Source organism: Delphinus delphis, chromosome 3 (assembly GCF_949987515.2).
Source record: "Delphinus delphis chromosome 3, mDelDel1.2, whole genome shotgun sequence".
NCBI lineage: Eukaryota > Metazoa > Chordata > Mammalia > Artiodactyla > Delphinidae > Delphinus > Delphinus delphis.
In genome coordinates, this window is record NC_082685.1 from 10,401,838 (window position 1) to 10,469,492 (window position 67,655).

The window sequence follows — 67,655 nt, forward strand, 5'->3', positions numbered from 1 at the left end:
TGATCCCCCAGGGTTCCCCAGCGAGACTGAGCCCCAGATGCCTATAGTGAGAATTTGCTTAATTACAAGAGTGACCAAACTATCCCAATGTGACCAGGACTGAGGGTTCCCCAGATGCAGGATTTTGAGAGCTAAAGTTGGCAAGTTCCAGGCAAGTTGATTACCCCAGTGATAACGCATCGATTCATGACTGTTCCCTTCCTTCTCTCTGCCACATCCCTGCTCCCCTACAGCTGCTGTCTCCCAGACAAATACACTCAGTCCTCATCTCAATCTGTTTCTGAGACACCCCAATCTCCTTCATGTCCTCTGAGCAGCCCATCAGCCACTCCAACCCAAGCTGAGCACTTGTGGGGCAGATGCTGTGCTGGGAACTTTCGGCCCACTACCTGCCTTTGCCTTGTGGCCGCCTTTTGAGGAGGGGGTCTTCTGTCAGCTGCATTTTATGCATTGGAAAGCTGAGGTTTGACAGGAAAATGACTTCTCTGAAGTCTCACGGGTAAGTGGTGTGTTTCGGGGGATCGGACCTGGGGCAGAGACGGGCTTCCTCACCCCTCAGCACACGCTTCCGCTCTGCGGTTGAGGGCCTGGCATGTGCTGGGCACCGTCTCACCCCCTTCTTTTTTTTTTTTGCAGTACGCGGGCCTCTCACTGCTGTGGCCTCTCCCGTCGCGGAGCACAGGCTCCGGACGCACAGGCTCAGCGGCCGTGGCTCACGGGCCCAGCCGCTCCGTGGCATGTGGGACCTTCCCAGACCGGGGCACGAACCCGTGTCCCCTGCATCGGCAGGCGGACTCTCAACCACTGCGCCACCAGGGAAGCCCTCACCCCCTTCTTATGCATGATTTCATTTAATCCTTACACCACTCCCGGGAGGCAAGGCAACTATTCCCCCACTTTGCAGAGCGGGAAACCAAGGCCTGGAGAGGTGGCGGAGCCCAGGTTCAAGCCCAGGCAGGCTGCCACTGAGCGCACATCCTTAACCACCAGGCTGGTGCCTCAATACGTGTAATTTCCTTTTGGGCGGCGGCTGTGGCTATTTGGGGATGGGGGAGCCTGGCTGCCAGTGAGGCCAGCTGGCGGGGGTGGGGGGGGGAGGAGGGGCCCAGATGGCAGACCTGGCTGGGAGCCCACAGACCGGTGTCTGGACTGGCAGGCTGAGCCCAGGCCTGCCCTGACCCATCATTGCCAGCGCCGGTTCCTTGGGGACCCTCCTGTGCCCTGAAGCATCCTCCACTCCTCTGCCCCCACCTCTACTCCTGCGGTTGGCCCAAATACCAGACAGGGCAAATCTCAGCTTTCCCCCAAACATTCCTCGCTCCTGTGGCCCGGCCCAGGCTGGCCGAGGTTACGCAAGCAGAGCTGGGGAGGCGGCGGGGGCGGGGGGGGGGGGGGAGGGGGGTGGTGGCGCGGAGCATTGGGGGGAGGTGGGTGGGACAGAGGGGACAGGCTGGCCTGTCCTCATCACCCCATCCGGTGCCTGCCTGCCCTCCGCAGGGCGGGGAAAGGGTGGGCCAGCTCCCCTGAGCCCCTGGGAGAACAGGCTGGCGGGGGGGAGAGTGGCCAGCGCCAAGAGATGGGGGGCGGTGGCGGCCACAGCAGAACCTCCAGGAGGTGACCGCCTGCTTTCCATTAGGGAACCCTGGTCAGCAGTTCCGGCAAGACGGCAGACCTGGGGCTGGCTATGGTAAGTTGGGGCAGGGGAGGGTCTGAGGGTGGGGCCTGCCTGCCCGCCCCCCTCCATGCGGGGATGCTCCTGTCGCCATGGTGACCCGGTGCCCAGCCTGGGGACACCCTGAGCCGTCCCTCAACTCCCAGTGGCTGAGCCTACTGCTGTTGCCCCTGCTGCTGCCTGGGCCCCCGCCCGCCCTCGGCATGGAGGACGCCTCGTTCCCCCACCTGGGGGAGAGCTCGCAGCCCCCGCCCCGGGCCTGCCCCCGACGCTGCTCCTGCCCCCGGGCTGACACAGTGGACTGTGCCGGCCTGGACCTTCGGGTGTTCCCGGACAACATCACCAGGGCAGCTCAACACCTCTCCCTGCAGGTGGGGCCTGGGGTGGGGGTGCAGGGTAGCTCCCAGGGGAAGCGGGGAGCCTGGGGAGTGGTTGGGTTGAGAGTGATGGGGTGTGGGGTCCACGTGCAGGGGTGAGGCATTGGGCGTGAGGGTCTTGGCACTGATGCGAGTCGGCCTTGAAGAGGGTGCAGGGCCCTGTGTGTCCGGTGAGAGGAGGTGGGGGCACAGATATTGGAAGTGGGAGGGGCTGAGGGTTTAGGGGTGTCGGGGAAGTCAATGTCTGGTGATTACGGGGTTGCTTGGGGTCAGCGTGGCGGGGCATTTGAGATCAACTGTAGGGGTGCATGGGGCGCTGGGGGCCACTCTCTTTTTGGTTACAGGGTTGTTCCGAGGTAATAAGGCATTTGGGATCGAGTAGAGGGTGATGGGGTGTCAGAGCTCACTGCTGAGGCTGACGGGAAGCTGAGAAGCAGGGCCCAGGGTCACGGGGGTCAGGGTGTGAGTGCCCCGCTCCCTGCCCCACAGAACAACCAGCTCCAGGAGCTCCCCTACAACGAGCTGTCACGCCTTAGCGGCTTGCGGACCCTCAATCTCCACAACAACCTCATCTCCTCCGAGGGTGAGGGGGACGATGGGAGGCGGCCCCTCCCCACCACGGTCCCCGCCGCCCTCTCCCTCCCCAGCTCGGTCTGTGGGCAGGTCTGCGGCTGTTCCCAGCACTGCCCTTTGCTGAGCAGGATGGAAACTCAGGGGATGGGGGGCAGGGGCTGTGGCTTTTGAGGATGTGGGGGGCGGGGCCTGGAGGAGCCTCTGCCAGTCCCTGGCTGGGTGGGAGCACAGACTCCGCCCTGCCCCCACCCCACACCAGCGGTCCCCTCACTGCCCACCTCATTCACAGGCCTGCCTGACGAGGCCTTTGAGTCCCTCACGCAGCTGCAGCACATCTACGTGGCCCACAACAAGGTGAGCCCCCCTCACACACACACACACACACACACACACACACACACACACACACACACACACATGGGGTGCAGCCGGGCTGGGGTCACATAGCGCAGAGGGTAGATGGGACAGCGGGCGGTGGGGTGCAGGAGCGGGGCCACAGGACCAGTGCAACTCTACTCCCGCAGCTCTCTGTGGCCCCCCAGTTTCTGCCCCGCTCCCTCCGTGTCGCTGATCTGGCTGCTAACGAAGTGACGGAGATCTTCCCGCTCACCTTTGGGGAGAAGCCTGCGCTCAGGTAGCCCCTGGCCCAGCCCAGGCCCCAGGGGTCTCAGATATGCCTGGGGTCACTCCCCACCTTGGGGGGGGTCTGGTGGGGAGACAGGGCCCTGGATGCTCTGTTTGGAGAACTCAAGACTGAAGCAGAGACCACGTACGCTCACACACACACACACACACACACACACACACACACACTCTCACACTGAAGGTGGCTGGGGTGCGGGGCGGTGGGGAGGCCAGGGCGGGGCTGGTGGCCGGAGCCTGGCTCCCCTCAGGTCCGTGTACCTCCACAACAACCAGCTGAGCAATGCAGGCCTGCCGCCCGACGCCTTCCACGGCTCCCAGGCAGTCGTCACCCTCAGTCTCTCCAGCAACCGGCTCAGCTATGTGCCGCCCAGCCTGCCGTCCTCGCTGGAGCGGCTCCACCTGCAGGTGCCCCTCCTTCCCCTCACCATCCCCGGGTCCCCACCTCCCTGGGCTCCCTGCACCTCTCTCCTGCGACACCCCGACACCTCCTTGTTATCCCAGTAGTCAGAAATGTCTCTGAGTCCCTTCCACTGGCACTGGTCGCTCACAAGCTCTCTGTGGGCAGCCTTGCTCAAGCGAGCTCCTGGTCCCTTACTCAAGAGCCCTCTGTGGCTCCCCACTGCCCTCTGTCCCGGACCCTCTGTCTCACGCTCTGCTCCCTTCCCAGAACAACCTCATCTCCAAGGTGCCCCGAGGAGCCCTGAGTCGCCAGACCCACCTCCGGGAGCTCTACCTTCAGCACAACCAGCTGACGGACAGCGGCCTGCACGCCACCACGTTCAGGTGGGGCCTGGGGACAGGGGGTTCGGGGGTGCGGCCTCGTGCTGGCAGTAGGGGCTGAGGACTCAGCATCTGGGGGCCCCAGGCCTCCATCCCCCACCTCTGTATGACTCTTAACTCAAGGCCTCACTTGGTGAGCGCCTACAATGGGCCAGGCTCAGCCAGGCACCTGGCAGCATCCTTGTCTCCAACCACACCCTGGGCCTCAGTCCTACGACCCAACGACACGGCTGCCACATGAACATCTCAGACCCAGAACTCTGTCCTGGTCACCCCTACATTTAACCCTCAGGCTGGAATCTGCCCTGATCACCCCCAGGTCTACCTCCTACCCAGATCTCTCAAATCATCACCCCCAAGTTGGAATCTCCAGCTTACGTCTCTCGGGACCAGCCCTCAACACCCCCCACTCTGGGCGCCCAGCCCGACGCCGACCCTCTCTCTCCTGCCAGCAAGCTGCACGGCCTCGAGTACCTGGACCTGTCCCACAACCAGCTGGCCGCGGTGCCCGCCGGCCTGCCGCACACCCTGGCCGTGCTGCACCTGGGCCGCAACCGCATCCGCTGGGTGGAGGCTGCCCGGCTGCGCGGCCTGCGAGGGCTGCGCTACCTGCTGCTGCAGCACAACCAGCTGGGGGCGGCGGGGCTGCCGGCCGGGGCACTGCGGCCGCTGCGGGGCCTGCACACGCTGCATCTCTACGGCAACGGGTTGGACCGCGTGCCCCAGGCGCTGCCCCGCCGCCTGCGGGCCCTGGTGCTGCCCCACAACCGCGTGACCACGCTGGGTGCCCGCGATCTGGCCGCCACGCCCGGCCTGGCTGAGCTCAACCTGGCCTATAACCGCCTGGCCAGCGCCTGCGTGCACCGCCGGGCCTTCCGCCGGCTGCGGGCCCTGCGCAGCCTCGATCTGGCCGGCAACCAGCTGACCCTGCTGCCCTCTGGCCTGCCTGCCAGCCTGCGCACCCTGCGGCTGCAGCGAAACCAGCTGCGGGCCCTCGAGCCTGAGCCGCTGGCCGGCCTGGACCAGCTTCAGGAGCTCTGCCTGGCGCATAACCGGCTGCGTGTGGGTGACATCGGGCCTGGCACCTGGCATGAGCTGCAGGCCCTCCAGGTCAGGGGTGGGCTGCTTGGCCACACTGAATGCCCGCAGGTGTCCCCACAGCCCCTCCACTCCCCGGCCGGCCTGCCCAGCAACTCCCCTGCAAGGCTCTGAGATGCCACAAAGAGAGCTCCCACTGCAGGCCAGCCCTGGGGTGCATAAGACAGATCCGGCCCCCAGGCCTTTGTCTGTGCTGCCCCTGCCACCTGGTCCTCCACGACCACCCCTCCACCTCCCCAGCCTCTAGCTCCTTCTGAGTGCTGTCGATGCCCCAGAATTCAGGCCATGTGTGGGTGCCGGGCGCTACTCTGGGTCCTGGAGATGCCACTGGGCACAGAAGGACACAGCTCCTGGCCCTGGGCACAGACATCCTAGTTAGGGAGAGCAGTCAGCAACAAGCATAAGCGAACAGTTAGAAGGGCACGAGGAGGTAAAGGAAGGACCATCTTTGCGAGGGATTAACTGAACCAACGGTTCCCACAGCAGGCAGGGACCCTGCCTGTCTGGGCCCCCACCGCCTAGAACAGGGCCTGCCCCAGAGGGGACTCAGTTTACCTCTGTTGAGGGCAGGATTTGGCAGTCACAAAGTAGCTGAGGGAGGGGGCAGAAGGACCGGGCTGGGAGGAGAGCAGTTTGGGGCTTGGCTAAACGGGTGGCCCAGGGCCTGGGGCCGCCACGGCGCCATCTCTGCCCGCCTGCCCAGGTGCTGGACCTCAGCCACAACGAGCTGTCCTTCGTGCCCCCCGACCTGCCTGAGGCCCTCGAGGAGCTGCACCTGCAGGGCAACCGCATCAGCCACGTGGGCCCCGAAGCCTTCCTCAGCACGCCCCGCCTACGTGCCCTCTTCCTCAGGTGCCCTGAGGGTGGCAGGGCCAGGGGGCTCCGGGTGGACAAGGGAGGGCTGTGGGGGACGTGAGCAGGCCTGGGGGGGCACCTCCCCTCAAAAACGCCCTCGCGCCCACCTCTCGGTCCAGGGCCAACAGGCTTCACGTGACCAGCATAGCGCCCGAGGCCTTCCTGGGCCTCCCGCACCTTCGCGTGGTGGACACAACGGGTAACCCTGAGCCAGTCCTGGTCCAGCTGCCACCCACAGCCCCACGTCGGCCACGGGCAGAGGGCCCCTGAGCCTGGAGGGGCGCAGTAGAGCAGCCCAGACACCTGGGGCTCTGCTGGGCTGTGGACTAAGGAGACAGCGCCCAACCTGGGGCCTCGAGCTGGCTCTCTCAGGCCTGGAGAGCTGGGCCCGCCTAACCCACGCTGGCCAGGATGCTGGGACAGGGGTGTCACCTCGACACACGGGCAGCCCAGGGAGAGACTGAAGCGTGCAGCTCGCACACTGGGTGTGCAGGCAACTCCGACCCTGCTGGACACCCCCCCACTGCCCGTGCAGATGGCCACAGCAACAATAAAGCCTAGCCCGGGACCTCCCTCGCCGTCCAGTGGTTAAGACTCCGTGCTTCCACTGCAGGGGGCGCAGGTTCGATCCCTGGATGGGGAACTAAGATCCCACACGCCACACAGTGCAGCCAACAACAAAGCCTAGCCCTTTCAAGTGTTCACCACCGGCCAGGTGCCCTTCAGCTTGTGGGAGGGGCTCTCGTCTTCCCTGCGTCCAGCAGAAGCAGCTGAAGCTCTGGGATGCTAAGTGGGTCAGGCAATTTGGCCCAGGTCCTGCGGCCAGTGAGCGGCAGGGCTGGCTGTCAAGGCCCTGAGACACACACGGGTCACCAGGCACCACCACGTATGACCTGACCACACGTGTAAACCCAGATACGCCCAAGGCCACCAGCTGAAGAGACACTCGCGGATGCCCCCAGGTGGGCCACAGACGCTCAGGACACGTGCACAGGCCTTCACACACGTCCTCGCAGCAAGTGTGCACGGAGCACACATCCTTCACGGGCACACCCCCTGCCAGCCTGCTCCTCTCGCAGGTACCTCTCCATCAGCCCCCAGGGGAGCCGTGAAGGAGACCCAGCCCAGGCACTGAGGGCAGGAGCAAGAAACAAAGGCAGGACAGAGTGAGCCAGGTAGGGCCCTGGCTGTTTATTCCGTGTGTCAGCCCTGGGGGCCCAGCTGGGCCAGGGCAACCCTCTGGGGAGCCAGCTGGGCTCTGGCTGGCCTCAGTGGCTTCTTTGGGGTGTGGGTGGGCATCAGGGTTAAGGCTGGGGACGGGCTGGAACTAAAGTGCTTGCAGGGGCCCTTGAGGTTTGGTCCTAGCCGCCCTCCCACCTCGGAGGCAGGCAAGGGGCCGCACACCCCTGGGCTGTGCAAACGGACTCTCTGGGGCCCACCCGGCCAGGCCTAGGTAAGGGGCACACACAGGCTGGCGCCCGCAACGTCCCCTGCCAGGGAGGCTCCAGTCGGGCCAGGTGGGCCCAGCCGGGGGAACGTGTCCATCCAGAGCCGATTGTCCTCTGATTGTCTGATTGTCTGGTCTGAGGCTGTGGCCGCGTTAGCTCCTCCCAGCGCCGGGGCCTTGGGCCCGCTCCCGGCTCTCCAGGGGCCGCCCGCCCCTTCGGCCCCTCACCTGCGGAGCTGCTGCAGCTGAGGGGAGAGGCCGCCGAGGTCAGGGTGGAGGGGACATGGCCACAGCTGCCCACCCCGTCCCCAATACCCAAGCCTCTCACCTCACTCTCGACCAGGTTCCGTCTATACAGTGCCTCCTTGGCAGCCTCCTGAGGGGTCAACAGGAGGTCAGTGGGCAGCCCCTGGCAGCCCCGGCCCCCCGATGCCCGCCCACCCGGCCCGCCCACAGCTCACCCTGCTGCCATCGTTGCCCAGGCGCCGGGCGGCCTCTGTGTAGAACTGCAGTTGCCGCTCCAGCTGGGCCATGTACTCTGAGGGAGGGAGGCGGTCACGATGGGGCCCCCTGCCCCGCCCCTCCCCCACATACTCATCCCTGAGATCCTACCCCGCCGGATGCCGGGGCCCCCCTGCTCCAGCTGTGCCCTCTGCCACTGGCTGCGCTGTATGATGTCCTGGTACTGCTGAGCCACCTCGGGGGGCACTGGCCGCCGTGCCTGCCTCAAGGCCAGGATCTGGGGCGGGGGGTGGGTGCAGAGGGAGTTGTGAGGGCCGTGCCCGGGCCTGCAGACCCCCAATCCTGCCCCACTGAGCCCTGCAGGATGGGTACCCACCTTCCGCTCCAGACGCTCTAGGTCGAAGGCCAGCACACTGAGACTATGCAGGGGCCGGGCTGATCTATGGGGTTGAGGAAGGGTGAGGCGCTGCAGGGATCTCCCACCCCCGACCCCATTAATTCAACAGACACACTGGGCACTGGGGAACAGCGGGAGACAAGCCAGGCCCACCCCTGTGTTGCCGAGTCCACAACCTAATAGGGACAATGGTTGTACACCCAGGCAACTGTGACGCCAGGTGTCAGGGAGGGCTTCCTGGAGGAGGTGAGAGCCAGGCTGGGACTCAAAGGAGCCAGAGTTGGGCAGAGAAACAAGGAGATAGTGTGGGGATAGGGGTGCTCAGGACATTGTAACACAGAGAAGCCCAGAGGTCAGTGAAAACTAAGTGTATCCATGAACCAACAGGAGGAAGTGGGGAGAGAGAAGGCTGGACATATTGACGGAGATCACAAAAGGTCTTAAAGATCAAGCTGAGGAGTTTAAACTAGACGCTCCAGGAGAAGAGAAGCCAGGAAAGGTCTTGGAGCAGGGGAGAGACATGCTCCAATCTGTGCCTGATGGGAAGTGGTCCAGGATAGGCTGAGATAAGCAGAAGGGGGTTCTCTCCAGCACAGCCGGGCCCAGCCACCTACCTGTTCCCCGGCTCCCTCATAGGAGCAGGCACGGGAGGGGCTTTCGCTTTGGGCCCAGCAACCTGCTTCAGAGGACAGAACCAGTCTTGTGAGTCTCGGTCCCCTTGAACCAAGCCTCCCTCCTTCCCTGGGGCTGCCGATGGGCAGGGGTCTCACTGTGGGCACAGCTGCTGGCACGGGGTCGATGACCAGCCACCTCTCAGTTGTCGTCTCCAACTGCTGGGCCGTCAGTGGCTCCCGGATCCGAACCATCACCTCCAGCCGCCCCCCTGTGGGCCTGCGACCATCCAGGACCTGGGTGGGAGTGAGGGGAGCCTGTTAGGAAGCAGGCAGCGGCTGGAGGCTCAGGGCTGGGCTCAGGGAGACCAAAGCAGTTTCCAAAACACGAGTCCGTGGGTACGGCTGACACATCAGCTGCTCATAAAGGAGCAGGGTGCTGAGGGTATTTAAGGCCGGGTAGCAGGGAGGTCTGGGACTCCCGGGGCCGGGCTGGGCCAGCAGAGGGGACCCTTGGGGGCTCAGGGCAGGGAGCACCTGGGTGGTGTTCATGAGCGGCACGGCCACACCGGAGCGGTCAGACGAATGTCCACCTCTCACCTCGAGGATCTCCCGGACCTCGCATGCTGTCTCCAAGGCGTCCAGTTTCAGCTGGGCTGTGCCCAGGACCCGGTCGGTCTTGAACAGCCCCCTGTGTGTGTGAGAGGGGACAGGACGGTCGGCCCAGGGGAGCTCCCCCTCTTCTAGAGCCCATGCAGCGCCTGTGGCCCCAGCTTACCCCTTGTGGACCACTTCGAACTTGATGCCTTTGGTCTGGATGGCCCTTCGGAAGCCACGGTGGCTGCGGTTGATGCAGAGTTTGAACTGCTCCTTGAACTCTGCCCAGGGAAGGAGGGAGGGAGGAGGGAGGGGTCAGGCTGTGGTCTCATGGGCTTTCTGAGGAGGGCTGCCTCCCGCCCAAGGCTCACCAGGCGAGTCTGTGTTCTTGATCACACTGGTCTTGTCCTTCTGAGCTTCTTCCTGTGACCAGACAGGAAGCGAAAAAGCTCAGGGGCGCCTACCCTTGAACCCCGGCCAGACTCACCCCCGGGCCTGATGGGGCTTGAGCCCGTCCCTCCTCAGCTCCCCACATACCACATTGGGATAGGGGAAGTCGAACCGAACAAAGACATCCAGGTCACCGGGGGACAGCCCTGTGGGCAGATGAGGGTCAGAGCTGGGCAGAGGGGTGGACCCCACGGCCCCACCCCTGCCTGACGCCCCCTCACCTGGGGGTGTGGGCAAGTTGATGCCCTTCACAATGAACAGGAGCATGTCGTTGCTGCTGAGGTCAGGGAAGATCCTTCCAGGAGGGCGGGCAAGAGACAGAGGCACCTCAGTGCCACTGCCTGCCCGCCTTCTCTGCCCTCCCCCCAGTCTCTTAGGGGTGTCTCAGCGCCTAGGCTTGAGTTTTAGGACCAGACAGACTAGAATTCTCTATCCAGGTCCACCACTGGCTACCTTTTGAGTCCTTTCTCCACTCTGCATATATTTATTTGGGACTTACTCTGCACCAGCCAGTGGCCCTAGCTGCTGTGGGACCTTCTCTTTCTTTGACAGTATTTCTTGAGCATCTACTATATGCCAGCCAGTGTCTTCACTGCTGGGGACACAGAAGTAAACGAGGCAGACCCCATGCCTTTGCTCGTGGAACCGGGGCTAGCTGAGTGGACAGATGACCCATGAACACATAAATAAGCAAATAAAACAACAACAACTCTGCAGAGAATTAAAACAGGGGAGAGAGAGTGGAGTGTGCTCAGAAGGGGCTGCTTTAGACAGAGTGATCAGGGAGGGCCTCTCAGGGGAGGTAACATCACAGGTGACTCTGAGTGTCAAGAAGAGGCCGCTACATGGTAACCTGCATGAGAGAGTCTGAGCAGAGGAAATATAGCTGGTGCAAAGGCCCTGAGTGGAAACACGGCTGGTGTGTCTGATTGACCAAAAAGAGGTCTATGTGGCAGAAAGTGAGTGAAGTGGGGACAGTGGGAGGAGTTGAAGTGATAGGGAGCCAGGCTGTGCAGATGTAGGGCAGCCGGGGTAAGGGGTGTGGGTTATCCTAGATGGGGATCTTAGGTTATCCCAGTGGCTGCACCTAATGTCATCTACAAGTGGGAAAAAACAATCCCAACTCCCTGGGGTGTAAGAAGACTTAACAGGAGCAGAACCAAGATCACCATCCCACGGGCTTGCCCAGGCCTTTGGGACCAGGCACATGTCTACAGTCACTAGATCATCCCCATTTCCAAATGTGTCACTGTCAACACCCTATCGCCGTCCTTCACTCGCGCGTCACGTCTGCCTCAGGACCCTTGCACACACTGTGCTCCCACCAGCTCCCCAAACTCTACTCCAGAGGCAAATCCTGGCTTCCGGGGCGCACAAACCCCTCTCCAAAGGGCTGGGGGGGGGGTCTCAGGGGCCTTACTTGATGACGCTGAAGGTTCTCTGCTCAAAGCGAGCAGTGGGTGTGGGGAGACCCCGGGCAAAGGCCTGCTTCAGAGTCTCCATGCTCCGCTTACAGTCCTCCGCCAGCTTCTCAAATCTGCCGGCAAGAGGGCCCTGCTCAGGTCCCGGGTCCCAGGGGCAGGCTGGGGGTGCAGATGTCTGGTGGGGATGGGGGCGGGGCCTCTTACTTGCTGGTTTCGGCGATGTTGCCCAGGTGGGTGAACTGGTTAGAGTGGTTCAGGCACATCTGGGGGAGCAGAAGAAAGTGAGGGGAGGGCTGGGGGCCCATGCCCTTGTAGTGACTTGGGTGGGGAATCCCCCTTCACCTCGTGCTGCTGCCTTATGAGTTTGGTGAGTTCACCGTAGCGCCGGACAGACTCCTGAGACAGACCTGGGCCGGGCCGCTGGACCAGGGCGAAGTCGTCCTTGTTGACAGGGGCGGGTGGCACCTGGGGAGGACGAGGCTCATGAGGTAGGGTCCGCTGGTCAGCAAGGAGCAGGCCCACCCGGGTCTCTGCCGAAACGTCACCCCTCCTTAAAGAGGCCTTCCCTGACTATGGCTTCATCCCCTGCCCCTGTTCTTCCTTCTTTCCCAAGGAGAAAAGTAATGCTCAAAGGGAAGTGGATGGTCCTGCCCCAAATGGCAGAATCTGTTATCCATTTTCCTCCAAGTCTGATCCCCACCCCCTCTTCCCTAGTAATGGAGTCCTGCCTGGGCGCACAGCAAGAGACTACATGTCCCAGTCTCTGCTGCAGCTAGGGGTGGCCATGTGACTGAGCTCTGGCCAATGGGAGGCAAGCAGAAGTGATGGCAACTCCATGTAACTTCTCATAGCTGGGATGCAGACAAGGCGTCAAACCACTTTGACCATGTGGACAAGACCTAGGGTGTGGCAGAGCAACAAGATAAAAGAACCTGGGCCCTGAAGGGCTTTGTCTTTTAGAGACCAGAATGCCCTGAATGCTACATGCAAGAAACATAAATGTCTGTCTTGTTTCAGCCACTGTCTTGGGGAGGCCTATTTGTTTCAGCGGCTTAACCTGGTTGCTGACTAATACACTCCAAGTCACATGGCTGCTAAGCAGCATGAGCTTGAAGGGTGAGTGCTTGGGAAGGTCCAGCAGGCCTAGAGGGCTCACCTTGGTGATGTCCACGGGCAGCCCGTTGCGTGAGGCCTCCAGCATGGGCTCCAGCCCCTTGGCCTGGCGCAGGTGCATCTTGGCGCCCTCCACGTCATTCTTCTGCTTGGCTCGCAGCGCCGCCTGCAGGAGCTGCTTCCTGCGGCCCTCCAGGAAGGCCAGCTGCTGCTGGGCTGTGGGCACAGGGGTGTCTGCGGGTGCTGCCCAACCCACGGCCAGGCAACAGGCAGCCCAGGTGGGGCAGGTGTACCTACCTCTGGTGGATGTGCCTTTGGGGGCCGCTTTGGCTGCTGGGGCAGATCCTGACTGGGGTGCCTTTGAAGGTGGGGCTTTGGGCTGGGCTGTGGGGGCTGCAGGGCTGTTGAGCTGCTGAGGGATAGAGAGGAAGTCAGAGCTTTCCCAGCACCTGTGATGAGTCCACTCCCCAAAGGGTCAGGGCCCGACACTGACAACACTGACCGTCTTAGTTTCTGTTTCCTCAGCACTGAACACAACATATGATCTTGTTCACACTGAATCTTTGCAACAGCCCTGGGAGGTAGGGACTATTACTGTGCTCAGTTTACAGAGGAGGAGCCCGAGGGTCGGAGAGCAAAACGACTTGCCCAATGGCCACACAGCCAGAAGGCAGCAGGGCCGGCTGTGTTGCCGGGTCTTTCTGGCTCAAGGCCAGGACTGCTGGGGCTTGGCTTTGCTGCCACTCCCTGGCCTCGCCCCAAGGCCCCGGCCCCTCACACCTTCTTAGGCTCCTCATCGTCTTCGTCCTCTGGGCCTTCATCCTGGTTGGCCAGCTTCACGGCAGTCTCGAGGATGCCCACCAGGCTCTGTTGGGTGGGCTCGGTGGCCTCCAGGCCCTGGATCGGGGGAAAGCCTGGGCGGCCAGTTGGGACCCAATCAGGAGCGGGGGCCAACACCATGATGGTGGAGACTCAGGTTCCTCCCCCATAAGGAGCCTCAGGCCATTGAATCTACTTTGCATGTAAGAAAGGAGATGCTGCTGGTTGGGTGGAGATTGCCAGACCATTCCAACCTCCCTCTTGCCTGCCCTTCCTCTTGCCTGACCCCGGCTGGGCCTCGACCAGACTCCAAAAAGCAAGCACTGTGTGAGGTAGTGTGCTGGGCGTTAAGAGGTAGTCTTGGGCCTGGAGGTTCTCCCACGGGACCAAGGTGCAGACACATAATTGCTCTCATGGGGGACACACAGGCAGCTCTGAGATCCCAGAGGATGCCTCCTACCCACTGGGGGGCTGATGGGAGGCTGAGCAGGTATCTGTAAAACTGAGAGCTGATGACTAGGAAGGAGTTGAGTCAAAAGCAAAGAAGAAAGGGAGGGAGCAGGCAGTGGTGGGCTGGTGAACAGGCTCTCCAAATAAAACCTCCTGATTTTTATTGTTTCCCAATTTCCGTGGTATAAACTCTCCCATTGTGACCGATTTTAAGCTACCAATCGTCTAACAAGCTTGCAGAATTTCTGAATGTGCAAGCCATCGGCTCCCTGAGACTGCAGAGTCAGAAGGAATAGCATCTGCAAAGGCTCAGAGGTTAGAGGGGTAGGGGCCGGGGGTGGGGCCTACCTGGGGGCACAGGCAGCTCGGCCACATCCACGGCTCGGCCAGCCTTGTGGGCTCGGATGGCATCTTGGTATTGCTGCAGGGAACGTAGGTGTTAGGGCTTCCTGGGCAAGGTTTCGAGGGGCTGCCAACTCGCCCACCTGGTCTCCACACACCTTAACAATGCGCTCGTGCATGCGAGCCTTCCGCTGGTCCCCCTTGGTCTTCGCCTGAGCCGCGGCCACACAGTACCGCTCCATCCGCTGCTCCAGCGCCTCCAGGAGAGTCCTTGGGGGTGCAGGAACCTCTGGGCCAGACCAGGGGATAGAGTTAAGAGTCTAGGGTCGGGGAGACTGTCTTGCTCTGGCTGGCCCACCCCACAGGGTCCCAGAAGCCTACCTGGCATGGAGGGCACGACGGCAGGAGTTGGAGGCTGTGGTGGCAGTGATGGTGGGTCTGGGGGCAGCTGGTCTGGGGGCAGAGAGGTCCAGTCCAATGGGGGGCTTGCTTGTGGCCGCCCTTTCCCCCACCAGGCTGGCCTGGCCTGAAGGTGGGGTCCCTGGGCCTGACCAACAGGGGCGGCAGTATTAGAAAGAACTTTGTGGAGGCCTCCAGCAGTCCTGGAGGGTGGGCAGGGTGGGGTCCTCACCAGGTGGAGGGGGCAGGCGTGACAGGTCCACACGCTCCCCGCGGCTCAGGGCCTCCAAGACAGCGTCAAAGCTCTGGGAAAAGGAAGATCAGGGGAAGAGGCTGCAGCTGGAGGCCATGACCCTGAGGGGAGTCTCTATGCCCTGCCCACAACAGAGGACTCCCCGCTCTGTCCCTTCCTTTGCAGCAACTTGCTCAAGCCTCTTCCAGACACTTATGCCCATTTCACAGAGAGGGTAAACTGAGCCTTCAAGAGGTGCAGCAAACTACAGCTACGGAGTGACCAGGATTTAACTCTGACTCCAGAGCCCCTGTTCTTTGCCATCATGCAATGTCAGGAGCATCCTGTCCTCTCCCTCCGACCCTGTCCGTCAGTCTGGGCACACCTTGGCCACGCGGAAGTGTCTTGCGGCAGTGACGGTATCTCCCTGCTGCTTGGCGCGGAGGGCGGCCAGCCTGTACTCGCGCTGGCGGCTCTGCAACTGGGCCAGGGACCTGGGAGGTCCTGGGCTGCAGGGACCTGGGAGGGGGAACAGCACGCAAACCATTTCTACTTAATTCTCACAACAAAGACTGTTCTTAGGCCCACCTTATAGATTTGAGAATTAAGGCTCAGAGAGGGGATACTGCCTCCCCAAGGTCACACAGCCTGAAGATGACATGGTGGGGACGCAACCGCACGACTGTCAGTCTCTGGAGCCATTGCTGTTTTGCCCCCAAGAGAATTCTGGAAAACTTTATGTATCCTTACACATTTTTAAGTTGACATCGAAAACTTTTCATTTTAAGTTGAAAAAGTAGGAAGGGTTGTCATTTCCAGTGTCTCCAAATATTGACATTTGGTAAAGAAAACCATCACACCACTCTTTTAAATCAAATGTATCCTAACTACTATGGTGATTTGAAACTCACCAATATTCCCTTTTTATTTTTTCAAACTGTGGTAAAATACACACAACATAAAATTTACCATCTTAACCCTTTTTGAGTGTACAGTTCAGTGGTATTAAGCACGTTCACATTGTTGGGCAACATCCACCACCGTCCATCTCCAGAACTCTTTCATCTTCCCCAACTGAAACTCTGTCCCCATAAACACTAACTCCCTATCCCCTCTCCCCGAGCCCCTGGCACCCACCATTCTACTTTCTGTCTCTACAAATTTGACTCCTTTAGGGACCTCCTATAAGTGGAATCACACAGTATTTGTCCTTCTGTGACTGGCTTCTTTCACTCAGCATAATGTCCTCAAGGTTCATCCATGTTGTAGCATGTGTCAGAATTTCCTTCCTTTTTAAGGGTGAATATTATTCCATTGCATGAATGGACCACATCTGTTTATCTATTTACAAGCATACCTCTGAGATATTTCGGGTTTGGTTCCGGACCACCGCAATAAAGTAAATACCGTAATAAAGTGAGTCACTCAGTTTTTTGGTGTCCCAGTGCATGTAAAAGTTACTACACTATACCGTAGTCTATTAAGTGTACAATAGAATTATGTCTAAAAAACCAACGTACATACTTTAGTATAAAAATATTTTATTGTTAAAAAATGCTAACTACCAACAGAGCCTTTAGCAAATTGTAGCAGTCACATCAGAGATCACTGATCACAGACCCCCATAACAAATATAATAATAATGAAAAAGTCTGAAATACTGTGAGAATTGCCAAAATGTGACAGAGAGACACAAAGTGAGTAAATGCTGTTGGAAAAATGGCGCCAATAGACTAGCTCAAAGCGCGGTTGCCACCACCCTTCAGTTTGTAAAACACCACAATATCTGAATCACAATAAAGCAAAAACTAGAAAAAACGAGGTGTGCCTGTATCCGTCAATAAACACCAAGTTTCTTCTACCTTTTGGCTATTGTGGATAATACTGCTAAGAACACAAGTGTACAAATACCTTTCCACGTCCCTGCTTTCAATTCTTTTGACTATATACCAACATTTACTATACATATATATATATATATATATATATATATATTTTTGCTCCGTAAAAATTTTTAATTTCTTATATAAAAAATAGCAAAGTTAAAACTGACTGGGGAAAAATATACAGAAAAAGGTAAAAATTATTTTTTGCTATTTTATTAGTTTCCCGTTGCTGCTGTAACAAATTACTGCAAAGTCAGTGGGTTGAAACAACACAAACCAACATTTACTATTTAAATATATGTCAGGGTTCACATTTAGCAATCAGGAATTTCAGATATTCTTTTGACTATACACCAACATTTACTATTTAAATATATGCCAGGGTTCACATTTAGCACTCGGGAATTTCAGATCTTCCCTTATTTACATCCACGTCTCCCGCAGAACTGCATCCTAACATGATATATGTGGGTACTTGAAAGGCTTTTTTTGACAACCCCATCGTACATTTAAATGTACATCTAGGCACTGTATCGGCAAAGTTGGGAAACAGGATTAAATGGCTTATTAAACAGTATGTTAGTTACAGTTTCAAACAATATGCTCAGTTTTTAGGGGAAGTATCCCTAAATTGAAAGCAATAGGTACAATTGTCAGTATATAAAAAAAAATACAATAGATACACTACCCAGTGTCCAGAAATCCTAGAAACACCTGAAAAACAGCATGCATTGTACTTTTTCAGACTGACAACTGGACCCACTGCTTTAGTTTTGGAGGACTTGTCTGAAGAGGTGTCTAAAACACCTTAACGTTTTTTTAAAATTGAGGTATAATGAATTTACTACGTTGTGTTAGTTTCAGGTGCACAGCAAACTGATTCAGGTAGTTATATATATTTATTTATTTATTCTTTTTCAGATTCTTTTCCATTATAGGTTATTACAAGATACCGAGTACAGTTCCCTGCGTTATACAGTAGGTTTTTGTTGTTTTCCTATTTTCTATTTTCTATATAGTAGTGTGTATCTGTTAAACCCGAACTCCTAATTTATCTGCCCCTCTCCCCAACACCTTGACATGTGATTGGCTTTGTTTCCTGCCATCGCAAGTCTCTGTGTTAAAGAATTTCTCTTCCAGGATAGAATTACTGTTACAATTATTATCAGCACGAAATTGAGCAAAGCCTAAATATATTGAGCTTTTTTGACAAATAATTTTTATATACTAAGAGTAAAATTTTATTGGCAAGGCAGCTCTTGCTGACATGGCGGTGGCTGGGTCCACCTCCTAACATTTATCTCTGTTTCCTTGTTTATTCTTTTCCTACTTTCCTTTTTTGTTTTTAATATGTAGAGAAACCTGCTTCACATCGACAAATAGAAGAGATAGTCTTATTATTGTGACGTCACGTGATTCTCAGAGCCCCTGCCCAGCTACATACCAAAAACTCCAGTATGAAAAATTGTTGATGATTTCAGTTGAGAATCTCAGGTGATGATTTCTGATAGTCATCCTTGAACTTTGCCAAAAACAAAAGCTTAGAAACCAGCCTGGCTGCAGAAGGATTTAGAGACCAGGGGTTCACTTTCTGAACCCCAGGCCAGTGTTTCAAGTATCTCTTTGGTTCCCACCAGGGCAGCGTTTGCCCCTGGGGCAGATCCCCATGTTCCTTCCCTAAAGGGGGAGAAGGGAGGTTGGGGGAAAGAAACTTCTTGGGAGGTGCGTCCTCCAGCAGGTGAGTTTTATAGGAAAGACAGACAAGCTGAGGGCTTGGGAATTATTCACTCAAAACCCTATGCGTGGGAATCAAAAAATCTACAAACAGTAAATGCTGGAGAGGGTGTGGAGAAAAGGGAACCCTCCTACACTGCTGGTGGAAATGTAAACTGGTACAGCCACTATGGAGAACAGTATGGAGGTTCCTTAAAAAACTAAAAATAGAGCTGCCATATGACCCAGCAATCCTACTCCTGGGCGTACATCCGGAGAAAACCATAATTTGAAGGATACATGCTACAGGGTGAAGTAAGTCAGGAAGAGAAAAACAAATACCGTGTGCTAACACATATATACAGAATCTAAAAAAATGGTTCTGAAGAACGTAGCGGCAGGACAAGAATAAAGACACAGATGTAGAGAATGGACTTGAGGACATGGGGAGGGGAAGGGGAAGCTGGGATGAAGTGAGAGAGTGGCATGGACATATATACACTACCAAATGTAAAACAGATAGCTAGTGGGAAGCAGCCGCATGGCACGGGGAGATCAGCTCGGTGCTTTGTGACCGCCTAGAGGGGTGGGATAGGGAGGGTGGGAGGGAGACGCAAAAGGGAGGGGATATGGGGATGTATGTATACATATAGCTGATTCACTTTATTTTATTTTATTTTTTATTTTATTTTATTTTTTTGCGGTACGTGGGCCTCTCACTGTTGTGGCCTCTCCCATTGTGGAGCACAGGCTCCGGATGCACAGGCTCAGCGGCCATGGCTCACGGGCCCAGCCGCTCCGCGGCATGTGGGATCTTTCCAGACCAGGGCACGAACCCGTGTCCCCTGCATCGGCAGGCGGACTCTCAACCACTGCGCCACCAGGGAAGCCCTGATTCACTTTATTATACAGCAGAAACTAACAAAACATTGTAAAGCAATTATACTCCAATAAAGATATTAAAAAAAAAAGGATACATGCACCCCCAACATTCATTGCAGCACTATTTACCACAGCCAGGACATGGAAGCAACCTAAATGTCCATCAACAGAGGAATGGATCAAGAAGATGTGGAACAGGGACTTCCCTGGTGGCGCAGTGCTTAAGAATCCGCCTGCCAATGCAAGGGACATGGGTTCAAGCCCTGATCTGGGAGGATCCCACATGCTGTGGAGCAACTAAGCCTGTGCACCACAACTACTGAGCCTGTGCTCTAGAGCCCACGAGCCACAACTACTGAGCCCACGTGCCACAACTACTGAAGCCCGGAGGCCTAGAGCCCATGCTCCACAATAGGAGAAGCCACCGCGATGAGAAGCCCACACACTGCAATGAAGAGCAGCCCCCGTCCACAATTAGAGAAAGCACGCACGCAGCAACAAAGACCCAACGCAGCCAAAAATAAATAAATTAATTAATTAATTAATTTAAAAAAAGAAAAAAGAAGATGTGGTACATATATACAATGGAATATTACTCAGCCATAAAAAAGGACAGAATACCACCATTTGCAGCGACATGGATGGACCTAGAGATTGTCATACTGAGTGATGTAAGTCAGACAGAGGACAAATATCATATGATATCAGTTATATGTGGAATCTAAAAAAAGAGTACAAATGAACCTATTTATAAAACAGAAATTGAGTCACAGTTGTAGGAAACAAACTTACGGTTACCAGGGGTAAGGCGGGGGAGGGGGGGAGGGATAAACTGGGAGATTGGGATTGACATATACACACTACTATATATAAAATAGATAACCAATAAGAACCTCCTGTAAAGCACAGGGAACTCTACTCAATACTCTGTAATGGCCTATATGGGAAAAGAATCTAAAAGAGAGTGGATATATTAACATGCAAAACTGACTCACTTTGCTGTACAGCTGAAACTAACACAACATTGTAAATCAACAACGCTCCAATACAAAAATTTTATAAAAACCCTAAAAGGTCTTGAGATTTTGAACATTGTCAATGTGAAAAAAAATAAAGAGGTCATGATTAAAATTACAGTGACTAATAAAATAATGTTGTGTTTCTGTAAAAAACAAACAAAAAAACCCCCCAAAACCCTATGTGTGGGAATGTTACCCTGTCATAGAAAGGAATGGAGTTCTGACACATACACTGCAACATTATGCTAAGTGAAGGAAGCCGGACACAGGAGGGCAAAGAGTGGACGGACGATCCCACTTACGTGAAATGTCTACAGAGGCAAACCCACAGGGACAGAAAGTAGAAGGGAGGTTACTAGGGGCTGGGAGAGAGAGAATGGGGAGTTAGCATTTAATGGAGACAGAGTTTCCGTTTGGGGTGAGGAAAAAGTTTTGGAAACAGAGGTGATGACTGAGCAACATTGTGAATACGCCAAATGCCTCTCAATTGCACATTGAAACATGGTTAAATAGCAAATGTGTTGTTAAATATATTTTACTGCCACCACACACACAAAACTTCTCTGTGAGCTCATGTCCCCCCTGGAAGGTAGGCTCCGGTGAGGGAAGGGTATTAAAAATATCTAACAATTGGTGTCGGGCCTGCAACCCCGCAGAGGGCCCTACCACTGAATAAATACCCGGCCCATCCCACGTCAGCCCAGCCCTGTCCTTGTCCTACCTGAGGGCAGCTGGGGCTTAGCGGAGACCAGGGATGAGGCTGGGGCAGTTGAAGGAGGACCCTCCACGATGACCCGGGGATCTGGGGCCGGTGGGTTCGTAGGGACCGGCTGGGTGGGTGCTGGGATGTGGCTGGGCGTAGCCACTGGGCCCTTCCCCACAGCCACAGGCGGCGGGATGTCCCCTTCATCAATGGCTTTCCCCTTCTGGACGGAGGCCAGCAGGTTTTCAAGCGTCTGGGAGAAGATGTGAATGTGGGTTTGGGAGGGGCCTGGAGCTGGGTGATGAGGTCCCAGTACCCTCCCGTCTGCCCGCTCACCTTAAGCCCCCGGTCGTAGCGCCGCATCTTGGCACCATCTCCGGCTTGCCTGGCGCTTTCGATCGCTGTCTGGTAGAGGGCCAGCCTCTCCTGCAAGGTGGCCTCCAATCCTGGGCTGGGCGTTGTGGCCTTTGGCTGCGGGAGGGGCCAAGCACACAGTCTGGGCGGTGACCCCACTCGGGCCCGCCCTGACGTCTTCCTTGGTTGAGTACCTACTGGATACCAGGCATGTTGCTACCCTAACCCCAAAGGGGCAGAAATCATCATCCCATTTCCCAGGGCAGAGAACTGGGGCTCAGTGGTGTCCCGCCACCTGAGCGAGGTCCCATGGCTGAGAGGGGAAGAGGAAGGCCTTGAACCCTGGGCTTCAGGGACCAGTGTCTTCGGAGGTATACCTGGGCCACAGGAGGGTGGGACTCCAAAGCCTTCTGCTCCTCCCCAAGGACCTCATTCAGTTCCGCCTGCAGGGACACACAGCCAGGGGCCAGTCGTGAGGGCCTGCCAGATGGGGCAGCAACGGAAGGGAGGTCCCCTGCCCCATTCCGGGTGCTCACCAGCAGGTCATCATCAGCCTCCACATCCTCCTCGTCCGTCCCCTCCTCCTCGTCCTTGTCCGGGTCTCTCATGCACAAGCTGGCCATCCTCTCAATGGCCTCCATGGGCAGGGGACCTAGAGGCAGGGGGAGGCCCCAGCCGGACCGGGATCCTTCAAGAGCCCCCAGCCTCCCGTCCTGGTCACCCACGGCCCCGAAAAATAGGGTAGTAGGCGGTGGGGCAGCATGTCCCCCTCCTGGCCCTTCACGGCACCCCATTGCCCTCGGGCCAGCTAGGCATGATCCCCCTCCCCGCCCATCTCTCTGGTCTCATCTCTTCCTTATCCCGCCTGAGTTGGAACCCCAGATCTGCAACTTTCTCACTGCGGGACCTTGGGCAAGTCACTTCACCTCTCTGGGCCTTAGTCTTCACATCTGTTGGATGGGGACAACAATAGTCTCTCCCTCATAGGTAGCTTGTGGGGACTAAAGGTAAGTGAAGCTCTTAGAACAGCATACTGTCAGCATTTTGTTGTTCATGTTATTCTGGTTATCCGCAGTATCCATGTGCTATACAGTTGCCGCAGACATGGAATGAGCAAATACTGAACCATTGTCCCTGGAGGAAATACAGCATGAGGTTCCCGTGAGCCTCTGGGCACACTTTTGTCCCCCAGCCAATACACAACCTTGTCTTATGTGTGCTTCTATTTAAAGACACCTTATTTAATATATACTGTTGATTCACTAACATTGAACTCGAGGCCAACAGCACTATAAGTCACGCCTGAATGAAGCTTATATAGAAGGTACATCCCAGCCTGCTCACGCTTAGGAACAGGAGACAGCACTTCAGCACTACGCTTGGGAGCCACGTGGATTCACAGAATCACCAACAAAAAGCACAAAAAAGAGAAAAATGTGGCACTGAACACACCAAAGAAAGGATACTTATTTATGCGCTGAGACAAGAAGGCGGAGTGTCGCCTCAGCTGGGAACGTGCACATCGGGAGACAAGTTTTCTGCAGCTCTGTGCACGTCTGTGAAAGACTGCAAAAGTACTACAAGCACTGATTTGGGGGTTACAAATAAATTTAAGCTAGTAGGTGAAATCGCAAATTCAGAATCCATGAATAACGAGTATCAACTGCATTAGCTACAAAGTGTAAAGGCTCCTTCTGCCCCGAGCTCCAGCCCCACCTGACCACTGCAGAGTCCCCTGGCCCCTGCCATCTCCTCCAGGGCCTCTCCATGTGCTGTGACCCACCCCCCAGAAGCAGTCCCCCACTCTTCACCTGGCCCTCCCTACTGCAGGTGCCTCCTCCAGGAAGCCCTGTCCAGCTCACAGGTCTCCCCCATTGCTCTGTGCCTTCCCCATCCCAGCCCCGGTCACGGAACAGTGGGTTGGAGGGCACGCCACGTCCTATGTGAAGTGCCTGATGAACACTAGAAGATTAACTCCTGTGATGTAAGTGTGGTCATATTCCCATTTTACAAACAGGGAAACGGAGGCCCACACAGGTGCTGGAATTCATCAAGTCACACAGCCAGTAAGTTGCAAAGGTGGGATTCGAAACCTCATTCTGGCTCCAGAGTTGATTGCTTAACTCTTACCCAGACTGTGGATGCCAGAAGGGCAGGCACCTTCTCTGTCTCCATTTCACCATCGCCCCAGAGCCCAGCTCCAAGCCCCGCCCACAGAGGGAGCTCACAAAATGTTCAGGGTGTGTTCAGAGTCTTACCTTTGCCTTTAAGCTTCTCCAGGGCTTGGGGCTGGCCCCCCACCAAAGCCAAGAACTCAGCCTCCAGTTCCTGATCGTTAACTCCGTCCTCAGGGATCATCAGGCCGTCTGGGGAGAGGTCAACTAGTAGGCCCAGCTGTGGGAACAATGGGGGTTCAGTCAGACCTTGGGATGCACCCCAGCTAGCTCGAGGCACCCATGATGGACCTGGAGTCCCCTTGGAAGGAAGGGAACCCGGAGCTGGGGAAAGCCATTTCCCTGGGGAGTGCCAGGAGGCCAGAACAGGCCCCAGAATACAACAGATGTCCCAAGGTGGGCAGGTTCTCTGGCACAGATCAACATGGGGCAAAGGGCAGCTAGAGAGACCCAACTGCCTGCTCTAAGCCCACACCCATGATGTGCTGCTAGGCAAGGTCAGTGGGGAAGGAAGGCCCCACACCCTGCCCCACGGCAAAGCCACTCTGCACACCTTGGTTTTTCCTTTCCAGCATCTTTGGCAGAGCGAGCCATGAAGGAAGGTTGGAGGCGTCAAGAGCAAATAGAAGCCTAGACGACGTAGAAGTTGGAATTGGGGGCTTTGCTGTGTAACATACCTGTCTTCCTATCCTATCCTGGTTAATGACCAACCATGATGTGATAATATCAGGTTGAAGTACACAAAATTAACCCCTTTTCTTTGGATCAAAAATGGCCAAATATTGGCAATCATATATGTCTCCATCTAATAGTAATAATGATGATGACAACACTTATTGAGTGCTATGTTCTAGCACTTTCCATAAGCTATCTCAATGAATTTTCGCAACTATCCCGTGACATAAGGACTCTTAGAGGCTCCATTTTACAGATGAGGAAACTGAGGCTTAGAGTGGTGGAGCCAAGTGTCCAACGTGTAGAATCCAGGAGGGAACTTCACGTCACTCAGACTGTAATGCCTGGGCACTAAGTTATGGCCTGAGCTCCTTCCATCAAAGCTGAGAAAAATCAAACTCTCCCAGTGCCTGGGGTAAAGGCAATGAGGGAGGGAGAAGGAGCCCAACCACAGTTCTGTGGGCTCATGGCAGCAGCTCTGGATTTGTGCTTAGCTCTGGCCAAGCAGTTAATCCTTATGACCTTGGGCAGGTGTCTTCACTTCTCTGGGTCTCAGTGTCCTCAACTGTACAATGGGGATAAAAGAGTCTGACCTGGCCAGGCTGATGCGAGGGTTCCACGAGTGCTCAGGCCAGGAGACCCGTAACTGCCTTTCTTACGCCAGGTCCGAGGCCTTCCCCTCCCGAACTGGAGCTGCTGCGGCAACAGGTGGCCCTGAGACCTGGGAGGGGCGCCAGAAGCTGGGGAGCCGGGGCCAATAGGCCGCACTTTGGGAGTCGAACCTAACCAGGGGGGCGGGGACCGGGGCTCACCTGGGGTGAAGATCGGGCTCCCCTGGGGGTGGGGCCCTCCCTTGAATTTGTGACAAGGGTGGGAAGGGCCCCCTGGGCCGGGCCGTGGGGTACAGACTCACCTGGCGGGCGGTGGCGGCTCCTCGGCCCAGGGTTCCCGAGGGTCCCTTCCTCTTGTGCATCTTCCAGGCTGGATACTCGGACCACCGGACCCCTGGCCTGGCCTCCCCCGGGGCCTATGGCCGCGCACGAGCCCTTCCTGAATCCCACGCCCCTCGCTGGCGCCCCGCAACCGCCGACCTCGCACCCTCGGCCTCCCGGGTGGCCGCCCCACTTCCGCCTCGGCCCTTGGGCTCCGCGGAACCCGAGCGCAGCCACCCGACTTGCAGGGCCCGCCGCACTGAAACTACAACTCCCGGCAGGCAGTGCGCGAGCGTGCAGGCGCGCTGCGGAGCGATGGGCGGTGCCGCGGGCTGCGCGGGAAAGAGGCGGAGCGTGCGCAAGTGCGAGGGGCGGTGTTGGCATCGCGCGTGCGCGCGACGAGGCCTCGAAGTGTGAGGGAAGGAGGTGGAGTGTTTGCGGGTGTGAGGTGAGGTGGAGGCCGACGGTTGGCCACCTGCGAGATCCGGCCTCTCCTGGCGACGCTGGTCTGGGCCTTCCTCGCTTTTCGGTGGCCGGGGTAGGGTTAGGGTGGGCCTGGTAACCAGAAGCCGGGTCCACAGTGGTCAGGCCTCGGACCCCCAGCTGCCCGGCCTCCGTGAGGGCCAACTTTACCTTTTCTTATCTCAGAAAAATCGTACGCAAATTATTTAACCGAATTATCCCCCAACAGATCCAGGTAGATCTTCCCAGTTCCTGTTAAGGACAGAGGGACCTCGACAACTTCTCTGGCCCAGATTGGGTTTGGCCTGTCTGGCCCCCTAGGCTGGAAGGAATTGACCTGTGGCGGCGACTCCTGCCTCCCCAAGACCCCAGGCATCCCCCGAAGGGCGCCCCACCCCTTGAAGGGTTCCCCGGTGGCCGCTCTAAAGTCCTCCGATGACCCTGAAGGGCCCCACGTGTCACCTCGAAAATCCTGCATTGTCCCTAGAAGGGTCCCAGCTTGGAGGGAGGGGGCTTCACACGGGCTGCCCCATCTTAGAGACTAGAGGGGGGCGGCCCAGGTGCTCTCAGGCCCTGGACAGAAGATAGGCAGTTCCCCCTCTGCTCTCTGCCATATGGAGGAGTTTAACTTCTTAACTCGGCCGTAGCCCAAGGTAGCCATGACTCCCACCCTGTGTCCCCTTGGGGCCCAAGCGACCCCTGGGGCAGCCAGATGGGCCCAGGTGGGGGTGGGGTGGCCTCAGCCAAGGCCACTGGGTCTGTACCCAGAGGCAGGAACTGCTTGTAATGACGAGATTTGCTCTTGCTTTCAGATTTCTCTAGGGAGGGATAAAATGAGTAAGAGGAAGAAGCTTCGGACCTCAGGTATTTGGCCATTCAAGTTGACACCTCTTTATTGCTGCTTCTGCTTACAGGAGGAAAGTGGGCTTATTGCAGAAATGCTAAGATGATCACACCAAGCTCCTTAAAATAACAACAGTGACTTCGTACATGCAATGACTTCATACAAATGTAACTCATGGAGAAGTGCTTACAGTAAAAAGGGAAAGCTTTGTGGAGCTTCCCCCAGCCTCTAGCGGGATCCCACAGCCTAGGGGAGGCCCCCAGGCTTCAGGGCAGGGGTCCAGCCTCTATGCAGGCCCACTCTCAGAGATGACCCGTGAATAGAGCTTGATGTCCTGGTGTGTGGCGAACTGCTTCGCTCTCGAGCCAAAAACCTGGGTTCATCTCTCTGTATGACGGCAGATGACCTACTGTGTGTCTCACTTTCCTCCTATTTGTAGGGGATAAGAGCACCTACGCTTTACTTTCGAACAGTGATTCTCAACCCGTTGGGGGGAGCAGTTTGACCTCCAGAGGACATTTGCCAATGTCTAGACACATTTTTAGTTTTCACAACTGGTGTGTGGGCGGTGGTGGGGGCGGGGGGGGGTGCAGTGTTGGTCCTGGCATTTAGTGGATCTAGGCCAGGGTTGCTGCTCAAAATCGTAGAATGTGGTGGACAGTCCCCACAACACAGAATGACCTGGCCCCAAATGTCAATAGTGCCAAAGTACAGAACTGTGCCCTAGAGCTCACATGTGGATTAGTGTTTGTAGAGCACGGAGAGTAGATGCCTGGTAGGACACAAATACATGCTGCTGTTATCATTGCCCTTTCAGATTAAGAAGAAAGTTTTCATTCTGAAACAACTTTAAGCTTACGGAAAAGTTGTAAACATAGTTCATTTCTGTTTGAATAAAAAAAAAAAAAAAAAGAAAAGAAATCAGGGACAGTGGCTACCTTTGAGGGCGTTGTGCCTGGAGAAGAAACATGAGAGGAACTTGTGTGTTCCTGGCAATGTGTTGTTTCTTGATCTAGATGTAAAGTACACTGTTCATTTTATGAATTTGCAGTGAGTTGTACACCTATGCTAACTTTTCTGTTCTATATTATTTGTCATTAAAAAGCTAAAGAAAAAAAAAGGAAAAAAAAAAAGTTCAGAGTTCTGTCTACCCTCCCCCAGCTTCCCCTAATGTTAACATCCCCCTCAACCATAGGATGACGATCAACCATATAGTGTAGCATAAAAAACAGGAAATGAACCTCAGTACACTACTTCTTCCAAACTTCTTCTTTGTATACACAAATACAGTGTTTTTATTGGAAACTAGAATCATCACACATACTGATCTGCAACCTCTGTTTTTCAACTTCATGGTATTTCGAGACTGTCTTTACTTCTCAATATATGTATAGAATTCCTTCATTCGAAAAGGAAAACACCCAGTGTTACATAGTATAGCTTCATTTTCCTGTCATTGGCTAAGGTAGTTTAAATTTCTTAAAAGTTTAGAAATGATCCCTTCACTTAGTGGTTAATGAACTTCGAGAGTAGCACTCCTTTTTTCCCAAGATGTGGGACAGGAAAGATACTATCAACAGATTGAAGGTGTTTTGTGCAGAGATGAGTAACAAGCTGTTTGGAGGCACAGGAATTTCTCTGATCTTCGAGGGGGAAGCTGGGGCCAGCCAGGCCCACCCACAGCAGGTCATATGGGGCCTCGCTTTGCAGTGGACTCCCCTGCTCAGCGGACCCTGGGCTGGCCCAGGACAGCTCTTTGTGTGTGTCCTGGATGGCGTGGAGAGAAAGGAAGAAGATTCTGGCAGGTGGTGAAAGGAGCCCTTTCCCTTGTGATGTCTTTGGCCTCTGGTGTTGAACACAAGGTTCTGCCTTAGTTCTTAAATTAATCCTGTGGGAACAGATCACAGGAAGGAAATGGGAGCCTCTTCACTTCTGATATTTTTGCTTTTTATTTGGTACAAATAAATGTCCATTGGATGAGCAAAGCAAGCTAGTGTTTGGACATCTTAAAGAAACTAAGTAAATGAAACTGCTATATTTTTGCATTTTATGGCAGACCACAAGGTGGGAATGTGTTTGTGTGAGAAACATTCATCGCAGCTTTGCTCTGGGTGCAGTGCTGGCGTAGGCACCTGAGGTGGGGGGTGGGAGGCAGGGTGAAGATGATATCAAGATGAGACTCAGTTCCTGCCCTTGACAGCTTCAAGATCTAGTCAGGGGAAAAAAAAAGATGTTTCTCCCTGAGAGAGCTAATCAGGTAACAGTGGGGTGAAGTTCTAAATGGGCACACACGAACCGTAACTGACAGACTTGGGAGAAATTACAGGAAAGCCACTGTGGTCTAGTGAAGCCCCCAAAGCTGAACGGCTGCTGAGGAGGACCCTAGCATTCAATGTTGGAGAGAGGGGCCTTATTCAATGGTTTCACTTCAAGGTATGTAAGGAGCTGAGTTTGGAAAGGGTCTACGTGACTGACCTCCAAGAAAATCAGAGCCGGGTCTGGTTTGTCTTTTTGTTCTCACTGCCTAGTCAGAGATGCAGTACACAGTAGGTGCTCAATAAGTGCTCAAGTGTACTTAGGTGTGGAGGCTCTGGAACTGGACTGCCTGGATGCTGTTCCAGATTCCCCAGCCTCCCTGTACCTCAGCTTTCTCGTCCATAAGATGGGCCTAACATCAGGGCCCTGCCTGAAGTTTTGTCATAGCGCAGCTGAGTTCTCAGGACAGTGTCTGGCATGGAACTCAGTAGAGTCAACCCTTATTATTTGTTCATTGAATAAATGGGTCAGTTGGGGCCAGAGTTTGGAGAGGTTTTGCAAGCCAGCCACTATGGGCAGTTTCTGTATAAGGGAATTTCCTTCATTCAACAAATAGATGTTAATATGCACCTTTAGGCTCTAAATTGCTTTCAATGCTGGGAAAGGTATCGTAGGGATACAACAGGGACCAAGAGGCAGCAGAGAAGTCACCTCCTTAGCACTCGATGACTCTGGGTCCCAGTTTTCCCAGGATGGATATTCTGCAAGCATCGTGGAAAACCAGAGTGGTACATAATGTAGTGTTGTCTGCATTTCCTGGGAGGTGATCTGGGTTTTCTTGTGCGTTTATTCGGTCATCTGCCAAGTATTTATTGAGCACCAACAGTTTATTAGATGCTCTTCTAGGTACTTGAGACCCAGCAGAGAGTGAGATAGATGAGGCCCCTCCTTGCATGGAACAGGTTGTAGTGGAGGAGACAGAAAATGACCCAGTGCCTCGGATACTTGCAGAAGTTGTGAAGTGAGTAAAACAGAGCATGGGCCCGAGAGGAGTTGCTCTGTAGAAAAGGCAAGGATGCCACTGCAGGGACATTTGAGCTGAGACCCGAAGGAGCCAGCACACACCTCTCAGCACTTCCGCAGAGAGACAGTCAGCTGGGCCAGGTTGTCTCGTGTGGTTCCGAGCCAGGCCCAGTCACCTCAGGATTGAACGTCAGTCATGACCAGTCCATAGATTAAAAGCCTTTGGATCCCATGGCCATGTAAGCTCCTGGGTCCCACCTGGATGAAATTCCATCTCATCTCTCACTCTCCAGGCAAGCGTCAGAGCAGGGATTTCCTGCCCTTTGCACAAGCCTGCTCATGTTGCATCAGTGGCCCAGATGTGTTTGGTGGTCGGCCACGGCAGTGCACGCTCCCGCCATCCCCCTTCCCTTCATCTTCTTTTGTCTCTAAACCAGGAGGGGAAGGAATCCGTCCTCCAAAACTTCCAAAGAACCCAAGGTTAGGAGACTCTGACGGGGACCCCCAGAGTTCCAAGTTGGGCCATTGGCATCACCCTGAAGAGACAGAAAGCAGATCAGGACCCGCTCCCTCTGCAGAGCAGAGCCCGGAGGCACCAGGGCAGGCAGCTTCCAGGTAGGTGGCTCAGAACATTCCAGCAAGCCTCTCTGCTGACAGTGGGCACAGGATGCAAAGGGGAGGGGGCCAGTCAACACGACCCATCCAGTGCCATGCATCCCCCACAGGGGCTTGGGGCCCTTGGATTGAGCTTCTCGAAGTTTTGCTCTGGGGACTCTCCTCTTCAGCAAGAAAGGTCGATATTTTAACCACGGGCAAGGAAGACCTTGAATTTTTCAAGGTCACTTAGTTGCAGAATGCAACTTGCCCTGCCTGTTGGTCAAATCCATATTTATCCCACATTCCCTCTTAATCAAGAGGGGACTGAAGGAGTGGTGGGTCTGTGAAACAATAACCCATAAGAGAGAATAAAGATCTTTATGTTCCAGGCAGCATTCTAATAATAAATACTTTACACACATCAGCTCATTTAATCCTCACGGCACTGTGCCATGGGTTTATGTCCCCATTTGGCATATGAGGACTCTGAGGCTTCGGGAGATCATAATGACTTTCCCAAGGCCGCTGAGCTGGTGCAAGGCAGGCTGGGGTTCTGGCTGCGTCTGGTTCCTTTGCTCTTTACCACAGTGGTTTCCCAGTTCCCTTATTGTTTCAGAAAATATGTAATTAAGCACGGTAGGGGAAAGGAAGAAAGATCTGGAGAACCATTCAGTCTCCACGGGGTTAAACCACATGTAACTACAGCAGAGTAGAAAGGGTTAGCAGGAGTTAGGAGAAGGAAGGTTCCTGCTGCCTGAAGTCTTCAGAGAAAGCATCATGGATTGGACTAGCACGTTTTCTGAGTGAAAAATTGAGGCATGCAGTCTGGCTGACAGAACCATTTTCTGGGGTGTGTGTCTGTCTGATCTCAGGTCTTTGCAATCTTAGGGCTAAAGGCTGTGTGTGTGATAGGAAGAGAGGGGCCATGTATCACACCTAAGCTGTTTCCCCAGACAGACACAGTGATGTCACACTACGCCCCTCACCCCTCGAGAGGCCATATCAGGGCTGACGGGGTCATGGCTGCCGCCCACCCTACTGTCTGAGACCATAAGAATAATCAGAACCCACAGAAGTGGGTTCCCACTCTTTTGTTTCTGTTTTTTAAATGTTTTATTAAGAAATACCACACGTGCAGAAATATAACAGAAGAAGGCAACATAAAGCAATCAGTTTAACACATTTATGTTGAGAAATGAAACTTTGCCAGTACCCCAGAAGCTGCCCAAACAACCCATCCCAATTAAAAATTTTGAAACAGGCGGTTGCTATCAGTATCTAGAGTTACTCTGTCTCCATAACCTCCCTTGGCACGATTCAAGCCCATTAGTGTAGCTTCATGCGTTTTCCTGCTCCACTTCCAAAGTTGAAACCATGAAGTTTCAGTTCCAGATTTTGATCTTTTTTTTTTTTACAACGTACATATCCACATTTATTTAGACATAACCATAAGTCTCACCAGTTTTTTAAAAAAGGGTTTATTTCTTTAGAGCAGTTTTAGGTTTACAGTAAAATTGAGAGGAAGGTACAGTGGTTTCCGATACACCTCCTGTCCCCACACATGCACAGCCTCCCCCATTATCACCATGACTCACCAGAACGGTACATTTTTTAACCAAGGATGAACCTACATTGACACAGTGCATGGTTTACTTTAGAGTTCATTCCGTGTGTTGTACATTCTGTGGGTTGGCACAACAGTATAACAACATATATCCCTCATTACAGTATCATACAGAGTCTTCTTATGGCCATAAAAATCCTAACCTATTCATCTCTCCCCTCAACCCCAGGTAACCACTGATCTTTTCACTGTCTCCATAGTGTGCTCTTTCCAGAATATCATGTAGTTGGAGTCACACAGTACATAGCCTTTTCAGATTGGCTTCTTTCATTTGGTAATATGCATTTAAGGTATCTCCATGTGTCTTCATGGCTTGAGAGCTCAATCTTTTTTTTTTTATAAAGCAGATGGCATGATTTTATGTTTTAAAATTTTTATTGGAGTATAGTTGATTTACGATGTTGTGTTAGTTTCAGGTGTACAGCAAAGTGAGTCAGTTATACATATACATGTATCCACTCTTTTTTAGATTCTTTTCTCACATAGGCCATTACAGAGTATTGATTAGAGGAGAGCTCTTTTCTTTTTAGCGCTGAATACCGTCCCATTGTCTGGATTACCACAGTTTATTTATCCACTCACCCACTGAAGGCCATCTCAGTTGCTTCCGAATTTTGGCAGATAAGAATACACCCGTTTTTTTAGACACTGTGTTCTTTGTATCTACAACTTCTTTACTGTTTGCAGAGCTGGGGGCTGGAGTGTCAGTCAGTCCAAATGAGAATTCCTGTTCTTACTTCAGGAGCCAGTTCCTGGGATTATAAGAGTTTAAGTGCTGCCAGAGCAGGCAGCTTGGATTCTGGATGTGGGACTCCACACCCTTCTTGGCAGTCACATGTCCCCTTCTCCATCCCACCCTCTCTCAGCAGGTGCTCCAGGGCCTCCCTCTTGGGAGACCCTGGGCGCTACTTTGCATTTGGATTTCATTTGCTGCTGTTTGTCTTACTATGCAAGTTAACAGTGTAGGAGGACTTGAGAACCTCCTCTGTTTTGTCTTTCTCCTCCCAGCTCTCCTTATGAGGAAGTAGGAGCTCCTTCCAGGCTCCTCGGGCAGCCAGAAAAAGAGCCAGTTCGCCTTCCTCCTTCCCAGGTGAGCCTGTTTTGCAGCCTGACATATGTACAAAAGATGCCGCCTCCCTTCAGCTGGAGATCTTGTCTCTATTCCTCATCAATAACTGCTGGTGGGAGGGTGTGCTGGGGATGGAAGGCAAGGGCCTTGAGAGTTTGAGATTGCAAGAGAGAAACTTGTTCTGGTGTCTGCTTGCTTGATTTCTGAGACGTCATTCCTCCCTCATCTTTACTGCTGTTTTTTTCTTGTTGTATCTGGTTCACAGAACTCAGCCGGGAGGTTTGTCCCCCAGTTTACAAAACCCAGGAAGACAGTGACAGGACGAGCAGAGAAGAGGGAAGAGGACCCCAGGAGTGGGGCCTTCAGCTTGGTAAGGTCCTACCATCGACCTTCCTCTTGGCCCAACCTTGGCAGCCAAGTTCAGCCTTGATTTCCTTTGGCAATGGCTAGCCCTGCATCTCTCCACACACACACCCTGTTTTTAGCATTACAGATGTCTGTGGATGGCAGGTGCCATGCCAGCAACTCGCAGGCCTGTGAGAGGTACTCAGGACAGCCGTGCCTGCACTGAAGCTGTCAAGGCCAGAGCTCTCTTCCCCAAGTTGCATGAAAGTAGTGAAACTCAGAAAGGCAGCCCACATTCCATCCCTGAACCCCTATGCTTCTCAGAAGCTTTTGTGTGAGTCGGGGTGGGTGGGTCTTACAGCAGGCTCTCCTGTCCTTGCCACCATGAGCTCCAGGGGTCATGATGTCTCTGGAACACACACACCTAAAAAAGTGAGTGGGGGCTTCCCTGGTGGCGCAGTGGTTGAGAGTCTGCCTGCCGATGCAGGGGACACAGGTTCGTGTCCCGGTCCGGGAAGATCCCACATGCCGCGGAGCGGCTGGGCCCGTGAGCCATGGCCGCTGAGCCTGCGTGTCCGGAGCCTGTACTCCACAACGGGAGAGGCCACAACAGTGAGAGGCCTGCGTACCGCAAAAAAAAAAAAAAAAAAAGTGAGTGGTGGGCATTCCCAGCAGCTTTGTTTGTAATCGCCCCCAACCGGGAACACCCCAGATGTCCTTCAGCTGGTGAATGGTTGAACAAATCATGGTCCATCCACACCATGGAACACAACCCAGCAATAAAAAAGGAACAAACAGGTGTGATACACATAACCACCTAGATGGATCTCCAGGGCATTATGTGGACTCAGAGGAGGTTGCAGAAACAGTATGCTCAGCCATAAAAAGGAACGAAATTGGGTCATTTGTAGAGATGTGGATGAATCTAGAGACTGTCATACAGAGTGAAGTAAGTCAGAAAGAGAAAAACAAATACCGTATATTAACGCATATATGTGGAACCTAGAAAAATGGTACAGATGAACCGGTTTGCAGGGCAGAAACTGAGACACAGACGTAGAGAACAAACGTATGGACACCAAGGGGGGAAAGCAGCAGGGGGTGGTGGTGTGATGAATTGGGAGATTGGGATTGACATGTATATACTAATATATATAAAATGGATAACTAATAACCTGCTGTATAAAAAAAAATAAAATACAAAAAAAAAAAGGAAACAATATGGCTCCAAGTGTCCATCGATGCATGAATGGATAAACAAAATGTGGTATATCCATATGACGGAGCAGATATTTGTGCATCCATGGTCACTGCAGCATTATTCACAGTAGCCAACACGTGGGAGCACCCGAAGTAGCCATCAGCAGATGAATGAACAAATAAAATATTGTATATTCACACAACGGAATGTCATTCAGCTTTAAAAAGAAATTCTTTTTTTAGTTTTGGCCGCACCACGCAGCATGTGGGATCTTAGTTCCCCAACCATAGATCAAACCCGTGCCCCCTGCATTGGGAGCATGGAGTCTTAATAACTGGACCACCAAGGAAGTCCCAAGGAAGGGATTCTGACACATGCTACCACATGGATGAACCTGAAGGACATTACGCTAAGTGTAATAAGCCAGACACAAAGCAACAAATACTGTATGATCCCACTTATACAAGGTCCCTAGAGTAGGCAAATTCTACTGATTCCGCAGGAGGTAGAATGGGGGTTGCCAGGAGCCGGGGAAGTGGGGAGTTAGTGTTTCATGGGGACAGAGTTTCAGCTTGGGAAGATGAAAGAGTTCTGGAGATGGATGGTGGTGATGGTTGCCCGACCTTGTGAATGTACTTAATGCCACTGAACTATATACACTTTAAAATGATTAAAGTGGTGGGAACTTCCCTGGTGGTCCAGTGATTAAGAATCCGCCTTCCAATGCAGGGGACACAGGTTCAATCCCTGGTCAGGGAACTAAGATCCCACATGCCATGGGGCAACTAAGCCCGCATGCTGCAACTACAGAGCCCGTGCCACACTGAAAGATCCCACGTGCCGCAACTAAGACCCAATGCAGACAAATAAATAAACATTTTTTTAAAAAAGATCATTTCCTTCAAAAAATAAATGATTAAAATAGTGAATTTTAGGTTATGTGTATTTTACCAAAATTAAAAACAAAACAGTACAGAGAGGCCCCCGTGTGCCCTCCCCGAGCACCCCCCGGTGGTAGCATGTTACATAACTGTAGTCCATTGGCAGCACCAGGCAACTGACATTGACGCTGGTGCGATCCACAGGACCTCCTTGATTTTTATATCCTTGATCTTCCCGAGGGCCTCCACATGCCTGGTGCTGGTGGGGAGAAGGAGCTGGTAGAAAGGGGGGTTCCTGGGGCTTCCCTGGTGGTCCAGTGGTTAAGACTTCGCACTGCCACTGCAGGGGGTGGGGGTTCAATCCCTGGTTGGGGAAGTTCCACGTGACGTGTGCTGTGGCCACAAAAAAGAGGGGTTCCTTGCTTCCGGTTCCCCCTCTAGCCCCTGGCACGAAGCTCTGCCCAGCATGGGGACTGATCCCTATTTGGGCGCACCGTCATCCGTGCAGCTTCTGAGACTTTGTACAGGGGCAGTAATGAATAGAAAAATCCTCAGAGCTGTTGATTACTGAAGGCCCAAGGCTGAGTCTTTTTCTCTCCTCAGGAAACGCTGCCAGAACCCAGTGCCCAGCAGGCCAGAAGCCAGCCTCGAGAGGAGTCCCCAGGGCTTGCCCTCCAGGAGACCAGGGACCCAGGAGACCAGACCCAGGCAGACAGCGCCTGCCCCGAGCCCAGCGGCCAAAACCCTGTGACGCCTGTGCCTGGCGATGGGGATCCTCAGCCCTTGGCCTCCAGCATTGCCTCTTTGGAGTGGGGGACAGTGCCCTCGGCCTCAGAGAGGGCCAGCCAGGACCACCTGTCAAAGCATGGGACCAACGTGCCAGATGGTGGAAGCACAGAGGAGGGTTGGCTTCCAGGTGATCATGGCCAGAAAGGGCACCTGCCAGGCAGTGATGCTGAAGAGGAGCCAGACCAAGGAGCCCCTCAGGAGGGAGGTGCCCGAGGGGAAGCAGGAGCTGAGCTGCCTGAGGAGTGCCAGGAGGAAGAAGATGGCATCCTGGGCCCAGAGCCCAGATCTGCAGCCCAGGGCCCATCTGGGCCTCTGCAGACGCCCAGCTGGACTGGCGGGGGAGCAGAGGGGAGCTATAGCAGCCCAAGGTGCTCCCGCCTTGGGGCTGTTGTCATCACAGGTGTGAGCACAGACGCCACGGAGCCAGAACAGAGGGCTCTGGGGGTGGCTGGGCCAGGCGGGACGGTCAACGCCAGGGTGACTGCCTCTCCCAGTGGGAAGGCTCCTGATGGAGGCCACAGCAGGGCCCTGCTCGGCTGCATGCCTCTCAATGGGGAGACCACAGGAGGCAGAGAGGAGGCAAGGCGGGAAGACAAGCCCCCTGATGATGTCCCGGGGGGCCTTGCAGCCTCCCTGGCTCCGGCTCACGAGAGCCAAGAGCCCACAATAGGTGCTGGGGATTCCAGCCCTTTAGCCTTGCAAATGGGTCCAGGTGTGGGTCAGACACAGGTACCAGGCCCGGATCAAGAAGGGCTGGGGGGTATGTGCTTGCTGCCTTTGCTATCACAACCTGTGGCTAAAAAGGCAGCTGAGTTAGGGAGCCAGAGCCACGAACAAGACCTCAAGGGGCGCAGTTTGTCCCTCGGAGCCTGTGCTCCACCAGCGTACAGAGAAGCAGTGGACGGCCCTCCCCAGGATGCTGGGGCACGTCAGGGCAGCCCAGAGGCCCACACAAGCCCGGCAGGCCAGCCTGAGCACCCTGCTGACTCTTCAGAGCAGGCTGTCTGGGAGGGGTCCTCAGCCATGGAACTCTACTTCCTGCCGGACAGCCAGACACAGGATGCCCTGGAAGCCCCTGGTTTTGAAGCCCCACCTGAACAGGTAAGAGCTTCCTTGAGTTACAGCGAGATGTCGTAGTATAGGTGCCAAATGGCCACAAGCCCTCCCAAACCACCCGGTAGTGGGGGAAAGGTGGGCACGTGGCCACCTGTTTGTACAGCAGATGAGTCCAGGGGTCTGAGTCACAGCTTCAGCAGCTGTGGAGTCTGTGATATTCTGGAGAGGATAGACCTACCCTTCTATGAGGGGCCCATCTGTGTGAGAGCTGAAGAGCCCCGGGATGTGACACACATGTACTTTGTCAGCCCAGGGAGGGCCTCTGGTGCACCTGCCCCCTCCACCCTTCAGTGCCCTGCTCTGGCCGGAGGTTCCCGAGGGATGTATGGAGGGTGACAGACCAGATGGGGTGACCTAAAGAAGCCAGTGACCTCAAACCTGGGCCTGTGGGCGGGGACTTCATTCCCCCACTGGAAAGAACCTTTGCCCATCTTTAGGGTCATTTGGGGGCCCAGATACAATTCTTTTTCAGACACATACATGGAATTTCATTTGTCTGCTGGAATTTTAGGGGCTTTGCGTCCTTCAGGGATCTGCCTGCTGAGCCTGTGCTGGCCGTTGGCGGTCACCTGTCAGGGCAGGTGGCAGTCCCTGCTTTGGCCCCGCCCCCTCAGGTAGCGCCACATCTCTGGCTGCTGGCGCACTTGAGCCTGAGCTAAGTGCTTTGCAGCCTTGCCCTGATAGGTAGGTGGTTCTCTTTTCACACACTGGGTGTGGCTGAGAGGCTGAAGAAGGTTGGGCACCTGCCCCAGATGAGGCAGCCAGGAGGGGAGGAGCCTGGGTCTGTGCCCAGGTTGGCCTGATTCTGCAGCTGTGCCTCAACTGTTCCGTCCTGGAACGAACGCAGAGCCCATGTCGCTTCACAAACATGGCCTCCGTTTCTTTGGCTGTCCCTGTTTTAAAACTTCATTTTATTGGTTGTTTGAAAATGTTTTTAAGATGTGAGAGTCTGCTCTATGCCAGGAGTGAACAGATCAGGCATGGTCCCTGCCCCCATGAGGTTTTCAGTAGCACCGTTCCCACCTGCCTCTCCCGGAGTGAGCATTTTGTACCCTGTCATTTCGGCACTTAAAAGAGTCTTATCATACGACACAGCCCCCAAACAAGCAAAGGACGTCATCTGGTGCCCAGCCGAAGAAAGCCAGCTGTTCCCACTGCAGAGGGGGATGTGACTGGGTTGAGCTAATGTGGGTCTCAGGCGCTGCCTTCCCAAGGGATGGCCAGAGGTCATTTGTGACACAGGCCTACCCGGTGACTTTGCAGACCCGGCCCTCCCTGCCCCGGCCCCAATTCCTTGTACCACCCGTTGCACATTGCTGTGGTCACCAGATGAGCAAGAGCACAGAAATCGAGTCACACCGCGGTTCGGTCATAGTGTTTAAACACGATCGCCGGGAGAGGTGGGCACTCAGGTGCTGGGCAGAGCTGAAACTTTATAACTAAAGCTGCATCCCTTGAAAAATGCAAACCCCTCTCTTGGAAAGAAGAGCTAAGTCATCCCCAGTCTCTGGCTTCTTGGGCTGTGGCTGAGGGATAAGGCTGGGGAAGCAGTTGGGACCTTGGGTGGCGCCCAGAGGGCAAAGGAGCAAGCCCTCCCAGACCTGCCACCAGTGAGTGCACTCTGAAATCACCGAGGAGCTGGCAGCACCAGTGCGGGGGACCTAGCAGCAGCTGGGGTGGACAGCCCTGCTGGGAGAGGAGGCACTGCCCTGACAAGGCTGTGGGCGCCCAGGCACGTTTTGTTTTGACACTGGGCGTTCCTGAACAAGTCGGGGCAACCCAGGCACAGGTTCCCATGGAAGGTGCGGGCAAGCCCTGTGGGCAGGGACACATGGGAACGGCACGCTGGTGGACCGAGAGAGCATCCCTCGACCTCACTGTGGCACAGCTGTGAGCACCGCTTCAGAGGAGGGGCCCTGGGGTCTCACAGCAGTGACAGACTGGCTTCAAACCCAGCTGCCATCACAGGAACACTTGGTGTTTTCTTCTCATTGCGACTCCCTGGGGACGTGGTGCTCACCCCAGGGCCGGTGGAACCCTCCTCTGCCCACAAGCAGTGTCATTTAAAACACTGACTCCCAGGCCCCTCTCACAGCCCACAGGGGTGGTCCCCACACATTCAATACAAGCACCGCCTTTGTCATGACATTGACACAACCCTGGTGGGAGCCGTGGTACCTGTTGGGAAAGAGACTATCCCTCATGACCAAGAATGGTGCCGTGAGTTGGGTGAATCCGTGGCATCAAATTTTTTTTTTTTTTAATTTATTTTTGGCTGCTTTGGGCCTTCGTTGCAGTGCGCGGGCTTTCTCTAGTTGCGGCGAGGGTGGGCTACTCTTTGTTGCGGCGCACAGGCTTCTCATTGCAGTGGCTTCTCTTGTTGCGGAGCACAGGCTCTAGGCACGCAGGCTTCAGTAGTTGTGGCACGTGGGCTCAGTAGTTGTGGCACGCTTGCTCTAGAGCACAGGCTCAGTAGTTATGGTGCACGGGCTTAGTTGCTCCACGGCATGTGGGATCTTCCCAGACCAGGGCTCGAACCTGTGTCCCTGCATTGGCAGGCGGATTCTTAACCACTGCGCCACCAGGGAAGCCCTCAAATTGTATTTTAAGTCACAGAGTTGCCTCCGTGAAAGTCAGCCAGGTGCACGGGAGAAACTGTATCGCCTAGAGCAGGCTTCCCAACCTCGGCACTACAGGTGTTGGGGGCTGGATCACCATTCTGTGCGCAGCAGGGGCTTGAGCAGTGTCCCTCGCCTCCACCCCCAGGTGCCAGGAGCACTCTCTCCCCCGGGCATGACAACCAAAAGTGGTTTCGGACACTTAAGTGTCTTGGAGGCGGAGTCATCCCCACGCGAGAGCCGCCGGGCTGCAGCCAGTTCCTCACGTCTGTTCCTTTGGATTCAGGGACCCTTTGCAGGTTGAGCGCAAGCCCTTCACCCCATCCGCCACCCCAGGACTTTAGTGTCCTCAGAAAAGGCCCAACAGCCCTGGGCCGGCCGCTCCACTTCAGCCTCTTTGCCTCTTTTCAGAAGGACGTATGTCACCTCCACGACTGAGCCTGACATTTTCCATGAAAATTAAACCACCGTTGACATTTAGAAATTTAAGCTTCTCAGAGTTATCTGGCTCTCTCCCCTATTAATTATGAATTTTCCCTTCAAAATACATTTGCAAAATCTCTTCCTGACATGAAACTTGTGGCCTATCTAGCCGACCTCTTTCCCTCCATGCCAGATGCCCACCTCGCCACAGTCGCCACCACTCAGGGTCTTCTCTGTACCCTTCTAGATACTGCAGGACAAGCTGGAGACAGCACCACTCCTCAGTTGTCAGGGACAGAGAACGTGTGGATGGAGCCGCCCACCAGTACAAATCAGCCTGTCGAAAGGCGCAGGCCCGGGACGGGACCCCAGGGTCAGGCCCAGTATCGCCCTTCTGCCTTCTTTCCAAAGAGGGAGGGTGAGAGCAGCCCGGGCTGGTGGCCCGTAGGTCTGGCTGTCGTGGCATCTGTCCCCCACACCACTTTTCCTCTGCAGGAGTCCAGCCTCGGTGTTCCTGGCGTGGCAGAGGAGAAGCCAGACCTCCCCTGCCTGACTTTTCCTTCCCTATGCAGGGCTCACCCAGCTGGGCCGTTCACAGGTGTGCATGCTCTGTCTTTCCAGTTGTCTCCTGCAGGGAGCGGGCTGGACCCTTGCTGGCCTGGCACCAGCCCACGTGCCGATGGAGGCTCCCTTGCTGAGGCCCAGCCAAGGTAGGCAGGGTGGGAGGCCACCCCAGAACGCTTTCCTTGACAGGAGTCCTCCTCTTGTCCCTGGGAGGGGAGAGAGCGGCTGCTTTCCTGGCACTAGAGCCCCCATGCTCTCCCTCACCCCAGCCCTTTGAGCTCCCATTTTGTGGATGAGAGTGTCGGAGGTCGCCCTGGCTCTGCCTCGAGGGGCCTCACTTTCCTCGGTCCAGTAAGGTTGCTAAGCCCCGACTTTCAAACCACCCATGTCCCCTGCTCCCCACGAGTGGAGAACTCGTCAGCAACCTGCACCCAAGCCAGCATCTCTCCCAAGGACCCCTGGGATGATGCCCCCAGCTCTGTGTTTGATTTAATGCACATTGTGCGTTTTTCTGGAGAGAAGGTCCAGAGCTTTCCCTGAATCTCCATGGAGGGGGAGTGGACCCAGACAGGGCCAAGAACCATTGGCTCACAGGGGCCATCCCCTCTCTGGCACCCTCGGGCCCTCCAGAGTCTCCGACCTGCCCCATCTTATTTCCTGCTTGATTTTTTTTTTTTTTTTGGCTGGTACGCGGGCCTCTCACTGTTGTGACCTCTCCCGTTGCGGAGCACAGGCTCCAGACGCACAGGCTCAGCAGCCATGGCTCACGGGCCCAGCCGCTCCGCGGCATGTGGGATCTTCCTGGACCGGGGCACGAACCCATGTCCCCTGCATCGGCAGGCGGACTCTCAACCACTGCACCACCAGGGAAGCCCTTCCTGCTTGATTTTATTCCCCAAGGCAGCCCACCTTCTTTCCCTCCTGCAGGCACCAGGTGTGCTTTTCCTCCAGCTTATGGAGTGTGTGTGTGTGTGTGTGTGTGTGTGTGTTTGAGTGTGTGTTGGGGGGGTCCTCTCCCCCCACCCCGGAGCCTCTCACAGTCCATCACCTTTCCTGTCTCCCAGCCTTGCTGGTGGCTAGCACTGAGCGACAGTCCTCTCCCGTTACCTTGAACCTGAACTGGCCTCTCTGCAGAGTGGCAGCTTATTGATTATTTATGGCCAAGCTTCTGTTTCTGTCTGGCAAGTGTGGAGGAGGGTTAGGGAGTCTGTCTCTTTCCTCTTTCTCCTCCCCCTCAGGGGAGAGGGAGGCCGTGCTCCCACCTTCTGCCCTTACACACATCTGTAAATAGTACCAGTTGTACCTCTTGTTGCCCCACCCCCTGCACACCCCTCCACACACACACACACGCACACACACACACACGCACACACACACGCACGCCCTGCACAGGGACCAGAGGCAGTTTAGTCAAAGTGGCCCCACTATTGTTTGAGCAAAGAGGAGGGAGATTCCTGGGTGAATCTCCGGCGGCCTCCATGGATGGCTGGAAGCCCCCAGGTGGGTCCCAGGGTCTGGTTCTGTGGCCCATGGCTGAGGGAGAAAAGGCAAGAAACTGAGCCCCGGACTGGCCAGTCGTCTCAAGGTGACCGAGGCAGGTGGAGCAGAACCAGGGTTCCCATAGTGACAACCCAGGAGATGCTGCCAAGCTGGGCAACCCCCTGCCCACCACAGGCTGCACCCGTTAGATACGTTGGTACAGAGGCACATCCACCCCTTCCATAGACACTGACGCCCGCCAGTGCCGGCTCTTCCAGGAACTGCTCTGGGCACTGGGGAGGCTGCGTGGGACAAAACATGAAGCTTCCACCTATTGGGGGTCAGAGCAGGGGTGAGCGAGAGACAGACAAATTAGGTGGTCAGATGGCAGAGTGTTGGGGAGAAAAAGACAGCAGGGCAGGGGTTAAAATTTTAACCTGTGGTCATGGAGAGGGCTCCCTTCCCCCACCTTCTCCACCCCCCCCCACCCCCGCAAGGAGGAGACATTTAGGAAAGAACATTCCAGAGCCCTAAGAAATGCTCAGGGAATGGCCAGGAATTCAGTGTGGCTGGAGCAGGGAGGAGCGGAGACGGAGACGGGAGGGAGGGGCTGGGGTCTGGAGGTACGCAGATGATGCTGGGCTTTGGGGAGGGGCTTTAGGCTGGCTTTCCATTGCCACGCCCTCCCCTGCCCCCCAGGCCACAGCGGGGACAGGCTGTAGGGGCAGGAGCTGGGGGTCGGGGAGGCTGTGGCAGCTGTCGGACAAGGGCCACGGCGGTGGGGGAAGTGGCTGGATTCGGTGTGATTTCAGCAGTAGAGCCGGCTGGGTCGGCCATCAGGGCTGTGCCCAGGGTGGCCTCTTGACTGTCAAAGGCATTCATCTCTGGAGAAGACAGCTTGAGGCCCAGCAAAGCCCTCCAGGGCAGAGTCTGGTGGAGCTGTCCAGTGAGGTAAGGCCTCTTGCCCTCTCTCCCTTCCCACCAGGACCCGAATGGGGATCAAGACCTGCGAAGCCGCCAGGATGGAGGATGCAACAGACACCGTGCGAGGCCTCGTCATCGAGCTCTCCAACCTGAAGTAAGGGCTGGGCTCGGATCCACAAGTCCCCGGGATGGGTGGAGGGGATGGGGCCGCGGGAGGATGGTGGAGGGCCCAGTACAGCAGCGATCCTGGGGTGTCAGTGTGGGCCCGGGATCCCCAGCGAGGGGCCTCTGGGAAGCTCTACCGTTCCTGGGCCCCCGTCCCTCGCAGAGTTGCTAGGTGCTGAAGAGAGGCTAGAAGGGTCACAACCTGCCCTGCAGCAGGTAGATTCTGATTATGCACGTGTGCACGCCTGTGTGTGTGTGACCTTTGAGTACACATGAGGGTGTGAGCCTGTGTGAGCAGGTGTGAGGCATGTGCCCGAGTGTGAGGCATGGTCCCACTCTGCCGCGAGGTGGAGCACAGCTCAGACCCTTTCCCACACAGCCGGCTGATCATGAGCGCCCACCGGGACCTGGAGGCCTTCAAGCGCCTCAACTACTACCAGAAAGCAAAGCCGGCAGGGAAGGCCCCTGCAGCCTACACACCAAAGGGGGCTGGGAATCTCCCTCGAGGGGAGCAGTCCTGGAGGGACTCGTAGGTGTGTGTGCTCGTACAAGCTCACCGGCCCCCAGAAGTGCCTGATGTTCCTGCCAGACAGCTGGAAACAATCCCTCAGCAGACTCGGGAAAGCCTGCTGGCCCCTGTGTGCCCCCTGTTATTTTGTTACCATCTGAGATACTCCAGCAAGTCCTGGTGGGCCCCAGAAACCTCCCCTCAGCTGACCTGGAAGTCAACTTCCTATGGGAAACAGAAAAGGCCCTGCCGGCCTCAGCAGCCTCCCTCAGGGGGTCGTGTGGGGGAGGGAACCTGCTCCTCCCGGTGGCAGAGGCCTGGAAGCTGGAGGCAGAGAGGGGGGCTGGGGCCCCAGGAAGCTGTGGGGGGGGGGCCCTGCAGAGCCGCCCAGATGTTTATCTGGGTTTGCAAATTTCAGCTCCTTAGCGGAGGTTATGGAAGGTTCAGAATTTGTTTCTTTCCTGGAGGGGAAAAGGGCTAGTTTTGTTGGTTGTACCCTTGTTTTTCTCCAAATTTCCATTTTATTTCTTTTGGGAAGCCCATTAATAAATGATTCCCTAGCCAGACCTCAGACCTCCTGACCTGTTGTTTGGTGTTTGAGGCATTTTCAGTTCCTTGATATCTTGCCCACAAACCTCCTTTAACCATCTCTTTCTCCTCTGACTTCTACTTTTCCCCTTCCCTGGGAAGACAAGTTCGGCTACTGTTGGATCCAGGGGTCCCCCATGCAGTACTGAGTGTGTCGGACTCAGGAGCAGGTGGCTGTGTGCACGAATCCAAGTACACAGAGTATCTTGACTGATTGTCCAGCTGGAGTTTGCGAGTCTGTATTCAGTGCTGAGATGGCTTCGCCTGTCCTCCGTGGGACAAGCTGCTTGGAGGCCTTGGCCCGGAAGGAGGCAACCCTGGGGGAACGTTACGGATGCAGACACAGCTACTGCCTGGAGGGTGGCGAGGGCAGGCATTGCACACGCCACCCCACCAAACCATACCACAGCCCCAGTGATGTCACACTGTCATAAGCAGCCCAGGGTGCTGCTGTCAAACCCATTTTGCAGAAGACATGCTTCTATTAAATAGGCCACCACGACGTGGACCGCACCCAATACTTTAATTTGTTTCTCTGCCTGTGGCTCCTGCACCCCAACTCCTACAGCCAAGGCAGGGCCCCCTCCCACCGCCTTCTTATACCCTGGGATACCCCATTTGCGAGGGAGCAAGGTGGGCCAGGGTCCCCCAACCCTTCTGCCTGCTGGAGGTGCAGCTACTTCCTTGAACGCTCCAGGACGTGCCCAATCGCCCAGTTCCCTGTGTCTCAAACCCCAGCGGCTCTGGCTTATACAATTAGCATTTGCAGGCACCTGGGGGTGGCTGGGGGATCGTGTCCCCTGACTCAATCTGAAACTCTTGGGGCTGCTAAAGAGGCCTCCTCTGTGTCTTTCTCCTCCTTCCCTCTCCTCTTCAAGCCTGGGCAGCAGGCTGTCTTCAAGGGCCGTCTCCCATCCCCGGCTAACCCCAGCCCTCCTCCTGGGTGGCCTCAGGTCCCAGTTCAAGTGGAAGTCCAAATCCCGCCCCCACTCAACCCTGGGAGACCTTGTCGGCTGAGGGTGGAGACCGGGCCCTCAGGCCAGCCCTCAGACTGGGGGAGGGATGTGGACAGGCACTTGGCATCTGCTACCCCCAGGGGGCTGGGTGAACAAGATGTAGGGGTGCAGGAGGCAGATGGGATGGGGATCCCCCCAAGCACAGCTCCCCAGGAGGACCAGATCATACTTCCTGGGTGGGGATGGATGTCCACCCCACACCCACTCCTGCCTAAGCACAGCCAAATCACCTCCTTGGTGCCCCCTACCCATGGCCTCGCCTGGCCCAGCCCCCTCCGGACATACTCCCATTCCTTGCAGCTCCCCACCCCGCCCCTGCCCCAGCCCAGAAGTCCTTCCCTTGCTCTGAAGAGCCTGCGTGTGACTCCATGGCCCCCAGTTGCTGGGGCATCGATGGTGACCTAAACGTTCAGTAAGAGCCTCCTAGGTGAGGACAGTGATGGGGGGGAACCTCTGTCTCTCCATTGCCCTTCCTCAAGTCAGGCCCCCACCTCCAGGGTAGGGGATTCCACCTGATATTGTCAGTATGCAAGGGGTGGCTGGAAGAGTCTGCAAACACGAAGGGTCACAGAAACAGCCTCATGACGCCAACCCAGCAGCCAAGTGCCAGGCTGGGGCGACCCCTCAGAACCCCATAGCTAACCTGTGGTGCCCACTCCCATTTTTCAGCACAAAGCAGCTCACCCCAAGGCCCCAGAGTAAACGGCAATCCAAACAGCAGTTGGGGCATGTGGAGGTCAGAGTAACGTGGGGGCAAGGGATGAGCCAGGAGAGGAGGGTCCCCAGCCCCATCGGCACAGTTCACGCTACCTTGTCCCAAGACCGGGCCTGCTATGACGCGGATCCATTCATAACATTTATTGAGAGCTGACTGGGTGCCCCGCGCCGGGGAAGGAGGGCTGGGGTGCCTGAGAACCACCTCCTTCCGAGAGGGGGTCGGGGCGCCATTTGGGCTGTGCTTCCAGACGGGGCTCCTTTGCCAGGCCCTCAGGCCGGGGGCAGGGCCTAGGGGTGGATCCTCGGAGGGTGCGTCTTCCCTGAAATCCAGCCTCCAGTGAGCCTGGGTCCCCAACCCCAGGTGAAGGCAGCATCCCCGTCCTGCCCGCTCCAGCCTCCTTAGGCAGAAGTGGAGGGTAAGCAGGAAGAGGGGGTAGTTCCATTAGGCTTCCCGACACCTTTGGAACCTGGATTTTAAAAGCAGAAGAGGAGGAGAAAAACATTTAATAACGGATGATTCGATGCTCCGGAAGTACCGACTCAACCTGCAGGGCTGCCATGGCTCTGGCGCCACCTGCAGGCTATTTCTTGAATAGCACCCCCCTGTGACATTCCCGGCCCCGGGCAGCCCCAGATGGGACCCAGAGCGAGACACAAAGCGCAGAAACTCCAACTCAGTCCTGCCGTGCTGCCTCCTCCTGGGAGGACGGCCTCAGGCAGCCTTCCTTTGCCAATATCCTGGTGAGGGCTTCCCCCACCCCGCACGCCCGCGGAGGCCAGTTTTCCTGTTCTCTCGGACTTGAGGGGAAAAAAGGAAGACTCTGAGATCATCATCTTTGCGTCCCTTCAGCTTCCCACCTCTCCCAGTTGGACCTCGTCAGACCTCATAGGGAATACTATCCTCTCCTGGAGGCAGTCTCTTCTAACAGATGTTCACTGCACAGCTGCCGGGATAGGGAGGGGTACTCCCACCCGGTGACTTCCCCAGGGGCTCACAGTCTGATAGGCCTTGTGCCATCCCTGAAATCTCTGACACCTTCCCCTCCGACATACATGCACACATACTCTATCCCAGACACACCCAACTTCACGAAGTTCCTAAACGAGCCTCATTGCCTGGGCTCCACTTCAGCGCTCCACCAAACTGAATTAGGCTTCCAGAAATCACTTTCTCCAGGAAGACCTCCTGGACCCCTTCACCTGGATCAGGTGCTTCCTCTAGACTCCCCCATGCCTGTGTTTTAACTCTCACTCTCCCATCTACCACGGTGGGCCAAGCCCAGCCCAGCGCTTGGCACCCGGCAAGCCTCAAAAACTATCTGGTGAATGAGTGAACAAGGGAGGCTCAGTTTCTCTAACTGAGCCATTTCCCTCTGGTCACACAGTTCCCACGAGCCAAGCCGGATTGGAGCCCCTGCTGTACCTATCCCCAGATCCCACCAGTAGTCCCCACAGCCTCCCTGCTAGATCACACCGCGCCTGGAAAAGGACGGTGTTTCCCTTACGGGCCCAGGGAGGGAGAGTGCCTTGCCCAAGGCCACACAGGGGACCCCATCCCCAGCTTACCAGCGTAGGGCAACAGTTCTAGAATACTGCTCTAAGCTGTCTACACAGGTTATCACCCCCCAACCCTCTGAAGTGGGTTGTGACCCCAGGGGTTAACCCACTTCACAAAGGCCCCTAGGGGCTCAGCCCAGGGCAGACCCCCCTCCTCGAGTTCCCCCAGCCACCTGCACAGGCACCTCCTCCTCGGCAGTGTCCGGAGTCCTGCGTCTTCGCCTTGTCCGAGCGGACCAGCTTCCTGCCGGCCGAGTTGCGGGTGGTGTAGCTATAGACGGAGGTGTAGCCCTGGCCGGTGAGCGGACAGAAGCGGCGGGTGTGGGCATGGTCGCGAGTGGCACCACACTGGGGGCACACGTAGTCTCGGAGGATGGGGCACAGCACCCGGCCAGCTTCGTCCTTGAGCACGTGGGACTGGTAGATGGCCCGGGACTCGCCGTTGTGCTTGCAGAAAGAGCACAGGCGTTCAGGAGCTGGTGAGGATTCCGGGCTGTGTGTCTGACCCTCCTCTGGTCCTGGCACTGGTTCTGGCTGGGGGTCCAGCCTGATCTCAGGCTCCTCTTCCCCACGCAGAGCCTCCACCAGGCGTGCCAAACCCAGGTAATCTGTCCATAGATTGAAGCTCCCCATGGCTGGACACCGTGTGCCAGGCAGAGGGGCAGAGAGAGAAGAAACCCAGCCGCCCCAAAGCTTGTCTTTCTACACCTCCCTTCTTAACCCTCCCTTCCCCTCTCTGGAGCCGAGCAGTCTGGGCTGTCAGTTCCCTCCTTATACCTCCAAGGGGGTGTGAAGAGGGAGGAGCAGGCTGTAGGAGGTTCCTTACTGTCACAGGGGGGCTTGCTGCCGCTCCCCCAAAAATGCACCTGCCAAGGGGATGCATGGTCTCTGGGGGGGCTGGAGGCGGGGGGGGGGGGTGACAAGACACAGGCTGCAGGGGGCACCAGTAATACGGAGCCACACACCCCACCCAGAGGGCATTGGGAGGGCGACCCCTCCTTAGAGCCTGCCTGCCTCTCCTGCCCCACAGGGTGATGGGGGCGGGAGGGTTGGAAGCCCCACCCGACAGACTAGCATTGATGTAGCCAGTAACTTAGTAACTTCTTTCTTCCTTCTCCTGGGCTGGGGGAGGGGCCGGGTACCCCTGTGCTCTTTGGGAAGGGTTGGGGAGCTACTGATGTTCCAACTGTCTTCAGAAGGAGAATGGGCCTGGCTTATGGGGTGGGGGGTTAAGGACCAAGGCTCCCAGCTCTGGTCACCCTCAGGGAGCTTTCACACCACTTTTCAGTGGATCCCGCATTTAATGGATGAACAGACTGGGGTATGAAACCACCTGCCCCTGGGGTTATTCACAAAGACAAGCACAAAAGCCTGCCTCCCCACGCTGTTAGTTACCAACGGAACTTTAGGTATTGGAGAGCCTTAGGACCAGCTCGTCCTGGTCCTGGGGTGGAAAGGGGGTGGAGCAGAGCACAGGCACAAGTTGGGCTAATGGGGGGACCCGTAGCATTCGCCAGTGCCTTGATCTCCCCCTCAAATGAGAGCTCAGCTCAGTCTCTGGAGGATAAGGTTTGCCCAGGAGTCACCCACGTGGGGCACACAGATGGGCAGGTGGAAGGATCAACTGGCGTCAAGGTGCTAGGTGGGCAACTGAAGGTAAAGCAGGGGTCTGCCGGTACCAGGCAAGGAGGGTGAGAAACCTGGGCCCGGGACTTGAAGGCAGAGAAGAGGTGCTATGCTGCCTACCCACCTCACTCATTCAATCATTCAAGAAAACTCTATTGAGCCTTTTGGAAGCAGGGCCTCACTAATCGGTTTCACAAAGGTTTCCCAGCTGCCCAGCCCTGAGCCTGTGATTCATGCCCCCAACCCTCCAGGATTTATTCTCCAAATCCAGCCTGTGTCTGTAAGGATCCCAGACACCAGCCCTCACCAAGGGGTGAGAGGCTGGGGTCAGGGTCAGGTACTGGCTGAGCAATTTTGGGGGGGAGTCCAGGGTGGGGTTTTTTTCCCCATCCCATTCCCCTTAGGCTGTGTCCGGCCCAGACACAGTGACATTCATCCCTCGGTGGGTCTGGCCTCCGTCCTCACAACCCACCGACAACAATGAATGTAGATTGTGACCTTTGCTGTGGCCTAAGGGAGGGGATGTGTTCAGGATCCCCTGGCCCCCCCAGATCTGGAAGGTGGGGGTCGTGATGGGTGGACGGCAGTTCCAGGCCTCGGGGTCCACTCAACGGTCGATGGTTTGCCTGAGCTGCCCAAACTCACCGACAGGTTGAATGTTCCCCCAAACCCTTGGCAACTTCTTGGGGAGTGGAGGCTGGGTGGGGGTGAGGGAACTGGATAGGATGAGGGGAGAGGGGAGGGAATAAGGAACTTATAGAATCATTAAGTCAGCAAATAGTTATTAGGTGCCAACTCTCTGCTCCGGGAACCGGAAAAAGCAGGAGATAAATAATAACAACAGTAGATATTGATGTCACCTTTGCTATGTAAATATAGCAGTACTGGGCGCTGGGCTCAGCTTTTCATGCATTTACCCAAAGCACCCTCAAAACGGCCCTCAGAGGTGCATATTACTTCCGTTTGTCAGTTTGGGAGACTGAGGCCCGTAGGGCACCGCTAGTGAGAGGCAGAGGAGGGATTCCTAGTGGCCCCAAGATGTCTGGCTGCCAAATGGTTCTTGTCCCGGAGGCATCGATGCAACAGAGAGATAAAACATTTTAATACAATGTAATTCCTTCGGTGAGCTACATCGTGTTCCGGGCACAATTGTTTCTGAATCACAAGAACCCCCAGGGGTTGTCAGTCTCCACTTTGCAAATTCGGGCCAGCAGTGGGGCCGCTACCAGGCAGGCCCCGCCCGCAGGTCCGCTTGCGGGACTTTGGACAGGGGCGAAGCAAAAGGACCACAGAGGACACAGGTTGCCAGCCTGCCTGCAGGGTCTCGGGCATCTGAACTCAGGCCCTTGTGGCGGTCAGCGCCCAAGCGCGCAGACACGCGAGGGCTGCCCCGTTAACGCGGGGTGCGGGTTCGCCCACCCTCGGGCCTCGAAATGGGTTGCGGTCAAATCCCTGCTTCGGCTCTGATTGCGTCAAGATGCTGCCCGCTCCGCATTTCTTCACCCGCAAACAGGGCCCCCAGTCCTTCCCTCCAGGGGCTGCGCAGAGTTGGGTGCCCGCCCCCTCGGGTGCCCCTAGGCGCAGTCTCAGGGGAGACCGCCCCCCACCTGGGTCTGGGGCCCTCCAAGGACAGTCTGGGAGGGGTCTTCAAATTTCCTGTCCCCTCCCATTTCACTGAGGGCAATATCGAGCCCCAAAGGATGAATCCCCTGGAGTAACCCTAACGTGGATTAGGGCCCCCAGGGGTGCTGAGCTTGAGTGAACCCCAAAACGACCCTCCTTGGAGGCGGCCTGAGGCAGCTCAGCCCTTGAAGCCCCACCCCCGAGATCCCCACCTAGAGACAGCCTCCAGAGACCCGCCCCTCAGAAGCCACAGACTCAGGCCCCTCCCCCAAGACCCGCCCCCTCAAAGCCCACCCATAAATTGCACGTCCCTAGGCCCCTCCCTCTAAAGCCCGCCCAGATAGACTACCGTGTAGCCCGCCCCCAAAACTCAACCTCCATAAACCCCGCCCCCTAAGCCGATTCTCAAAGAGCCCAGCTCCCTTAAGACCCGCTCCGGGGACCCGCCCTCAGGGCCCCCCCACTGCAGACTTCCCATCTAGTTTTGGCTCTGGGAGCGCCCAAGGCTCCAGAACCCCGCCGTCTAGGATCTCTAAAGTCCGCCTGCCTAGACCCCCAGGGACCGCGTCCCTACGGAGTCCCCAAGGCCGTTCCCTGGAGCTCAAGCCCGCTAAGGTCCGCCCTTGCACGACCTTCCCCCAAACCGGACCCCCTCGGAGCCCGCCCCCCGCAGGACCCGCGCCCCTTGAAATTCCCCACCTCATGGAGTCCCTTCCCCAGAGCCCGTCCTCTCGCCCACCCTGGGCCGGGGTCCAGTCACGTTCCCACCCCTGTCTGGAGCTCCGGGTGGGGCGCCCTCTCCCATGGCCCATCCACCCGGCCTGCAGGGCCCCATTCAGGCACAGGGTATCCAGGACCTTCTCAGGGAGCATGTGGGGGGTGTCTTGCTTTGCAGATGGTGGTCCTAACAAGCAGAATATGGAGAGAGGAGGGGTAATAATAATAATGCTTTATATGCATCACCCTATTATTAGAATACCCATTTTATCGATGAGGAAATGAGGCTCTGAGAGTTTGGAACAGAACTCTCTCGGCAGTTCCTAAAAAGCCTTTGTTCTTAACGACCACGAGGCTAGAATGCGGGGTCATCAGGCACGAGGCAGTCTGGCCACACTGCGCGGGGTGGGGGGCTCCCCATGACACCGCTGCTCCTTCTATGCCTCGTCACAGGTTTCCCGGAGGGCTGTGACCTTGACCTTCCTAGGAGGTAAGTTCCAGTGAAGGTGGGGCTAGGGCAAGAGGGTGGGGCTTCGGGCCAAGGGGAGGGGCGGGAGGCGGGCAGTGCCCAGACTCATCCTATGGGGGAGGGGCTGTCTGGGCACAACCTGGGGTCTGTCTCCCTTCGTCATGGTAAGTGTTGGCTTCCCGCCCTCGGTGTCTGTCTGGGTCCTCCTGTCTGGGTCTGACCGTGTCCCTCACAGGCGGGGATTTGTCTGGGTCCCCAGCCCTGCTGTGTGCGCTGTCTCTGGCTGTCTGGGGTCGCCTGTGTGTGTCTGGTCCTTTACACCTGATCTCCCCTCTTTGTCTGTCCACCTGTAGGACAGACATGTCGGGGGCTGCCCTTTGGTGAAAGGCGGCCTCTGGTCTGTCTGCATCTCACTGTCTGCACCTGGGGCCCTTAAGCAGGGCGCTGACTGTTCCTCCTCCCACCAAGTGTCCAGAGGCCTTCTTGGGGGCTGACTGGGCCTCCAGTCTGACTTTGAAGCCCAGCAGGGTAGGAGGCAGGGAGCTGTCTCCTCCCACCCCCAACCCCAGGCCCTGGAGCAAAGCAGGGGTGCCCTTCAAGGCCTGCTTCTTCCTCATCCTTATTCCTGGGACCCTACACCCCAGCTGGGAGGGTCTGTCTGGGCAGGGGGCTGAGAATGACTGGGGTGGCGGGCAGCCTGGCAGAAGCCATGCTGACCCTGAGCCTATCCCCACCCCGACCCCCATCCTGAGCTCCGGGAAGGCAGGGCAGCTGGCACAGGGTCTGGGGGTCAGGGTCGGAGGTGAGAGGTCTCAGTGGAGCCAGATGGGCAGGCAATGGATGGAGGCAGCTCTGCTGTCAAGTTGAAGAACAAGGTGGCAGGGCCGGGGGGGTGGGGGGCAGCATGAGGTCAGAGATGCAGGGCTTCCAGGGGGTGTCTAGTGGCTTGTGTGTCCCTGCGTGTGTCCCAGTGTGCATCTGTTCTTGTGTCTGCGCCCTTGTGTGTGTGCATAGGACCTGGGGGGGCACATGGGGAGGAGGTGCTCAGGGCCTGGCAGACAAAGAGCCCATTATGGAACATGCAGTAGCACTGTATGTAGGGGTCCTCCTGTGGGGTCCTGTTGATGGCCCGGGCTGTCTAGACTGGCGGGCAGGGGCCCCTCATTTCCATGATACCTGCATGGCCTCTCAGGTTCCCACCCCGCCCTCCCCGGGCCGTCTGCCCAGCTTCCTCTCCGCTGCCAGCTGCTCAGGCTTTTGACTCCGTGTCCTCAGACAAGGGGCTTGTCTGTCCTGCCCAGACCTGGGGGCGGCCAGTCGGCCAGGAGCCTGAGTTTCCTTCTGAAGACCACCAGACGTAGAGCCAGGGCTGGGGGAGGCGAGAATGCTCCCCTGGGTTGGAGTTGGGGGCTGTGGAGGGACCTGGGGCAGGTTGATGAGAAATTCAGACACTTCTACTGAGGCTTGTGGGCTCCGTCTGCAAAAACGCAGGCAGCAGCTGCCTATGGGCCTGTTCCTGGGGGGCTGTGATGGGCTTGGGGGTCTGAGCTACTCTGGTGGGCTATTTTAGGGGGTCTGTGGGTGTCTGTAAGTCCAGGCGGGTGTGTGCCACAGTGAGCAGCTGTCTCTGTGCCAGTTGTGCGTGTGCATGTCGGCACTCCTGTGGGCTGCTGTTTGTGTATGGATGGATGTCAGTGTGACTCCGGTTGTGTGTCAGGCTAACCGTGGGTAATTGCAAGTCGATGTGTGAGCCAGTGTACGTGGGTGTCTGGCGTCTGTCGGTGTCACTGGGGGTGACTGTGGTTTGTGTCATCCGATTATGGTGCCCCCTGACCCTCCTCACTAAAACTTCAGCTCCAGGAGGGTAAGGATCTTCATCTCTTCCACCCCCAGTGCTAGAACAGTGCCTGGTACATAACAGAGGCTCAGTAAGCAAGTGCTGGATTTGTGGGCTTCCTGGTGACTGTGGATTTCTGCATGTTCCTATGTCCTTTTCCTGTATGTCATTTTCACTGCACATGTTTTATTGTGTCTGTCTGTGGGTCAGTGATATTGTAGGTGTCCAAGGGTATAATCAAGTGTCAGGGTGGGTGACTATGGGTGTAGGTGCTGTTGGAGTGTTATATCTGTTTGTGGGTGACAGAGTTGTAATGGGTGTCTAGGAGGGTCAGTTTAACTGTATGTATGTAGGTCAAGAATACTATGACCCGATGTCAGGATGTCAAGCATCTGTGCAGGCCTTGTACCATCTGTGTGTATGTGTCTCAGGTTGCCTGGGTGACTGTGGGTGTGTCCTTGCCCCGGCGGGCACAGGGACATCTACGAGTGCATGTCCAAGTTCTTGTGAATAATGGTGTCTATATGTACCTCTGTTGGGGCATTTACCTATCTGTGGTTGTCACAATTACTCTGGATGACAGCCCATGGGTGCCCATGGGACGGTGAGCCTAGGAGTATCTGTGGGTGCAGTGGAAAACTATGTGTGTGTCAGCGTTATATGCAAGGATGTGTCTACCACGGTCGGTGGCAGCTTCATTTCTCTGTGTGGCACTGTTTTCACGGGTGTCAGTCCTGGATGTCCGCGTCATTGTGGGTGATGTGTGTGCCCACGTGGCAGTGTTATGATGGGTGACTGTGTGTGTGCATGTGTGCATCAGCGTTCTTGCAGGTGATGGGAGTAATAATGGGGATGAGGTATGTCGGAGTACAGGGTGTGGATTTGGGGGTCTTCACCAGCGATTTGGGAATATCTGTGACTCTGTAAATGTATCTGTGAGCCGTCCAGGGAGGTGGAGAATCGGTGGGAAAGGAAATGGGGGGAACTTAAATGTAGTGGGGTGGGGGGGCACTTCTCAGGTCCCATCAGCCAATGAGGGGTCTTCTCCGTCCCCTCCTCCCTTCCCCCCCACCTCATGCCCTCCAGGGCGAGGGCCCTGTGAAAGGCGCCCTGTCGCTTTAAAAGGCTCCCCAGCAGTGGGATTCCGGGCCATTTTTCCTTTTTGTGGCCACTTTTGGAGGGCGTGATCCTGTTAGCAAACCTTCGCCCCAGTAAATACCCTGCAGCCTCCGCCGGTAATGACAAGCCGGCGGGGAGCCCACTGAGGGCTCCGGGGCTCCGGCAGGCGGCGCCGCTGCAGCCCCGGGCCCGCGGCCGCAGCGAGGCCCGAGCGAGGCCCCCGCCGGGATCGGTCTCGGCAGGGCCCGCACAGGCCTGCGCGGCCGTGAACTTGGCCGGGAGCGCCTTCCCGAATGCGCGCGCCAGCCGGGAGCCTCTCCCGGTCCCGGATATCCGAGGCCCCCACCCGCTCGGCGCCCCCAAGAACAAAGCTCGCCGCCGCCCTGTCCCAGGGCTCCCGCGGTCAGGTGTCAGGCGGCCTGGGCACCACTGCCCCTACGACCCTCGTCATGCCTCCCCGCCCCGCAGGGGCATCTCGGCCTGCCCTCCCCGCGGCGGCCCCCGCTCACTCGGGACTTGTGTGTCTGTCCCCTGTGGAGGGGTCTGGTCCTCCCGGGGCCCCTTCTCCGGGAAGGCGAGACACAGAGATGCCGCCGGGGCCTCCCCGCCCCCCTTCCCCAGCCGCCGCAACAATGGAGGGCCGGGCTGCAGAGGCCGGGTCGCCAGCCCCCCGTCCGCGAGCAGGTGCGCGAGGGGGCTGCGGCCGGGTCCCGCCGCCGCCCCGCCCGGCCGCGCCCCCTCCCCGTGGGCGGCCCCCGCGCAGCTCGCGCCCCCAGCCCGCCCGGCGCCCGCGCTCACCTTGTTTGGGGCCGCCTCCGCGTTTCCCCTCTCCTGTCCAAAACCCTCCCGGAAAAGCCCCCCGAGCCGAGGCGCCTGCACGGGAAATTGCATTTTGGCGGCTCCGGGGCTGGGCGGGGGCTCCCCAGGCCACGGGCAGGGGGAGGGGGCCGCGGTGCTCCGGCGCCGGCTCGAACCCGCGGCCGCCGCCTCCCGCCCACCCGCCTGTCTGTCTCGGTGACGTGCCCGCGCTCCCCGCCGCCGCCGCCCCCTCCCTCCTCCCCGCGCCGTGCCGGGCGGTGGGTCCAGCCGCGGCCGTGTGCGCCCCGAGGCCTCCCGCCAGGCGCACCGGGACACAAGAGGGGATGCCCATGGGCTCCAGGACGCAGCTCCCGGGCTCCGCGCAGGGGACACGGGGGCGCGAACGGGCACACGCAGGAACCCAGATGCACGCAGACCTGAAAGGCGCACGGGGAGCAAACGCGCACAAAGGCACACGGACCACAAACACAGGGAAGGGTGTGCAAGGGGCTTCCAGACACAACCCCACCGGAAGAAACTGTAGGACATGCAGGAGCACCCGCCACACAAGGATGTCCATGAAACCCAGCTACACGCATAGGGACACCCAGGGTCACACAGACACATGCAAGATACAGACACACACCACCTCCAAGGGACAGGAGGAATGTCCTCAGAACTGAAATAGGGTACATAGAGGATCCCGGGGCGCACACGGAAAATACTGGTACACAAATACACAGACTCACAGGAATGGCCCCAGAACACACACGTGCATGCACACAGGCCCAGGGGCATACACAAGGTACACAGACATACAGGTGTAAACATAAAACCAACACAGCTCCCCATTCATCGGGTGCACAGCCATGGGAACACCCTTACACACAGCATGGATATATACACAGACACAACACACGGATATATACACAGAACAGAAACCCACAGAGACCATACACAGTCTCAGGGGCACACGCAGACACACAAAGGTCACAGGCACACAACTATATGCACAATCACTCACGTACAAAGGGTAGAGGCACACTGGAATCCATAGAACCAACACGCACACCCACAAAACCCCCGGGCAGGTCCCCAGGGCCACAGGGGTCAGCAAGGACACACAAAATACAGGGACACTTGGGCATATGTGTGTCTGGGACCATCTGGTGTAGGCACACACACAGGCTAGGTATACAGGTCACATACAGGAAGCGGACTCAAAAGTTGAACATGGGGTGGGGCTCTTCTGGCTTCCTGGAATTGCTCACACGGAGCCCCCATCTTCACACACAGACACACACACACACACCACGTACATGGGCACACACAGTAGGAAAAGTACACTGGCTGAGTATTCCTCCAGGTCCCCCCCGCAAATACTCCCTAACAATACACTCAATCCCTGCCTGTTGTGGCCACCTCGACTGGTGGAAAGAGGTCACCTCAGGGCAGACTGTGGTACCAGCCGGACCTTCCATTGGCTGGGACTCAGCTGACAGATTTCTCATTCAGTTGATTTATTTCTCCCCCACTCCAGTCTGAAAAGGGGTAAAGGAAAGCTTCGAGCCCCCCACCCCCAAGCCCAGGCCTTAACCTTTGTGGGCCGGGGCCCTGCTCCACCTGGCCATGCCCCTCCCCTTTGGGCCCCCTCACCACAGTCCTGTCTCGCTTCTCCCTGACAAGTCTCCCTTTCCCATACCCTCCCCCCTTTCTTCAGGTTTCAACCCAGAAAGCCAAGCTCCAGCTGGTCCAGGAGGGTGGTTGTCCCCAGGACCCACCAGAGGCTATTGGGGTTCAGCCCTACTCTATACCTGACTTCCCCGCAAATGGGGGATAATTCCCTGGAAGAGAGGGCCACGCAAGGAAGAGGATGAGAGTAAGTAGTAACTGGGCCTCCGCGGGTGGGGACAGCTTTGTTGATGTCTCTTATGTAGCCTCCCCCTTCTAACTGAAAAGGAGGGGGTTGTTTTGGAATATGCAACATTTATTCATTCAGTCCCAATCATCTCAGATTCTTCCTGGCAAACCAATGAAGTGAATATTGTAATTTTTACATATGGGCAACTGAGGCCCAGAAAGGGACTGCCTCTTGCCTAGGGAGGCACAGCCTGTAGGTTGCAGAGCTGGGAATTTCCCCAAGGCCTTTCCTCATCTGCTTTCAGGATGGGCTTGAAGAAGCTCTCCCGCCAGCTTTCTGGCCTGCCGAGCTTCCCTCAGCTGCCAGCAGGGGGAAGCAGACTCCAGAGCCCTCCCGCTGTGGGGGCAGGCTGGCTCTCAATTCCCTCTTCCTCCCAGCCCTCCCCACATCCCAGCAGCTGAAGACTCTGCCCGGACCCCGCAGGCTGGAATCTCCAACTGTCAAGATGCAGGGGCTCCAGAAGAAAGGAGCTTTTCTTAAATAAAGCCCCTAGAACTGACATCCCGACCAAGGCCTCGCTCGCACGTGGTCCCTCTCTTTTTTTTTTTTAAACATCTTTATTGGAGTAAAATTGCTTTACAATGGTGTGTTAGTTTCTGCTGTATAACGAAGTGAATCAGCTATACGTATACATACAGCCCCATATCTCCTCCCTCTTGCGTCTCCCTCCCACCCTCCCTATCCCACCCCTCTAGGTGGACACAAAGCACGGAACCGATCTCCCTGTGCTATGCGGCTGCTTCCCACTAGCTAGCTATTTTACGTTTAGTAGTGTATATATGTCCGTGTCACTCTAAGCTCTAGCTCTACTCCTTCTTGCTGCAACACAGGCTGGCAGGCAGCCTCTGCATTCCTGAACTGGGTCAGACCAGGAGAGAGGATTCCTGGATCCCGGCCCAGTGTTTAGTCCCACCCCTACCCCAAAGTCCTCTGAATAGCCCCTGGAGCCCAGCACAGGATGGGAGGGTCAGTGGGGGAAGCCCCAGTGCCCAAGCCGCCTGGTTCCTTCTGGCGTGGGAACTGCCCTCCCCACCCCACCCCAGCCCCCAGTTCCTGGGGCCCCTGCCAGTGCTGACTCATAGGGGACCCACGGCTGTGACTCAGCAGCGGCCCTTCCTGAACCTCTCCCTGAGAGATTTCTCACCCTATGTCCCTCCTGTCCCCTTGAGGGTCTCCTCAGGGACCCAGATGTAGGCTTGGTGGGTGTGTAAACCAAAAGGCCCTTCTCAGCTCCATCAGTCCCTGAGCCCCAGTCCCCAAGGACCCCCAAGGCTGTGGCTCTGGGTGGATAGGCCTGGCTGTGGGGGTCTAGGGCAGGGCCCATGTGTGCCCAGATGTGTGCCCCAGGCAAGGCCCAGGCTGTGAGCATGCCTTCCTCTGCACTCCACTGGAGTCTGGGCGGAGGGTGCTCCAGGTCCCTATGAGGCCTGGGCTGGGAGCTCGTTTACCAGCTCCTCCAACAATTTTCCCCCTATCCGGAAATGGCAACTCCATTCTTCTAGCTACTCGGGCCAAAACATTTCTTAACAAATGCAATCCATTAACAAATTCCGTTACTGTCCCTTCTAAAGGCACCTAGAATCTTACCCACTCCAGAACCCCCGTGCAGGTCCAGCCCCCATCATCTCTCCCCTGGACCTATGCAGTTGCCACCTCCTTGCTCTCCCTGTCCCAACCTCCCACAGTCTGTTCCACCGCAGCCCAAGGGCACCTGTGAACACCTTAGTCCCTCTTCTGCTCAGAACCCTCCATGGCTCCCATTTCATTCATACCAAAAGCCCAAGTCCACTCTGCGGCCCCGCACACTCTATCCTGTCCCCTCCCTCCCTCACCTCCTCTACTCTGTCCCTTATTCCCTCTACTCCAACCACATGGGCCTCCTCACTGTTCCTCAAACACACCAGGTATTGTCCGGCCTCAGGACCTTTGCACAGGCTGTTCCCTCTGCCAAGAACTCTCTTCCCCCAGATACCCACCCACGTGGCTGCCTCCCTCACCTCCTTCAGGTCTCTGCTTAAATATCATCTCCTCAGTGAGACCTTCCCTGACCCCCCCCCCCCCATTTAAAATCACACCCCCTTGCTTTATCCTGCTCTATTTTTTCTTTTCCATTGGCCTATCACCTTTGAACACACTATATGCTTTACTGCATATTCTTGTTTCTTGTCTGACTCCTTTTGTCACATGTCAGCTCCCTCAGGGCAGGAAGCTTTGACTCGATCACTGTTGGAGCACTGAGAGCAGAGTCTCAGACTGTTGTGTGGACGTATTGATAATTACCATGTTCCTGGCATGTTGGGGAACAAAAAGGACATAGCACCCTCCTGCCACTGTCGGGTGGGGCAGATAGTCACATAGCTAACTGATTGCAATGAAGAGTTTTCAGTGCTGAAAGCCAGAAGCACAACGGAGTATAGGGGAGGCAGGGGGCCAGCCTGGAGGATGAGGTGCAATCAGGGAAGGCTTCTGGAGGAGGTGAGTTGAGGCAGGGCCTTGACAGCCAGTGAAGAGTTTGGATATAAGTATAGGGCTGGAAGGTTTGGAGGGTTTTAATTTTTAGTTAGGTTTATTGAGGTATCATTTACATAGAGTAAAATTCAGCCCTTATACTATTCTATGAGCTTTGGCAAATGCATAGAGCTGTGTAACCACTGCCTGAATCACAATATAGCAGATATAATAGGAGTATGAGGTCACGAGCACCAGGCCGTGCACACAGCAATGGGGACACGGGTAGAAGCAGAGGGCCAGAGGGGAGACCAGTGTGGCTGGCTATCCATTGGCCTGGGTTAGGACAGAGGCCTGGGGGACAGGTGGGAATGGGAAGCTTCAGGAAATGGGGCGGACAGGTCTCAGAGGTGGACCAAGTGTGGAGGTTGAGGAGGAAGGGTGGGCAGGTTGAGTCAGAGGCACCTGTGGGCCCCCCGGGAGGAGATATTCAGAGAGGGAGGTCATCAATACGTGGTGGTAACCAAAGCTATGCCTAGGTCGGAGAGCATTTGAGAGGCATTTCACAAAGACTGAGGAGGAGGAGGATGGGAAGGAGGGAGGAGAAGGACCACCAGGAGAATGTAGTGTCCTGTGGCCAAGGGGGAAGTGGGCAAAGGTGACAGATTCTTATTTTTTTTTTTTGGTCATGTGGTGTGGCATGCAGGCTCTTAGTTCCCCCACCAGGGATCAAACCCATGCCCCCTGCGGTGGAAGCATGGAGTCCTAACCAGTGGACGGCCAGGGAGTTCTCAAAAGATGACAGAGTCTATATAGAGGTCGAGGACAGTGATGACTGGGAAAATTGGCCTGACTCAGAAACTTGGTGTCAGTGGTGTGATCAGGCAGCCCCTGGAGAAGGAAGGAAGGGAAGGAAACAGAGGCGGTGAGCCCAGCGCGGCAGTCTCCAACACAAGTATTGTATACTGTAAGCCACAAACGCAATTACATATGTGTAATTAAAAAAACTTTTAGTAGCCCCTTTGCAAAAAAGTAAAAAGAAACAGGTGAAATGAATATTGATAATATATTCGGTTTAACCTGATATACCCAAAATAGCATCGTTTCAACATGTAATCAAGATTTTAAAAACCCTCTCAATCAGATATTTCACATTCTTTATAAAAGCTTGAGGGACTTCCCTGGTGGCGCAGTGGTTAAGACTCCGTGCTCCCAGTGCAGGGGACCCAGGTTCCATCCCTGGTCAGGGAACTAGATCCCACATGCATGCTGCAACCAATAGTTTGTGTGCCACAACTAAGGAGCCCTCGAGCCACAACTAAGGAGCCCTCGAGCCACAACTAAGGAGCCCTCGAGCCACAACTAAAGAGCCTGCCTGCTGCAACTAAGACTCGGTGCAACCAAATAAATAAATCAATAAACAAATATTTAAAAAACCCCAAAACTTTATATTTACAACATATCTCAATTTGGAATAGCCACATTTCAGGTGCCCAGTAGACAAGTGACAAGTAGCAATGTCACTGGTAAAGCACAGATCTAGACAGGACCCAGTTTTGCCCTTGTATGACTCACCTCATTCACATCTCCTTAATCCCCACCCTATCGGATCCTGTCTTTATTAGTTGATTTCCCCCACAAACACGTGTACACAAATGTTCATAGCAGCATTATTCATGTTAGCCAAAAAGTGAAAAATACCCAAGTGTCCATTAACTGATGAATGGATTTAAAAAAATGTGGCATATCCATACCACATATGATTTGGCAATCAAAAGGAATGAAGTTGTGATACATGCCACAACATGAATTCATCTTGAAAAGTGAATGAAGCCAGTCACAAGTCACATTATATGAGTCCATTAATATAGAGAGACAGAAAGTAGTTTAGGGGCACCAGGGGCTGGGGGAGGGGAGGGACTTGGGGAGTGACCACCTGTGGGTGCTGGGTTTCTTTTGGGGGACAGTGACAATGTTCTAAAATCGATTGTGGCAATGGTTACACAACTCTGTGAATATACTAAAAACATTGAATTATTTAAATAGGTCGATTGTACGGTATGGGAAATTTATCTCAATAAAGCTGTTATAAAAAATATTTAACCTTAATTACTGAGTGTTTCTGTGCTCCCTTAAATTTTGCCTCCCAATGGAGTGCCTCTCTCTTCTCAACCTAGTCCAGGCCCTGCTATTCTTCCCAAACACCACGCTTAAGAGGGACAGATAAGGTGGAGAAAAGGCCCCAGGGCAGGTCAGAGGAGGGGAGGCCAGGGCAGAGATGTACCCCCAGCGCCCTTGTTTCCTACCGGAAGTCATGGGCTTCCCTGAGTTGCAGGCTCTCCGAGGTGGGAAGAATGATGCCTCCAGAGCCCGATTCCAAGGGCCCCGGCCTACCGGCGCAACCAGACAGCCTGACTCAGTTTGCCCGCTGTATGCGTGTGACCTTCCGCTGTCCCCCTAGTGACTCAGGCTGCTTGGAAGCCCCCTCCCTGGGGATGCTTGGCTGCCCACGAGGAGTTTTCACAGACATTGTGAAAGTGGGCTGGCGCCTCCCGGATCCAGGCCGGGGTCCTGTGGGCAGCCCACCAGGGCCTTGTCCCCACAGCCCGTCTCCCCCAGAGGGCCTGGGTCTGGGGGAGGGAGGTGGGGAGCTTTTCTCAAAGGGCCTTTGTGGGAGCGGCTGGGACGCTTGGGGGGGGGCTGCCGGGGGACCACGCCCTGCGTGACTCACTCTTCATTGCTGGGCAGTGACTCATGCCTAGGCCCCCCCCTCCTGCCCGCTTGCAGCAGGTGCTGCCAGCGCCAGTTTCGGGATGGGGGCCCCCCGAAGCCATGTTCATGCCACCTTACACCGGGCCTGTGATCTGCACTCATTTCCAGGGGTGCCCGCCCTGCCCTGCCCTCCTCGCCCTGCAGGGCTCAGACCACGGAGAAAACTTCCCACAATCCCTCTTGTTCTTGGTGGGATGGGGCGGGGGGCACAGCCCTGGTACGGAGATGTGCCAGCTATTATCTCACGAATGATTCGTGGAATCCCCAAACCACCGGAGTGGTAGGGCGTTCTTGCTACCTCCTTTAACAGATGAGGAAACTGAGGCTTGGTGAGATTATGAAGTTTGCCCAAAGACCCAAGAAGCAGATCAAACCCAGAGCTGGGGCATATCAAAGTGATGCCCGAGTGTATGTAGGTAATGATCCCAGCTGCCTTGTGCACCAGTAATGGGTTACTGCAGCCTGTAATGTTGCGTCCATTTTACTGATGAGCAAACTGAGGCAATGAGCGCCTAAGCCACACACGAGAGTGAGAGGCTGGGACGGGATTCGAACCGGTATCTGCAGCCGGGGCGTGTTCCGACGCTTCGCAACCGGCCTTGAGCACCCACTTGGGGGCTGGGGCGCCCCAGCCGCCGGGCCCCTCCAGCCGCCGGGGCCAGACGGGACCCGGCCGCCCGCCAGGCTGCCGGGCGCCGCGCCCGCCTGCATCACGCCGCTGTGAGTCACCAAGCGCGCCGGCCCCGCCCCCCGCGCCAACAAACAGCGCGTTGCCTGGCAACCGCCGCAGGTTCCCCGCCCGGGCCGCGCTCGAGGACCGGGGTTCGAGCCTCCAGCCAGGTGGAAGCTGTGAGAGGCTCCGCGAGCCGGTGGCTTTATTCAGATTAGGAACTTAGATCAGGCCTGCAGTCCTGGTTAGCACGGAGCTGAGGACAAAAGACACAGCAGTGGTTCAACGGCAGGGGAGGTGGGGGTGGCGCGGGGTTGGAGTTGAGGGAGGTGGAGAACAGAGGGTCCCTAGGCCAGACCTGACCCTGGTTCTCAGGAGGCCGGTGCCAGGGTCAGGGAATGGCACGGGAGACTCGCTGTGGGGTGAGACGTGCCCTGAGGAGCTGGGCTAGAGCTGTGGTCAAGAAGCCATTGTCCTAGAGGGATCTGGGGAGCCGACCTGGGAGTGGGGATCAGGAGGGCTGTGGTGGGAGCTTTTGGCTTTTGACCATCCCCCCACCCTCAAAGGGGCTAACACAATGAGCACGTTCTATGTTCCAAGCTCTGTTCTACACACGTGTGTACCTATGGACATTAATGTTCACAACAGCTCTCTGACATTCCACTGGTATTATTCCCATTTGACACATGGGGAAACCGAGTCACAGAGAAGCAAAATCCTTTGCTAGAAGAGCATCAAGCTTGAAACCAGGCAAGGTGACTTGGGCTCCTTTGCTCCTGTCAGTGGGTGCATGCCCCCTCTTGGGGGCCGTCCTATCTGTGGGAGTCTCCAGCGTGGTTATGAGTGACAAGTCCACTCGGAGCTTGGGTGGGACATGTAAGGCTGTAGTAGGGGCTGGGTGGGCTCCTTGGGGACTGTTGACACAAGGCTGTGTCCTCCAGAGGCTGTGCCAGGCCCCCTCCCAGGCTGCCAGGCTATTTGAGGGCAGGGAGAGAGTTCCCCAAGGGCCAGCATCACTTCACTCTCGGCTCCCCAGGACCCATACACCACGGAGCTGCCCACGGGACCCCTAAGGGGGCTTCATGAGGGGTTTCGCAGGGCCCCAGACCCTGTGGGGTAGGGAAAAGAGTAGGCACCAATGCTGGAGCAGGGTGGGCAGGGACATGCCCCAACCCCACCCCTGGGTACTTTTGCGTCATTTAAGAGACGTTCATTTTACTTAAATGATTGATTAAATTACCCATATGTTTGAGTGAGGAGACAGAAGTGTACAGAGTCTCTGGAGAGTGTAAAGTCAGAGGGTCATGGTGGGAGGTGAGAAAGGCTTCCTGGAGGACGTGATGGCCTAGGACCTGAAGGATGCTCACGAGTTGGCAGGTGGGTATGAAAGGCAGGTTGGAGAGAAGGTGGGGACCTGACAAGCAGGGTCTTGTAGGTGGCAAGGGGGACCATGGTGGAACTTTTCGCAGCGGATGGTAGAAGGGAGATGTGACTGGATTTAATTGGCTCTCTCTGGAGAATGGATGGAAGGAGTAAGGCTGGAAGCAAGGAGACCAGGGAGACCTGACTGTTGGAGTGTTTTCAGGCCAGAGATGATGGTGGCTCAGAAATACAGTTGCCAGATTTAGCAAATAAAAATACAGGAGACCTAGTTAAATTTGATATTTAGATATAGAGCAAGTAAAAACATTTTTTTTTGGTAAAATATATCCCAACTATTGCATGGGACATACTGATACTAAATGATCCATTGTTTATCTGAAAATCAGTTTTAACTGGGTGTCCTGCATTTTATCTGGCAAGAGTACTTGAGGGTCTCAGGGAACCCTGGGGATGGGGAAACGATAATATAACAACGATGGAGCAAATGCACTTTGAAGTGTGTACTACTATCATCCCCATTATGCAGATAAGTAAACTGAGGCCCAGAGAGTTTTTTTTTTTTTGTAACATGTCTCTACAGTTAGTAAGTTGGCGACCCCCGATTGGAACCTAGGCATGTTGATTACAGTTCACCAGCCGATTAGAGCTGGCATCCCCCCGCCTCCCTGGGAGTGGGGTGGGGAATGGAACTTAGGCGCCAGGGTTTCCTCGGTTTCTGGTGACCCAGGTAAGGGCCTTCTTAATGCAATAGACTCCTCAGCCCCCTCTTGCAGCCTGGGATCTGTGCCACCTCCTTTGCGCCTCTCCTCTCAGGATACTGAGGCAGTGGGAGGGACGGGAGTCGGCCTCAGGGGGGCTCCTCTCCCCGGCTGAGGCTCGGCCTCGGCCTCCTCCAAGCCGGGAGGATCCGCCGTCTGCGCCCGCCGGCAGGGGGAGGGGGAGGGTTATTTTTACCTCCCTCCAGGCAGCCGGGGCGACAGGAAGCGAGCGCGCAGCCCGCCAGATGTGGGGAGCCAGACAGCTGGGAGCAGCCACAGCTGGACTGGCGGCCGGCTGGGGGCGGGGGGAGGCAGGGTGTGCAGAGGGCGGATCCCAGGCTCAGGTCCCCCCTTTGTTCCTGGCCGCCCCAGCCTCCCCTCTGAGGTACCCCCTCACTCCCATCCCCGCTTGCTCATCTCAGGGGTGACCTCGCTGTCCCCCATCTTTGCGCTAGTGTCCCCGGTGCTCATGGGCTCTCGGGAATCGGGCGGAGAGGGGACCCTGCTTCTAGCCCCGGGGACCCCCTGGTCCCAGCAGAGTGAGGAGTGGAAGGGGGAGACAGCCCCTCGCCGGCCCTGCCTGCCACCGCCATTGTTTACCCGTCGGCTGCCTCCTAGGAAACTTAACCCGCCCGCGGTAATTTTATTTGGGAACTTCGGCCAGTTGCCATAGCAACCCCCAGTGACGTCAGAGGGGCTGGGGCCCGAAATCCCCGGGAAAGGGGGGATGGGTTTAGGGGGGGAGACCCCCCAGGAGGGACCCTCATTAACCCTGCGGCTGCCGGGCCCCAGTCAGAGGGGAGATGGCAGCCAGATGCGACACCTCTTGGGCGCCCCCATTCTGGCCCGGTGCCAAGTTAGGGTGGCCGGCCAGGCCCTGATGTCATCCAGTGCTGGGTGGGTGGTGAGTCAGTCCTCGGGTGGGGACTGGGCCAGGCCTGGGGGGCTCTTCCTATCTGACTCACCCCTCCCCCAGCACCCTGATGGACCTTGCCCTGGGGATTTCAGGCACCTGGCTGGGGGTCCCCATAGATCCCTGGGGTCTCTCTGCCGCTCTGAACTGTAGGTGGGTAGGCAAGGGCTTCTCTGGTTCTCTCAACACCAGTTTGGTGGGATCGAATGAAAGGGTTAGTGTCAGTGAACTGGGGCCACCACACAATGTCCTTCCCCGGATGTGGGGAGTGGCTGGTGTCCTAGTGAGGGGGCAGGTGGTGGGATCCCAGCTCAGTCCATAACACAGCCTGTCACCAGGGTGACGGGAGGCAGGGGCCCTGACTGGCAAGGAGGAGCAGAGCACCAGCCTGGGGCTGGGCTGGGAGGAGCCACCCTAACCACAGTGACGTGGGACTTCCTCGGCAGGGCCTGTTTGATGTCTCTGTGTGCAGCGTTGCCATGGGGCCAGGCAGGCGGCCCTGCGTATGAGCCGGGGTGGCCTACAGGGTGACTGAGTCTGTCAGGGTCCTTTGACCCAGCTCCCCAACCCAGGTGTGCATGACTGCGTAACCCTGGCGTACCTATGTGAACATGCTCATCCAGGTTTGACCCCGCCTCAGGCCCTGGACCAGGAAGGACATGGTGCAGCTCATCTCTGAATCTCATAACAACTGCAAAAGGCACATTTTCAGGCCCATTTTACAGATAAACTGAGGCTCAGAGAGGTGTGATTA

General features: G+C 56.0%; 4 protein-coding genes across 12 annotated transcripts; 2 read left to right on the plus strand and 2 right to left on the minus strand.

Moving 5' to 3' along the window:
• The first annotated feature begins 1,764 nt into the window (after positions 1-1,764).
• PODNL1 (podocan like 1) lies at positions 1,765-6,498 on the plus strand. The gene is made up of 9 exons (XM_060006627.1): positions 1,765-2,043; positions 2,539-2,632; positions 2,912-2,976; positions 3,147-3,256; positions 3,516-3,672; positions 3,935-4,050; positions 4,500-5,157; positions 5,849-5,997; positions 6,120-6,498. The coding sequence occupies exons 1-9, from the start codon at positions 1,765-1,767 to the stop codon at positions 6,268-6,270; spliced, it is 1,779 nt and encodes a 592-aa protein (XP_059862610.1). The 3' UTR covers positions 6,271-6,498.
• A 664-nt stretch (positions 6,499-7,162) lies between these two features.
• On the minus strand, positions 7,163-25,330 carry CC2D1A (coiled-coil and C2 domain containing 1A). Of its 8 annotated transcripts, none has more exons than XM_060007868.1 (30): positions 25,063-25,330; positions 24,028-24,104; positions 23,559-23,694; positions 21,837-21,952; positions 21,678-21,743; positions 21,283-21,417; positions 20,965-21,199; positions 15,129-15,262; positions 14,744-14,816; positions 14,494-14,565; positions 14,271-14,401; positions 14,119-14,191; positions 13,282-13,415; positions 12,799-12,913; positions 12,545-12,717; positions 11,731-11,853; positions 11,593-11,651; positions 11,385-11,501; positions 10,186-10,259; positions 10,052-10,110; positions 9,886-9,937; positions 9,696-9,795; positions 9,518-9,608; positions 9,077-9,214; positions 8,921-8,985; positions 8,286-8,349; positions 8,060-8,186; positions 7,909-7,985; positions 7,776-7,823; positions 7,163-7,692 (listed from the first exon to the last, which is right to left on the minus strand). In XM_060007868.1, exons 3-30 carry the CDS (start codon positions 23,656-23,658, stop codon positions 7,672-7,674), a joined length of 2,772 nt encoding a protein of 923 aa, XP_059863851.1. In that variant the 5' UTR covers positions 23,659-23,694; positions 24,028-24,104; positions 25,063-25,330; the 3' UTR covers positions 7,163-7,671. The 8 variants fall into 8 exon arrangements, with proteins under 8 accessions (XP_059863851.1, XP_059863853.1, XP_059863852.1 ...); XM_060007870.1 differs by lacking the exon at positions 24,028-24,104 and having other exon boundaries at positions 25,063-25,080; positions 25,198-25,321; XM_060007869.1 differs by lacking the exon at positions 25,063-25,330 and adding an exon at positions 24,743-24,828.
• Positions 25,331-25,484: 154 nt separating this feature from the next.
• BRME1 (break repair meiotic recombinase recruitment factor 1) lies at positions 25,485-44,385 on the plus strand. The gene is made up of 9 exons (XM_060007871.1): positions 25,485-25,529; positions 26,356-26,407; positions 30,104-30,281; positions 32,896-32,977; positions 33,222-33,326; positions 35,987-37,273; positions 40,951-41,039; positions 43,358-43,450; positions 43,841-44,385. The coding sequence occupies exons 2-9, from the start codon at positions 26,377-26,379 to the stop codon at positions 43,992-43,994; spliced, it is 2,019 nt and encodes a 672-aa protein (XP_059863854.1). The 5' UTR covers positions 25,485-25,529; positions 26,356-26,376; the 3' UTR covers positions 43,995-44,385.
• Positions 44,386-46,422: 2,037 nt separating this feature from the next.
• NANOS3 (nanos C2HC-type zinc finger 3) lies at positions 46,423-48,480 on the minus strand. 2 transcript variants are annotated; one of them, XM_060006629.1, is made up of 2 exons: positions 48,033-48,480; positions 46,423-46,757 (listed from the first exon to the last, which is right to left on the minus strand). In XM_060006629.1, the coding sequence occupies exons 1-2, from the start codon at positions 48,478-48,480 to the stop codon at positions 46,690-46,692; spliced, it is 516 nt and encodes a 171-aa protein (XP_059862612.1). In that variant the 3' UTR covers positions 46,423-46,689. The 2 variants fall into 2 exon arrangements, with proteins under 2 accessions (XP_059862612.1, XP_059862611.1); XM_060006628.1 differs by having other exon boundaries at positions 48,021-48,480.
• Between the last annotated feature and the right edge of the window lie 19,175 nt (positions 48,481-67,655).

What these genes read in the sequence shown, in the direction of transcription:
- PODNL1 (XM_060006627.1), top strand. Translation starts at nt 1,765, where the DNA reads ATGGTGACCCGGTGCCCAGCCTGGGGACACCCTGAGCCGTCCCTCAAC. An exon ending in GGGGAGAAGCCTGCGCTCAG is followed by an intron (nt 3,257 to 3,515) that starts GTAGCCCCTGGC and finishes GGCTCCCCTCAG; the next exon opens with GTCCGTGTACCTCCACAACA. An exon ending in ATGAGCTGCAGGCCCTCCAG is followed by an intron (nt 5,158 to 5,848) that starts GTCAGGGGTGGG and finishes CCGCCTGCCCAG; the next exon opens with GTGCTGGACCTCAGCCACAA.
- CC2D1A (XM_060007862.1), bottom strand. Translation starts at nt 25,122, where the DNA reads ATGCACAAGAGGAAGGGACCCTCGGGAACCCTGGGCCGAGGAGCCGCC. An exon ending in CCCACCCTCCTGTGGCCCAG is followed by an intron (nt 21,418 to 21,677) that starts GTATACCTCCGA and finishes CCCCTCCCGCAG; the next exon opens with CCAAAGGCCACAACGCCCAG. An exon ending in AGAACCTTCAGCGTCATCAA is followed by an intron (nt 10,260 to 11,384) that starts GTAAGGCCCCTG and finishes CCCTCCTGGAAG; the next exon opens with GATCTTCCCTGACCTCAGCA.
- BRME1 (XM_060007871.1), top strand. Translation starts at nt 26,377, where the DNA reads ATGAGTAAGAGGAAGAAGCTTCGGACCTCAG. An exon ending in TTCGCCTTCCTCCTTCCCAG is followed by an intron (nt 32,978 to 33,221) that starts GTGAGCCTGTTT and finishes TCTGGTTCACAG; the next exon opens with AACTCAGCCGGGAGGTTTGT. An exon ending in GGAGTGGGGCCTTCAGCTTG is followed by an intron (nt 33,327 to 35,986) that starts GTAAGGTCCTAC and finishes TTCTCTCCTCAG; the next exon opens with GAAACGCTGCCAGAACCCAG.
- NANOS3 (XM_060006628.1), bottom strand. Translation starts at nt 48,480, where the DNA reads ATGGGGAGCTTCAATCTATGGACAGATTACCTGGGTTTGGCACGCCTG. An exon ending in AGGAGGAGGTGCCTGTGCAG is followed by an intron (nt 46,758 to 48,020) that starts GTGGCTGGGGGA and finishes TTTAAAATCCAG; the next exon opens with GTTCCAAAGGTGTCGGGAAG.